The sequence below is a fragment of the Papaver somniferum genome, unplaced genomic scaffold, assembly GCF_003573695.1.
Source record: "Papaver somniferum cultivar HN1 unplaced genomic scaffold, ASM357369v1 unplaced-scaffold_93, whole genome shotgun sequence".
NCBI lineage: Eukaryota > Viridiplantae > Streptophyta > Magnoliopsida > Ranunculales > Papaveraceae > Papaver > Papaver somniferum.
Genome location: NW_020652415.1, coordinates 770483 through 842571, shown reverse-complemented (window position 1 = coordinate 842571; position 72089 = coordinate 770483). Strand labels below are relative to the sequence as shown.

At 37.7% G+C, this 72089-nt stretch overlaps 2 protein-coding genes and 2 non-coding genes across 9 annotated transcripts; all 4 read left to right on the top strand.

Annotated features, from left to right (window-relative positions):
* Positions 1–23005: 23005 nt before the first annotated feature.
* Positions 23006–23087, top strand: TRNAS-GCU. Its single transcript has one exon. It is a non-coding gene; the product is annotated as a tRNA-Ser (tRNA).
* Positions 23088–26219: 3132 nt separating this feature from the next.
* Positions 26220–29397, top strand: LOC113346125 (RNA polymerase II C-terminal domain phosphatase-like 4). 3 transcript variants are annotated; one of them, XM_026589718.1, is made up of 6 exons: positions 26220–26673; positions 26911–27456; positions 27568–27651; positions 27844–28006; positions 28112–28188; positions 28807–29397. In XM_026589718.1, the coding sequence occupies exons 1-3, from the start codon at positions 26443–26445 to the stop codon at positions 27616–27618; spliced, it is 828 nt and encodes a 275-aa protein (XP_026445503.1). In that variant the 5' UTR covers positions 26220–26442; the 3' UTR covers positions 27619–27651; positions 27844–28006; positions 28112–28188; positions 28807–29397. The 3 variants fall into 3 exon arrangements, with proteins under 3 accessions (XP_026445503.1, XP_026445502.1, XP_026445504.1); XM_026589717.1 differs by having other exon boundaries at positions 27844–28015; XM_026589719.1 differs by having other exon boundaries at positions 26811–27456; positions 27844–28015.
* Positions 29398–51596: 22199 nt separating this feature from the next.
* TRNAS-GCU lies at positions 51597–51678 on the top strand. Its single transcript has one exon. It is a non-coding gene; the product is annotated as a tRNA-Ser (tRNA).
* An 85-nt stretch (positions 51679–51763) lies between these two features.
* Positions 51764–54898, top strand: LOC113346127 (RNA polymerase II C-terminal domain phosphatase-like 4). 4 transcript variants are annotated; one of them, XR_003358425.1, is made up of 4 exons: positions 51764–52112; positions 52250–53443; positions 53538–54174; positions 54633–54898. XR_003358425.1 is itself a non-coding variant. In XM_026589721.1 (3 exons), exons 1-2 carry the CDS (start codon positions 52081–52083, stop codon positions 52920–52922), a joined length of 705 nt encoding a protein of 234 aa, XP_026445506.1. In that variant the 5' UTR covers positions 51764–52080; the 3' UTR covers positions 52923–53456; positions 53538–54592. The 4 variants fall into 4 exon arrangements, 2 of the variants coding, with proteins under 2 accessions (XP_026445506.1, XP_026445505.1); XR_003358426.1 differs by lacking the exon at positions 54633–54898 and having other exon boundaries at positions 52250–53094; positions 53297–53443; positions 53538–54583; XM_026589721.1 differs by lacking the exon at positions 54633–54898 and having other exon boundaries at positions 52250–53456; positions 53538–54592.
* The last annotated feature ends 17191 nt before the right edge of the window (positions 54899–72089 follow it).

Below are 72089 nucleotides of genomic sequence, written 5' to 3'. Positions count from 1 at the left end.
TGAAGGAGGAGCTCAAGCGATCTAAGACCGACCATAACGGTCTCAGATTCATCACATCCGCCCAACTTAGCTAGCCTAGCTGGACGGTCTAGATCTTCCTTAGAATGATCAAAGAGGTGCTGGCGAGTTCACCGGCGACCCAACTCCATCCCTGGTCGATCGACTTCCCCACGGCAAGCCGGGAATGCATCAAATCGTTTTCTCAAACTTGGGTGAACGCGCTATTTCGGAAACCCTAAGTTGCGTTGCGGCGTGCTTCTATCGCAAATTGATCACGTCCGTCCATGTTCGCCAGCAAAATTGAATAGCTAAGATCTAATTTTAGGCAGACCAATAGATGTCAGCGTGCTCACCATCATCTCGCCTTTGCATCTGACCAATCGGCCTGCTCAAACCAATGTCCAGTGCCTTGAATTGATTAGCCTAAATAGGGTTGGACACACCCTAAATTGGATCAACGACAGTACGCAACTTCCGAAAATCATCTCGTCCATCCAACTTCGTTAGCCTAGTCGGATGGTCTAAATTTATTTTAAGGAGGCCAACAGGGTAACGCTGTAATCACTGGCCATTCCTCCTCCACAGAGAACGATCGTCCAAGTTGTGTATTTCTCATAGGTTCCCAAACGATCGCCCAAAGGTGGTCGTTCGCGCTTCTTACATACAATTTTAATGATTTTACAGCAGTCATTAACTGCCGCAAATCATCTCAGCCACTCAACTTGGCCAACCAATTTAAACGGTCCAGATCTAACCTGGATCGACCGATAGGATTTTAGAATGGCTACCAGTCGTCACTCTCCTATAAGGACTGATCGGCCAGCCTCAGACACACGCGCACGACTTATACCAGCTCTCTGAAAATGGTCGGTCACGCTCTTTTTAAGACGTTCAACTCGCGGCTAATTTGGACGAGCACTAAAACAACGATGCTTCCTGCACATCAATTATTTTTAGCAGCTTGTTTTAAAGCGATGATTCATGTGCATCAATTATAAACGATGCTTTATAAATATTGATTCCACAAATAATTTTATTATTTGACCTAAAAGCGCCATATGCTACTTTAAGCAACGAGTCTCATGACTTGACGCATTCAGCAGCCTGTTGTATATATTTTTCTACAAAATACTTGATACATCAAACATGTCACAAAATAAGGAATGATTACTGGGGTATGGTCTGGTGGTTTACGTCGTGGGGCGTGCAACGCGACCATTACGAGAAAGTGGCAAGAAAGGACAGACGGTTAACAGCAATGAGGGAGTAGTGGGTGAAGGGGTGACCGGTCTTCCCACATAATGGAAACTTGATGGTCACCACCTTTTTCACAAACCTACTTCTCCACTACTTAACTTCCTCCACTTCCTACGAGATCAGGGATTCGTTCAATGATTTGTATAAATAGGTTTTTCAACCTATTTTCGACAACAAGTGTGATCAACACAAGTATCCAGAAAACACCGAGAACTGATAGCTTACATTCTGCAAGCCAGTTCCACGTTCTGATACAAGTCATAAAACAACCACACCTTCATAATTCAACATTTTGATCTCAAACACTTTCTTCGCTTCCCTCCTTAAGATCAACCCTTTCTCCTTCACTTTGTGACCGAATTGAATCTGGAACGACCATTTTTTGGTTTAGGCCGGAGTCTTACAGATTGATCTCTCGAAACTAAAAATACTCCTGTGCAGTATATTTGTTTAGGGTTTGAATTCATTTCTCATAAACACGCCCAAATTTACCAAAAACAACAGAATTAGTTTTTACCCCAAAACAACTGGCGACCAAAGTGGGAGATTAATCTCTCGGTTGCAAAATTAATTTCTCAATTTTCATTTCAATCTTCCCAATTTCAAGATGGTGGATCTTGGGTCTGGATCAGCAACAAACCCCGATGTCACTGGCGCTGATAACACCCCTGGTATCAACATTCCTGCCAGTGACACCAATATATCGCCTACCAGCACGATCAACACATCTCGTGGCGCTGCAACTTCTACCGCCAACACCAGCGGCGTAGGAAACATCCCCTCCTGCGTGACACCTCCTATCACCAGAGCCAGAGCCACTGTCGCAATCTCCAACGTTTCTTCAAGCATAATGCCCCTAGCCGTTACTAGAGATACTGCCACTCCTCCATCAAGACGAGAGCCTGGAGGAACCAGAGGAAGCCAACCCCCTATTACCATTGTTGATTTGATGGAAAGACAAGAAGTTCTCGCTAAAGCCCATACGGACATGGATACAAATCAGAAAGAGGTACTTACTTCCTCAAGACACTAACGTAGGGGCTACAACAAGAGCCACGTCAACCCATGGAGCTAATAAGGAGTACTTTTAACACTCCTGGCACAAACACTTCAACGGGGCGGGCCTTTATAGATGAAAAAGTTTGTGTTGCTCCTGAACGCTCATGGGAAAGGAATCAGCCGTCCAACTTCATCACACATGAGGATCTGGAGCGACTCCTCCAAAATCGAGGCAGAGAAAACCCGGTGGACATGCACCAATATCAACCTCCGTATCATCCTGATGTAGAAAGAATCCCTCTCCCAAGAGGATACTCCTCTCCCTCAGTTTTCTCTTTACGATGGTACTTGTAACGCTCGTGAACACATCTCTCATTTTATGGAATCTTTGGGAGAACACGAATACAATCATGTCCTCCGCCTAAAAGAATTTTAAAAGTCTCTTACCGGAAGAGCGTACACCTGGTACAACAACATCGCACCAAACATCATATCCAACTGGTGTGAGATGGTCACCGCTTACTACAAGAAATATTTCTTTGTGTCTGAGCAAATCACCTTCTCAGACTTCGGAAGAATGTTTCAACGAAACAACGACACTGTTGTAAAGAACCAGACCAACCAGAGGTGAAGATGAACACGAAACTCGAGGAAACATACACCTCATCAACAAGCAATATAACACTAGTCCCTCTGTAAGCGTAGTAAGTGAAGGAGGGAAAAGGAAAGCTCCAGTGACGGAACAACAACCCAGGCGTGCGGCACCAACGCAGACAACTATATCCAGAAGGTCGCGGCTAAGACCCCTGTGCAGCAACAAGAAACAGGAAATGCTTCTCCAGACTTCCCATTTCCAATGTATGAAGTCATTGAACTCCTGGAAGCGTGGATTCAAGATGACGCCATCAAGCTACCTCCTCTCAGACGTCCACCAACCGAGGAAGAAATGGCAAATCCCAAATATTGTCGTTACCATAGGTTCGTCAATCACCCAACCAGTGACTGCAACAAGCTAAAGCACATTTTCAAAGAAAAGTTGGACGCGGGAGTACTTCAACTAGGCACAGAGGGAGTTCACAGGAAACCTTTTCCAGTCAGAAGCTGCATGATTTCTGGGGACTCCATCAACAAAACCGTACATTCTATGATGAAGCATTTGCGTAAAATTCAGTAATTCTCCAAGACTCAGCGTTAGGACATATTTGCAGCCCTCAACCGTGTTGTGTCAGGAAAGCGGATATTTCCATCCAGAGAAGCCATTCCCAAGCCCCAATCTCTCCTGCAAGGCATAGCTAATAGATGCAACTGGGGACTGCTGACCACTGCTCTCCTGAAGGATGTTGAGTTCGACAGCACGTTTATTGACGCAGCCTCTGATTTCAACGTTGTAACCGCCAAGACTCTGAGAGCTGCAGGAGTTTCAAAGCAGGAAGTTGTTCGCTTCCCAACCATGATCAAATACCCAAAAGGAGAATTAAAAAATGAATACGGGTACATTAACCTCGAGATCAAGATAGGAGATGTTCAGACACACGACAAATTTCATATTGTTAAAGAATGCCCAAATTATGATATGGTTCTGGGACGCTCGTGGGTGCATAACAACAAAGAAAAGCTAGGAGTACATACTTTGCCAGTGTCGATACCTGAAAGGATTTCCCACAAGCCATCCAACCCTGAAGATTATCTGATGCCGTATCAACAACTCTCCAATGTGACGCAACTACCTGGAGAGAGTCCGACGATGTTCGTCTGCAGATTTCGGACACAAGTAAGTCTTATTGAACAACCCTTTCTGCAACCAGTCACTTCTCATTTCATCAAGACCTGGGGACTCGATCGATCGTCAACACAGCCGTCATTAGGAGATGTGAATGGGATGCCGGGCCTTTCAAATATTTTATCAAAAGTTTTGAAGTTGTTTTAATCAAAGACGACGAACCTAAGTATCAAGTAGCCGCGCAACACCCAAACCCATTTCAAGTTGGAGATGTGAATTGATGCTCAACCCGCTTCGTCCGATTTCGCAGAAGGGAAAGACGAGCCATACTTAGTGGCAGAAGTCATTTTGGGAGGTTAATGAAAGCTCATCAATACTGACAAGCTATAAGGCGTAGTAATACACGCTCTGTGGATAAAACCCTTTAATACCTAATATGTCATGCCGCCCTTGCCTCCAAAGTTCCTTTCAGTGTTTTATTCGGCAATTTCCCTTTTCATGCGTAATGTCAAATGAAGGCTACAGGTTCGTGGACGAATTCTTAATTTTCATCATTACCTCCCCTACTTCAATAACTTGAAAATTGCTTTGATGTTAATAGTGTGTGAAATCGGCTATTGTCTTCCTCTAAGAAAGTTTGAACGATTGAAATAAGAGTTGTTAGAGAATAGCTCGATTAAACCCACCAAGCGTTAGTATGTCAAGTTTGGTTTTCATATTTTAGTGAACCAAAACTCATTTAAGAGTCGGTTGATTAATGTACTAGAGTCAACTTCGTATAGGTTAGCTTGAAAGTATTAGGATATGAGATATTACAAGTATTGCGAAGAATTGAAGAAGTGAAGAAGTAAGGAGCTACAACCACAACATCATCCTTCCACTTGAGGTTAGTGATATTTGACTTGAACTTTTTCATTCCCTAACGTATCTTTCAAGTCGTGCATGTTGAAAACAAAACTGCGAAGCATGAACACTCTAGACAGACATAATATTAAGGAATACAATACAAGGTTTATTGCTTAACCATTAAACTTTGTAGATAAGACATCAACATAATCATATGAATGCTATTGTGATTATGTATGGGTATGAGATGAGGATTTCATCCTAGGAAACAATGTTTTTACATGTGTTTTAAGGAAGTAAGTTCATGATCTTGTGTTGCGAACCGAAAAGGAAATCAAAAGGCGTTATTGGAGCTGTTCTTTGAACACGAAGAAATACTAAGGGAAGCTTGTGGGACTTCATCGGAAAAAGGTATGTGGAGACTTTAACTCATCTATCACTTTGAAAGTCCACTTCTACTATATATTCTATATTGAGGCATAGGTCGTATTACGATATAGTTTTCTTTATAAACATTTGAGATTTCGAGATGAATTTATCTCGCTTACATATTTCTCGAAATATGTGTTGGCAAGCTTTCGCTTCGACCAAGTTCATCTTATATCATGTGAAAATTACCGAGTAACATCTTACATGGTTTGTGTGATACAATCATTGGTGTTGTCTTGGAATGTTTCGTAATGATTATTTCAATAACTTGAAAATTGCTTTGATGCTAATAATGTGTGAAATCGGCTATTGTCTTCCTCTAAGAAAGTTTCAATGATTGAAATAAGAGTTTAGAACACTTAACCATTATTGGATATTTCATGTTATGCACTCTTGCACATATGTAATCCATGTCCGGGAACCATATTATGCGCACCTGTCTGTGTACCTGTTGGTTTGAGAAATCCGGGAACCTAAGTATGCATACTGGCGTACAAGTTCATGTCAGAGAATTTCTGCTGGGATTTGAAGTTCGCGTACCCGTTTACGTACTGGCGTAACTCAATCTTAATCCGGGTATTTCAAGTATGCGTACCCATTTGCATACTTGAAGGTTAAAGTTCTAAAATCGGTTTTAAACATGAACACAAACATATATATAATAAGGAATGCAATCTTTGCAAACCGTGGATATAATGTTCATGATTGATTCGAGGGAATCAAACCGATTTTGCTTCAGTTGTGTTCTTGTATAATTCTATGAGAATATAGCAATTGAACAACTCTTTAACTAGTTTCATTTGAGTCATTTGAACTAGTTATGGTTAAGATGAATAAGGTTGATATAAGATTAATCATATGGCTAACCTCGGTTAACTATTTGTGAACCAACATGGTGTACACGTTTAGGTACGGTTCATAAACCTAAATAAGGGTACATTTCATTTGTATGTAACAATCTAAGTTCTATCTAACGGTTGAAAGATATTAGCTTGGTTGAATCAGGTTTTTCATCTAACGGCGAATATTGAGTGCTTCGTTAACAAGGTAACTTGGATTGCAAACCCTGATTTTAAAACTATATTAAGGAGAACTCTAGCAACTGGGAAACCTAATCCTGACATCTCCTGTGTGTTACTAGTTGCATAAACTAGAGTAGATTCTCCTTTAACCTTAGGTTTCTATCGAGACTCTGTAAGTTAACGACTTCAAAGACTTCATTGGGATTTTGAATCCTGACACAACTATTTTATTTGTACGTAGTTGCGTGTTCTGATCTTCCCCTATTCTATCGTATTGAGTATAATTGATATAATTGACTCGAGATTAATTTCTTCGATAGGAAAGATAAAAGAAATCACAAACATCTTCGTCTCATCGTTTGTGATTCCACAATATCTTGTTTCGCTAGTCGATTAAGATTATTGTGAGGTGATTAATAGTACTAGGCTGTTCTTCGGGAGTTTAAGTCTGGTTTATCAATTGGTTCCTGTTCACCTTGATTTATCAAAAGACGAAACAAAAACTCTTAGGTATTTCTGTGGGAGACAGATTTATTTAATCTATATACTTTTCTGTGGGAGACAGATTTATTTAATCTATAGACTTTTCTGTGTGAGACAGATTTGTTTATCAAGTCTTCGACTTTGGGTCGTAACAACTCTTGGTTGTGGGTGAGATCAACTAAGGTAATCAAGTGCGTAGTATCCTGCTCGGATCCGAGACGTAAGGAACGCAACTGTACCTTGAATCACTGTGAGATTGATTAAGGTTCAACTACAGTCTAGTTAGAAGTTAATTGGTAGTAGGCTAGAGTTTGTAGCATCTTAATACAGTGTGGTGTTCAATATGGACTAGGTCCCGGGGTTTTTCTGCATTATATTTTGTTCAATACAATGTGGTGTTCAATTGGTAGTAGGCTAGTGTTTGTAACAAAATTCTGGTGTATGTGTTATATCTTTCCGCATTATATTTTGTTATATAATTGAAATATCACATGTTGTGTGTTAAGATCAATCAATTATAATATCCAATATTTGTTGTTTAATTTACATTGATTGACACTTGAACATTGGTCTTTGGTACCGTCGAAGTAACTCCTCTTATATTCAATCGGGCTCGCAGATTTCTATTTGTTGATTGCGGTTTGAATTAAGAGTTAGATATATTAATCTCTTTGATATACTTTACTCTAGATTGAGTCTGACTTTCTAGTTGATTCTATAGAAAGTATATTGGAGTAAGTCATCTCAGATTTCCAAACTAATTGTTGGGTGTGGTTGTTAGACCCCCGCATTTTCGCTGCTTATGCTCGATCCTTCGCCGCTTTATCCGAGCCGCAAACCTTTCAGCTCTTGCACTTGTCGGATGAGACGCTTCGTCGCGCCTTCACTCCTCCTCCATGCTGACTGAAGCCAAAAAGCTTGAACACGCTCTCGAACGATGCGTAAGTGCATAAGAGACATACCATGTATAGCACGACCAGCTTCGCGAAATGGAGAATCTATTTTTGCCATCACCTCCTCGAATGCGTTAGACCTGGGTTTGTCGACTTCAAAGCTTTCCTCTGGATAAGCTAAAGAATAATCATCACCAGCAGTTCCAATCATATACTGCAAAGAGGCATCATGATTATATCAACAATTGACGTAAAAAAAAATCAAAAATCAGATTACATGACACATATGGAGCAATACCTGTAACGAAGAAGAATGCAATTTTGTGATGATCGGTGTGGGGAGAAAAGCTCAAACGCTTCTCTTTATATTCCACAAATCAGCAAGGTCCCAGGAAGAAAAGGAGTCTCTACTTACCGTGTATAAAGGATTCAGATACGGGATAACAATCGAATGGATACTTATCTACCTGAGGACAACTGATGTGCGCTAAAAGAAAACGTATCTTGCTCAAGGGTCAAGCCAGTCCCTATCCTGGTAATGTATGCCAAACTTCTCTCGTAAATTTCTTTGACTGTCACCATCTGGTGTTTACCCCGCAATAGCGTCACTATTACGTGCTAAGCATGGGACTTAATGTTGATGGTGGTTTTCAGTTCAGAGCTAAAATCGTGAAACCCTATATTTAATGTGTTGTCATCCTGCAAAGGAACAAAAGCCATTTGAAAATAATGAGTGCATAAACCTCTTCGCTCACAGATGTATTGAGCAATTCAATATATTTGCATATATATATATATATATAATTCACTCAGAATGGTGCATACAGCAGCAATCCCAAATATTCTATGAATTTTATCTTTCATCGGCATTATTCACTAATGCATTGCCCGCCTAGTATTTTCCTATGCTATGTTCCCCAGCTGAACTCTCAATATTGGCATGACATGACAATTAGTGTTCACTCGCAGCGGAGTAGCATGAATTTCCTGAAGTGCCAGTATTGAGATCTGCATGAAAACACTCACGCGAGCTACACCATTCTCTAATAAAGAGATTTTCGTGTCAACGCGCTTTTAATTAAAAGTTAGCACGATCGACGCGCTTAACTTCCTTAAGGAAAACTTAGATTGTCCACGTCAGTCTCAAAAAGCAATCACGGTGACACAATTTGGCCAGTCGATTCAACAAGCTTAGATCTTTCATCTGAAACTAGGCAATCTCCATGATGTCTACCAGCGGGCCCATTAGCACCCCAACCGATCGAATTCCCTTCAGTTCACACGCAACACCCCTAATCTCTAGCCTGAACCAGGATGATTGCGTTGTTGAAGGAGGAGCTCAAACAAGCTAAGACCGACCATAACGGTCTTAGATTCATTACATCCTCCCAACTTAGCTTGCCTAGTTGGATGGTCTAGATCTTCCTTCGAATGATCAAAGAGGTGTTGGCGCGTTCACCGGCGACCCAGCTCCATCCCTGGTCGATCGACTTGCCCACGGCAAGCCAGGAATGCATCAAATCGTTTGCTCAAACTTGGGTGAACGCGTTGTTTCGGAAACCCTAAGTTGCTGATAGACACATTTTTGTGTCTGAATTGTCCTCAGTGTCTCTATTGCTAGTGCTTGATTTTGTACTTATTATGGTGTTTTTATGTTTATGTAGGTATTTTTGGAAAATAAACATTTTTGGAAAATTCGGGTCGAAAAGTTGGTATGGGCACCCGGAGGACACATGTTATTCGGACTCTCGGTTTTGGATAAGGGGCACCTAACTGATAAGGGGCACCCCAGGGAGCCAACTGCTATTCGCACCCCAGAATAGGATAGGGGCACTCCACCTTCTTCTTCCTCTTTTGAATTTCATTTTTGGCGGGAAAACTTTGCAGGCACACAGGCATATTTTGACTCGAGATTTGAAGGTGTTTAAGAGAGACTCAATGGCTGAAACTTTTTGAGATGATTTGATAGTGCATAACCGAGTTATTACGGGCAATTTGATCGTTGGATTTTGGCTGGATATTGTTTCCCAACAAAACATGAGAGGCTAATTTTCTTGGGTTTTCTGGGAAAGTTTGGGCAGAGATTTACGTGGAGATTTTCATTGGAAAGGCTTTGTTTGTGCCTGTGATGATGAAACAGATCTGGTAAATCCTTTGGTTTCGAGAAAACAACAAACTTTACGTGGGTTTAACAAAACAGAGAGGAATATTCTCCCGTGAGATATTCTCGAGATTTTGTGTGCTATTTTTGGTTGATTTGGGCGTGGCTGAGTGTGTTTGACAGCATCAGAGATGAGTAAGAAGCATGCTGGGAGTGTGCTGGCAGAAAATCAACGCGTGAAAAGGAAAGTTATTATTGCCGAGAACAATTATCTTTACTGTCGAGTTATGGGAGATCTTTTTGAGTTATGAGGAGTAATCCTTGGGCCTGTCGAGTATAAAAGAGTTTCTGGGGTCGAAGAGAGAGGGACGGAGAGTTTGGGGAGCAGTTTAGAGCTTCAACAGAGTTGAAAATCAAGTTGCATGAAAACTGTTTTCTACTGGTGCACTGAAGAACACGAAGAACTTTAGATGCACATAGACAGTCGTTTATCAACAATGACAATGACAGAGGGGTGAGAGTCGTATGCTACAATATCAGTGACAGTTCACATATATCGTTCTTTGTAAAAGCTCTATATGCTACTTTAAGCAACGAGTCTCATGACTTGATGCATTCAGCAGCCTGTTGTATATATTTTCCTACAAAATACTGGAGATATCAAACATGTCATAAAATGGGGGATGCTTACTGGGGTATTGGTATGGTGGTTTACGGTATGCGGCGTGCGGCGCGCCCATTACGAGAAAGTGTCAGGAAAGGACGGACGGTTAACAACAATGAGGTAGTAGTGGGTGAAAGGGTGACTGATCTTCCCACATAATGAAAACGTGATGGTCACCACCTTTTGCACAACCCTACTTCTCCACTACTTAACTTCCTCCACTTCCTACGAGATCAGGGGTGCGCTCAATGATTTGTATAAATAGGTTTTTCAACCTATTTTCTACAACAAGTGTGATCAACACAAGTATCCAGAAACACCAAGAACTGATAGCTTACATTCTGAAAGCCAGTTTCACATTTTGATACAAGTCATAAAACAGCCACACCTTCATAATTCAACATTTTGATCTCAAACACTTTCTTCGCTTCCCTCCCTAAGATCCACCCTTCTTCTTCACTTGTGACCGAATTGAATTTGGAACGACCATTTCTTGGTTTAGGCCAGAGTCTTACATATTGATCTCTCGAATCTAAAAGTACTCATGTGCAACGAATTTGTTTAGGGTTTGAATTCCTTTCTCAATAAAACACCCAAATTTACCAAAAACATCAGAATCAGTTTTTACCCCAAAATAACGTGGACGGCCTAGAGAACAGGAGCTTGCGGAAGAAGATAAGAAGTACATGTGTACGGTCTTAAGAATAGGAGCTTGCTGGAAAAGATAGGAAAGGATATACGTTTGACATTCCTCTTTTAGGAATGTATATAAAAGGGGGTCTGCTCTTAACTGAAAGACCCAGTGGTTTTTTTGTGGAAAACTGTGTTATACTTTCTGAAGCGGGTCTTTAAACCTTACTTTATCTGTATTATATATATATGTACCTTATACATTTTGGCGACCATATTGGGAGACTTGGTCACAGAGATAGGAAAAAGTTCGTCACATGGACGCTAAAGTACATAACCACCTTGCCCAGTCGCGGGTGTATGGACCACTCAATGAGGTTGAGCAAGTGTTGTTTGACGCATAGAAGAAACGAGCGGTAACATCAAGTGTTTCTCGTATGATTGGAGGCTCTTTACCCGCCACTAGAGGATAATCAAGACGAAGTTCCACAATCACCCTCGCGAGGCCAAAGGTGGGGAGGAGGACCAAAGCGAACACCTCAGGGGCGGTCACAAGACAATTAATCGTACAACCAACATATGTTTTAAGGCAAGCTCGCATTGTACTCTCTGGCAGAAAGTTCACGAAACTTCTTGAAGAAAAATATGGGCTAGAGACGCAATCTAGTGCTTACACGATAGCGTCCCCTATCCCCCCAGATATATTGGATAGGCCAATGCCAGTAAAGTACAAAACACTGAAGTTTAAATTGTTCGAGGGTAGTGGAAACATCACAGAACACATGCATCACTTCACCATGTCTCTCGACGAATATGAACAAGATGAGAATGTGCGTACGAAGGAGTTCGGAAAGATGCTAATGGTGGTCACATTCATTTTACATTAAAGCAAAACAACATACTCTCATGGGATGACATGCGTCAAGCCTTCATGTTCAATTTCATTCTCATCAAATTTTTGGCACAGCTGCCGGGGACTCATAATTGTTGTTTTTAATTTTTATTAAGTTTGTACATATTTTTTTAGAATTTTGTTTTTTGTTTATTTTATTTTAATGAAATAATTAGTCGTACAATACTTTAGGTGGCAGCCTAGCAACAAGCTGGGCGCCAACACCCTTTTGAATAGCAACTCCTAGTCTATGAAAAAGAAATTTACCTACTCCCTTACTAACAAGACAATTCTTCAACCTATTAAAAAAACACAACATATCCTCCCCAAGCTCTCCCAACGTGGAAAATGATAGATCGCCAAGCCCATAACCATGCGAAACACATTGATCTAGATATTTGGTACGTTTGTGCAAAATAGCCTTCGCAATAGCCTGTCCCGGAATGAAAGCACGAACACCTTCACCTGTGAAATGGGAAACGCCTGTAACATCCATACAAACATCTTGGCAATTCTCCCAACTATGAACAAGGATGTCAGCAGGGCGCAAATCCTTGTTATCATCCGACAGAAAACCAAGGGAGACTTCTTTACGAGCAGGCACACCAGCTTTGTAACATATATCAGCAATAATGTCATGTACAAGGTCATGCCGAAACTTGATCCCAATATCCTTGGCGCAATGAAGAGCGTGGTCACCAAAAATATCCATAGGTATATTGAAGCTTGAGCATAAGCCACCTTCGACAAACAAGGGGATACCAAGGCGATAACAAACAACAGCTCTAAACTTTCTTGTTCCAAGGCATTGATTCAGACCACTAATAGGAATGGCCAAAAGATAGTCTTGAGCATGCTTAACCCGATTCCATTGCCACATAACGGAATCTCTTGCAGACATAGAAAATTGGGTGGGGATTTGCCTCTTAACCGCGTCAAAATAAGTAACCGCCAGGGAGTGTATAGAAGGGGGGAAGTATCATCAACGCAAATAGTTAGAAGGCGGACCACATACCTGGATGAAGTTCTGAAGAGACGACTGATAAGCAGAAACCTTGTCTGTGGGAAATAAGCTACCAAGAATCAAATTTTGTACTGAATCCGTCTAACTCTGGGAGGCAAGGTAGCAATAGTTTCGAGTGTCTGCCATAGTATAAATGCCAAGGCCACCATCTTTGATGGGTAAAGTAGCTAAACGCTTATGCAAAGGCCCAAAACCTTCCCCATCTCCCGTGATCAAAAGTCTCAAATACTGAAATAAATGATCATCAAAAAGTTCAGTGGCTTGCTGTAGAGCTGCAGGGTTGGTGGTACGCATAGCAAAGTACAATTTGGACACGCCGGTGCAGTTACGAAGCAGTAACATCTCACTCTAAGGGTCCTGGAGTTTTTTGATGGCAGACATAAGCTGAATAGTCTTGCAAACTCTACTCAAATCCATGTCACTGATGAAATTCAAATCCAGACTCACCGGCCTCCTAGAAGTTTAACACCATTGGTTGGCCTGCCAATATCTCGAGGGAAAACATCTTCTTCAAAACTTCTAGGATCAGCAGTAGGCCAAAAAACCTATGTTTTCTTTATATTAAGATGCAAACCTCGACCAGGCCCCTCAGACTCAATGATGCTGAGTGCTTTGGACACCTCAAGAGTGTCGCAAATAATAGTCCCATCATCGAGGTACCAGGCATGCAAATCAAGTTTGCATCGAGAAGCAATGGTTTTCACAAGTGGGTGGAGTGTCAGAGCAAACAACAAAGGACCAAGTGGGTCCCCTTGTTGTACACCAAGTGCCGAGGAAAAGATATACTGGTCATAATAAAGTCTAACAGGCTTACTATAACAAAATTTCACCTAGTGTGAAATACCTGGGCAATGGAGTCGAACTTCCTTAATGAGATGAGACCGTCACACCAAATTGAAAGCGTTAGAGAAGTCAACAAGCAACATTGACATCTTGGTAGACTGACCTTTCAACTCCAGCAAGTTATTTACAGCATGTAAAATACTCTCACCTCCAATAGGAACACCAACACCAAATTGGTAATCGCCTAAGTAAGAAGTCATGAACGAGCTGACAGAAAATGCAGTTATCTTGGTGTTATAGTGTTGAAAGTGGTAGTAAAAGTTCGTTGCTCGGACTTGTAAAGATTTAAAAATAAAAATATATACAAAAAATATTGACAACCTGGGAAAGAGTACTGGGACTAAAGATTCGGCCGTTTTTTTTCTTCAAATGGTTCAGAAATTAATTCTAGCAATTATAGTTCAAAAACAAAACAAATATTAATTCTAGTTTATTGCCAAGATAGATTTTATAAAATATTACTTGTATTTCTTAAACATGGCATATCAAAAATCCCTAGGACTAAGCATACTCCATCAAATGAAATCACAAGTAATTAATTTAAAATCTTAATTCAATTAAAATTTGTGAAAAAAGTAAATAAAAGAAATAATGAAATTACCACATGTATGAAATTCGACCTCCTCCGTCGTCCCAGTGTTGGGTTTAGCTCATCATGATAAAAACACGCTCAAAATATTTATTTATTGCTCAAAGGGTGTTTACAAGGATGAAAATGGAGATGAAATAATAAAACAGTGAATGTGCGACCCACAGAAAGCGTCCAAAATGAACGACACAGAAGAAGTGCTATTGTTACTGTAGCTCTAAGACCCACACCTACGACCCACGATAAACGACTACTGGTGCAGGTCCGTTCTTCGTGTTCTTGGTGTTCTTCATCAGCAGCAGCAGCAGAAAAATGGCAGCTCTGCAACTTGTGAGTTCTTCATTCTGTAGCCTCCAAAACTTCCCCAAACTCTCGACAACCTTTCTCTGACCTCCAAGGACTCTATTTAAACCCGAAGCATGCATCGAATCTCCTCCATAACTCCACAAATCCTCGGCAGTGAAAGAAAATATTTTCGGATATTTTCTTTCATGTTGTAGCTTTTCACGCGTTTTCTCTGGTCCAGCACGCTCCAATTCGACTTATTCACGCCTCAACACTCTTCCAACGCCAACAGAACTCCCCCATGCACACAAGAACTTCAATTTTGCTCGTGTTACAGTACACGTGCTCTGTTTTGGGTGTGTGAATCATACCGAAAATTCCAGCCAAATTTGATCGATCATGTCACCCATACTATGTTCCTTAACCTATATCACATCTCTGTACCAAATTTCAGCCATTGAATCGACCCATAACCCCTTCATTTTGACGATCGAAATTCTGCCAGAACTGTTTAGAAATTTCCCGCCTTTTTCCAAAATTTGAATTATGAGAAGAAAAGTGTCCTCCCCCTAATCCTATACAGGTGTCCCTTTAGCAATTGGGGTGGAAATAGTAATTTTGGGGTGGAAATAGTAATTTTTCTGGGTTCCTCCGATACATTTCTGGGACGCTTCCGGTGCATTTCTGAGGTGCCTCCGGTACATTATCCTGGGGTGTAAAACACTACTTTTCGAGCTCATTTCGCCGCAAAGGCTTATTTCTCTAAAAACATCTACAAAAACACAAAATAACACAATAAGTACTTAATCGAGTCTAACAATACAGAATATTGAGAACAAAATAGACACATAAATGCGTCTATCAAACACCCCCAAACTTATTATTTGCTAGTCCTCGAGCAAAACTAATAAAAAATAAATAAAACCGAGTTAATCTCAGGAGGGTTTATCAGAGGTGTGCCCACAAAACCATTACTCCAGACCCTAGCTATCTACAACGAACTTTGGAAGGCACTAAAGAATCTCCTTGGTTGGCATACTTATTGACTACAAGCGGAAGTACCCTGATGCGAAACTCCAATTGATGTACACGAGTTTGCACTCAAGCATACTAAAATTCATATATAAGTGACAGAGCTCTACTCAGATAGTTGCACTATGGACATCATATTCGGAGTCAAACTAATCACATGGAAAGATTAAGAGATGGATATAGAAAAACATAGATGGTTTTGATGTTTACTAAGTGAATGGCGTTTCCCATATCTGTCTGAAGGCCTCCGCCAAAATGAACCTATCCTAATGGATTGAGATACTAGTCTGACTAATATCAACACACTGGCATATACAAGGGTACCAGTGGTCAATAACCTAACTCTAGTTCAACACAACTGGCATATACAAGGGTACCAGTGGTCGAATTTATTGAAGTTATTCCTTTTGGTCAAATGGTCTGGTCTCAATATTTTTTTATTTTTATTTTTCAACTTTTTGGTAACTACCATTTTTTTTTATTTTTTTTTCTTCTTTTTTTCATGGTATCTCAATCACTCTAATTCACCCTAGCATTGGTAACAACTTGAATCGTGGGCCCCACCTATCACTTAGAGAAACATAGTTTAAAAACAAAACAAAAATAGAAGTGAAAAGGACTCAACGAGATATGGTGCAACTATCATGTTATTTCTAACACCTGAGCTCTGTGCTTTTATGAATAGACTCTATAGATGTTTCCATCTAATCAGATTGGTTCCTAAACTCCTACAACCAAGATGTTTCCATCCACTTAGATTAGTTAGTGCCATACTGAATACGCATAAATTTCTAGGCTCTGGAGTTTATTTATTGCAACTAAAATATTTTCCCATACCCCCAAACTTAAATCTAATATTGTCCTCAATGTTTCCAATGATAAAATTAACAGCATGAACGAGGAGAAATTGTTACCACTTGAAGCAAAAAGAGTTAAGGAAAGATATTACCGTGTTGCATGAGCATGGGATACCTCCCAAGAAGTGCTAAGTTTAAAGTCTTCAGCCAGACTTAGGAAAGGATTAATCAACTCGAACCATAAGGTAACAGTCGGAATAACTGTGGGTCTTCAAAACGAAATAGAGCTGACCAAAGGAAACTACAATAAACCAAGAAAGTGAACAAGAATAACATGCCCTTATCTAGTTTCCTGATTAAGACATTTATATCTAATTGTGGTTCAGGTTCAGGTTCTATGAAAGGGTCTAAATAAAATACTTTCCTCGGATGCATTTCCTCATAGGTTAGATCCAAATTATTAGGTCCTAGAGTATGGAAAAACTCAAATAAGAACTTAGAATCACAAAATAATAATAACCTAAATAACTGAGGATCCTCTAAGTCAATCAGGTTTGACTTACATAATTGACCACAGTGAGAGTAGTGGCCATTCTTAAGCAAATGTGTCGATTCTAATTTCCTAAGGCATTTAGGTTTAGTCTCACAACTTAATATTCGACACGTTTGAAATATATATGTTCCCACATTTGGAAAAAACTATTTGGTGGGAAAACAAAATCAATCTTGGTATTATTGCCTGGGTTAACCACATCAACCAGAGGATGGGTTTCTAACAGTTGAGACTCTTGTTGGATATCCCCGGCAGCGGCGCCATTTTGTTATAGTGTTGAAAGTGGTAGTAAAATTTCGTTGCTCGGACTTGTAAAGATTTAAAAATAAAAATATATACAAAAAATATTAACAATATTGGAAAGAATACTGGGACTAAAGATTCGGCCGTTTTTTTCTTCAAATGGTTCATAAATTAATTCTAGCAATTATAGTTCAAAAACAAAACAAATATTAACTCTAGTTTATTGCCAAGATAGATTTTATAAAATATTACTTGTATTTCTTAAGCATGGCATATCAAAAATCCCTAGGACTAAGCATACTCCATCAAATGAAATCACAAGTAATTAATTTAAAATCTTAATTCAATTAAAATTTGTGAAAAAAGTAAATAAAAGAAATAATGAAATTACCACATGGATGAAATTCGACCGCCTCCGTCTTCCCAGTGTTGGGTTTAGCTTATCATGATAAAAACACACTCAAAATATTTGTTTATTGCTCAAAGGGTGTTTACAAGGATGAAAATGGAGATGAAATAATAAAACAGTGAATGTGTGACCCACAGAAAGCGTCCAAAATGAACGACACAGAAGAAGTGATATTGTTAATGTAGCTCTAAGACCCACACCTACGACCCACGATAAACGACTGCTGGTGCAGGTCCGTTCTTCGTGTTCTTGGTGTTCTTCATCAGCAGCAGCAGCAGAAAAATGGCAGCTCTGCAACTCGTGAGTTCTTCATTCTGTAGCCTCCAAAACTTCCCCAAACTCTCGACAACCTTTCTCTGACCTCCAAGGACTCTATTTAAACCCGAAGCATGCATCGAATCTCCTCCATAACTCCACAAATCCTCGGCAGTGAAAGAAAATATTTTCGGATATTTTCTTTCATGTTTTAGCTTTTCACGCGTTTTCTCTGGTCGAGCACGCTCCAATTCGACTTATTCATGCCTCAACACTCTTCCAACGCCAGCAGAACTCCCCCATGCACACAAGAACTTCAATTTTGCTCGTGTTACAGTACACGTGCTCTGTTTTGGGTGTGTGAATCATACCGAAAATTCCAGCCAAATTTGATCGATCATGTCACCCATACTATGTTCCTTAATCTATATCACATCTCTATACCAAATTTCAGCCATTGAATCGACCCATAACCCCTTCATTTTGACGATCGAAATTCTGCCAGAACTGTTTAGAAATTTCCCGCCTTTTTCCAAAATTTGAATTATGAGAAGAAAAGTGTCCTCCCCCTAATCCTATACGGGTGTCCCTTTAGAAATTGGGGTGGAAATAGTAATATTTCTGGGTTCCTCTGGTACATTTCTGGGATGCTTCCGGTGCATTTCTGAGGTGCCTCCGGTACATTATCCTGGGGTGTAAAACACTACTTTTCAAGCTCATTTCGCCGCAAAGGCTTATTTCTCTAAAAACATCTACAAAAACATAAAATAACACAATAAGTACTTAATCGAGTCTAACAATACAGAATATTGAGAACAAAATAGACACATAAATGCGTCTATCACTTGGATACCAATCTGCGCCAAATGGTACCCACTACTATAGGCCTAAGCCCGCCACCCGGGTTCAAAAGAGGATTTAGGGGTGCACTAGCCATGAACTCACCTAAGAACTCGGGGCAATTACCATCCAGCCATAAGTTGACGACCCCCGTGATTGAAGATAGTAACTCGTCCGATACAGCTGAAGCCGAACCACTCAATGCATCCACTAAATATTGCGCTCGCAAACTATCTCATCCACAAGAAGTTCCTTTAGGGAAGTTCCTAATAGCTCCAAGAACAGCCTTAGAATCAACTGTGATTGCATCAACACCAACAGATTCAGTTGGAATTGAAGGTTCTGGGGTTGTTGGATGCTTCGCCTGTAACTCTGCGAAAGTGGATTCGTTGCGAGGAGCAATGCCATCGGAATAAAGTACACGAATCGCCGCTGAAAAATGCCCACAAGTCACCTTCTTCCTGGCAGCACTCAAGTTGGTAGCGGATTGTTTCTTCCCTGCTGTTGGTTTGCTCGGAAAGTGTACAGGCTGTTGAAGTAATTTGCGTACCAAAACACCACAGCCATTAACCTCCTTCCATTCCAGCATCACTTAATTTGCGTACGACCTTACTTACCATTACAGGGTAACCTCATAGCATGTAAATGCATGCACTTGCTGCAGAGCCACATTCGAAGATGACGAAGAACTTCCTCCCAAGCTTGGTACACCCCTAAGTCCGTAGAGATTAAAGCTCTACATTCAATTTTCCTGTCCTCAGAGAAGAGGTGCTTGTCGTGTAAATGTTTTAGAAAGGAACCCTTGACATATCCCCGTCCGCAAACCCCGTCTCCACAGCCATGGAAACACTTAAAGGGACAACGGTAGTAAACTGTGTTAGCAACATCCATTGTACCAGAGGAGGAGGAAGTCGATGGACAAACCTGAGACGCAGCATTAGGAAAGCAATGTTGTTGTCGAGAAGAAGACATGATTTTCCTAGACATACCAAAAAGGATAAACCCTAAAAAAGAAAAAAAAGAAGCGAATACGGAAAACCCTAAAAGCTGGCTTGGAAGAAACTAAATGGAAAACAACAAAAAGGGTGTCGACTAAAAGGGAAAATAAAGCTAAAAAGAAAAAGAGAATGGGTTTTCATGAAATCAATGATAGCTCTCTATTTTGAGAATATTTTTGGTTTTATTTTATTTACTAGATTTTGTATATATTATGTTAGGTTATACTTTATTATTTATTTATTCTTTCCTTATATTTCTAGTTTTTACTTGGGTATATTTACCAAAAAGGTACGTAGAATAATATCCAAGCTTTCATTTTATTTTATTTTAGATTAGATTTTATTTTTATTTTTGTAAATAATTAGAATATTTGATTAAGAATATTCTTATTATTTTAGATTTTATTTATTTTCTTGTAAATATTTTAGTTGTGCACACACCAATTGCATCGTCAAATTACCGAATTTAGAAAAACTCGTGGAATAGTAAGTTCTACCTGTGCCTTGGACCTTATGGGAGTTACCAGCTAAAATTCCATAAACCTTCGCCTTGTACCATTGACCAGTCTCTGACTGTAGGTATATTTTTCTAAGTAACCCGAGCCTACCCAATTTTAATCGACCCTGCATTTGCACGTGCACCGAAAAGAAAAGAAAAATGTCAAACTGGTATTATAAGGACCAATTTAATGAGTATCGACTTGAATTTCAAAATGGACAATATTCGTACTATGTCCGTAGTATGGATAGTACTTGGGACCACTACCGACATTCTGAAGTTTATGGCTCGTACCACGGTGATCCCAATTGCTATTCGCACACGCACCAGTCATACTAACGGGTAAATGAGAAATACTATGTGACCAAAATGTAAGTTCTTCGTCTTTGGAGGATTTAATGAAACTATTACAACATAATACTTCTTATGATCCAAGTCTTTCCTTGGATGACTTACTCGAACAAGTATCTGAAAGTTCACATAGGCTTAACATAACCATTAAAAAATTGAGTCTGACTTTTAAAAATTATGAGGAAGAAAGTGCAGTTGCTAATATTGATCCATATGAACTTAAACTTCAAAATTGTGTCTCAGATTTTACTTTCATAATAATGATGATTATTCTCCTAATTTAGATGACGATGTTAGAATTGAAAACTTTGCATGTTTAGATTAGGCTCAACCATCTTCGTACTATCATGACGATGAGGATAGTGTTAATGAAGAGTTTGAAATATGTAGTCATAGTGACGAGGAAATTGTTACCCCAAATGATCTTCATGATGATAATAATGTTGTTTCCAGTTAAAGTCCTAATAATGTTGATGATTATTCACTAATTCAAAAGGAAGAATATTTGACTAAAGATGCCATTGATTTAGATGGTGTAGCATTTCCTTGTAATTATGAAGCCGATGATGGTTTAGAGGAACGTGTTTATCCCGAGACTAGTGTTTTAGAGACCAACGATACAAAGACAATAGTCTCTGACGAAGATGATAATTTGAGTAAAGGACGCCCACTTGATTACAATCTAGATGGAATAAATGACCACTTTTCTAAATCTGATAATTTAGAAATTAAGGAAATTATGACTAGTTTATCCTAAGATATTGACAACTCTAGGTTTGGGGGTGAATATCATTCTCCCTGTGGTTTACCTTTGACTTTTATAAAGGTACCTAACTTGGGACTTGACCTATGTGCCTCTATCATCTTAAGAGATTATCTTCCTACACGGTTTTCCAAGTCTGATCTTGCTTTCTAGTTACCCAGGTTCTCGTAATCTCTTTCAGGCAAGTAAGATAGTAATCACAAAGTTCTCCTCGTCTCAGATTTTGTGATTCATCAAGATAAAGATGGTAAAAAATCCAGAATTCAAATCTAAGTGAGTGTATAAGTGTTCCGTATTTTTGAGGTTTGCTAGATTTGTTTATTACAAATAGATTTCCAATCCTTGATCTATTCGACCTAGGGGAAAATCAAATATGCTTATCTATTAGAGGCAGATTGGTATCAAAAGTCTTCACTTCGGCCGAAGCAACTCTTAGGGTGTAAATGACGTCAGCTAACAGAATCAATTGTTTAGAGCCTTGCGAGGTTCAAGAGACGTAGGGAGCGCGGCTATAACTGGGTGGATTCAGTCTCATCTACATTTTGGTCTGACGTATAATAGTATGCTACTGCTTTTAGCGGCTTAATAGAGTTTGGTGTTCAAATTGCTATTTAAATTTCCTCGTTAACAAAACTTCAGGTGTCTTATGTTTTTCCTTTTCCGCATTATGTTTGCCTTATCTTTATAATAGGGTTACACAAGTTGTACATATACAATCCTAGTGGATACATCCATATAATTATAATCGATTACGATACTTGTTTCTTGTAGAATTTGTATCTTGGAAGATTTGTAACTAGTTTATTACTTGGAAGAATTCCGATTGGATTATTTAGATACGACTAAATTGATCTGGGATGTTGATTTTTGAGATGATCCAAGTACTCTTATTGACAATCAGGTTCATGAACTTCTTAGTATATACGTACTAATTGAGAATAGATGGAGATATAAACTCTACAAACATATTTTCAGGGATCATTAAGTTGGTCTACTTGTAATTGTATTAGGTTTCGCCCATACAGGTTTCCGAACGAAAAAATTGGTGGTGTATTTGGTACTCTTTCCTTTTCAGATTCGTAAACCAAACTGCCAATTTCAAAGTTGGGGACTAAATTTCAAATATTTCCATTCCTCTTAAAGTTCCACAACCATAAAAATCAAAAGTTTATCATCGAAAAACCCTACAATGACGCATAAAAAATGTTTGTACAAATGTCGTAAACTATAAACTTAAGGATGTTGTAAATTGTAAACTTATGAAATCATATATTTATATGTAGAGAAACTTTTAAAATATAAGGATAGTTTGGTAATTCGTGGGTTTGGGTGTAGGAAGAATAATAAGAAAGGAAGTTTGTTTTAGATTTTAATTATGATAAATGTTGTAACTGTTGTGGAGGCTTATGGTTATTTCAAACAAAAAATATATAACATTTTTTTTTATTTGTACAAATTTATGGGGTCGAGGACCCACAGACACCCCTGTGGATTTGCCCCTGGTACCACATTGATGCATGAAGCACCAATACAATCATGTGTCTCATAAATAAAAAGACTGTTGTCGTCTGATATGTTTCCAGCAACTGACACTTTGGCCGAGTGGCTAAGGCGTGTACCTGCTAAGTACACGGGGTTTCCCCGCGAGAGTTTAAATCTCTCAGGTGTCGTTTTTTTGTTTTTTGTTTTTATTATAATATTTGAATCCTGTTTTGAGAAACACCTAATGGTGCCAAAATAGGGTCACTAGTAAAAAACCTCATCATCTCTTATGTACCCTTTTTTATAATGGCATAACTACCCTAGATAATTAATGTTAATGACTATGATTAGATTTACAGTAAAAACTTCATTAAATAATACCCGGTTTTTAAATAATACTCGGTTTTTGAATAAACTCTCTTAAATAATATATTTATTCGATCCCGAGTCGGGGACAATGTGCCAAATTAATGAATCGCTAAAATTATAGACTAATACATTTTTGACAACCTATGTAGAGCCCATATGAAATATAAATTAATAATTCACTATGTATATGCTTAATTCACTGATTATCTATGAAGATTTCTTGAAAAATGAATCAGTTGTCATATGTTTCTAATAAAGATCAACATCACATTGAATTTCATCTTTAATTTTTCCTATCATCGTAAAAATTTCTAGTGTTGTTTCTCATAGCTCAATGAGAAATTATCTAATTTGATTGTCGCTTTAACAACCTTGTTTCGTGAAGGGGGGTATATTGTACAAATTTCATCATCTTCTTTCCCATGTTTATCAGTTCCCATAACATTCTCAATTATTTCTTCGTCAATCAATAATTGTGTAACTTCATTTTCTTCCAGATATTTAGGACATCTTGACATTGTGATAACCTAACTTTTCGATCAAATTTTGCAAGTCTTGAGTGATATATGTTTATGGAAGTTAAATATATCTATAAGTTAATAAGATATTAATTAATTAATATATAAATTAATGTATCAGTTAATTAATATCTCGCTTAATTAATAAATTCTGGTGGTCCTAACAACATTAATTTTTATAGAGTTTCTACTGTAATGTTAATGATTAATTAATAATGTTAATGATTGATTAAATTAAGTTGTTAGTGTTATATTAGTTGAAAACTCAGATTTCTGTGAAAGAGTTGGGGTTTTTGAGAGGAAGAAGAAGTGAAAAAAAAGCCTAGATTTTTTAGATTATTGTATCTCCAGATGGGTGATTCAAATGACGAAGGAAAATCTTCATCTCGTAAATATAATATAATGCATAAGTGTACTTCTAGATTATGTTTAATGGCCTTTTTATAAGTTGAATTCCTCAAAAAATTGTTTTTTCGCATGCAAGTTCGACTAACCAGAGAGAGGTTCGACTTATAATTATCAGTCGAACCTACTTGTGATGAACATTTTGGCTATTAGTTACTAGCTGAATCTAAGTGGTATAATACATAGATGAACAGTTTGGCTCATTTGAAACATAATACTTGTCGGTCGAGCTTCTATTTTGAGAAAAAACTCAAGTTAAAGGTTCGACATATACAATAAATAACGAATCAGGCGAACCATTTTAAATAAAAAGTTCGCCTTACAAACTAAGTATATAAACAGATGATACTGACATACATAGATATCCTTGAAAATTAGTCATAAGGTTCGGCTAATAAATTAATTTTTCGAATCAGCCGAACCTGAAAAAGAATACAACTTTTTGGTTTGGATGATTCTAAAATTTGTGTTATTACCCGTACCGGAATCTAATTCGCTTTCTTTCTCTCTCTCCTTCTCCTCTTCTCTGCTGTTGCCGTTTATGAATGTTAGACCTAGGGTTTCCGAAGATGTTTCGTGGTTTACAGGTATGTTATGTAATATTCTCTCCAGTTCTTCTTTATTTTTGTTTTGTTTCTCAACTGGATCATGAAGATTTGATTGATTTCATGATGTTTTCACTTTCTTTTTCCGGTTTTGGTAGTTCGATTTCATGATGTTCTCTTGTTTTTCACGTGTTGCTGATTTTTAGACTATGAATCAATAGTACATATTTGGTATACTGAAATATACTGCTCTAATTTTGTTGTTTTTTATAGTTTTGGAGATTTTTCTTGTTTGATCCAGAAGTACATATATGGAATGCTCAAATAAAAGTGTTTCGATTTTATTTTTCATAGATTCGTTACTTGTTTTTCACATGTAGCTGAATTTTAGATTATGAATCAAAAGTACATATATGGTATACTGAAAAATTATGCTTTAATTTTGTTATTTTTGTAGTTTTGGATATTTTTCTTCTTCGATCTAGAAGTATATATATGGAATACTGAAAAAAAATGTTTCGATTCTGTTTGTTATAGATTCATTACTTGGTTTTCACATGCAGCTGATTTTAGTTTCATTTTGGTTGTTTTTGATATGCTTTTGAGTTGCTTTTCTATATTAATCATCGGTACGTATATGATATACTGGTGGATTTTGATGAAACAAGTTCAGATCTAAATAAAAAATCATGTTTTATGTTTATTTCATTAGTAGATCTGATATTTTTATGGTTTTTGGTTCGTTTTTCAATTTTCTTTTGTGTATTAACCATCTATACATATATGACGTATTGTTTTCATTTTGTGTTTACTATAAATCTATAGGTTTTCTCTTATTTTTTTCGGTTTGATACAGGAGTACATATATGGAATACTGAAGTATGTGCTTTGATTCGGTTATATTCATGGCTTCATCACTTCTTGACATGCAATATGAATCCGCAGTACGTATATGTCGTACTGATAAAAACTTTTTTTGATTCTGTTTTATTCATAGTTTTGCGGCAAATATATACTCAGATTTGTAAGCACTGTAGCAGATATGTACTCAGATTTGTAAGCAGTGTAGCAGATATGTACTCAAATTTGTAAGCAGTGTGGCAGATATGTACTCAAATTTGTAAACAGTATAGCATATATGTACTCAAATTTGTGGTCCTTTATATGTTTTAATTAAATTTGGACCTCCAGATAAAATAAAATTCCGGTTTGGTAGAAGTATGTTATTTCACACGTATTTAAACAGTAGGGTATATTAGTCATTTCCATGTTTTCAAAGAACTTTGGACCCTAGGATAAGGGTAAAATCCGGTTGGACCCTACTATAAATAACCTTATGGGCTTATTTTCCATTTCCCAGAGCCCAGTTAGAAGGAAAAAAAAGCCCAATACGTACTTTTGTATAGAAGCCCATCCGGATCATCAACCCAAGGAGGAACCTTGGCTCTCAATATCAGTACCAAAAAAAGGAAACTAGCTCAATATCAATACCTCCTAATTCGACTAGAACTCCAGTTTCTAAATGTTGTATAAATTTAGGTCTAAGGTATGATGTGCTTATAGTCATTATCACAGAAAAATTCTTAAAATCTTAGCAAAAGGTGTGGAGAGGTGAGGTTAAGAGCAGAAAAAAGTTCCAGAGAGTTGAAGAAAAGAAGACGATACGCATAGAAAAAATTAAAGAAAACAAATTTTGAGGATCAATTATGGCTCCAATCAAGTTGGTGATTAAGTTGAATGGTCGACCAATTTGTAAGCGAAAATTAGAGATTGAAGATCATAATGGGCTACAAGAGGAGAAATCATCTAAAAAGGTACGTCTTCTTGATTCTGGAAACAAGGTTTATGTGATTAAGATGAATGGTCGGCCAATTTGTAAGCGAAAATTAGAGATTGAAGATCGTAATGGGATACAAGAAGAGAAATCACCGAAAAAGGTACGTCTTCTTAATTCTGAAAACAATGTTGATGATTTGCTGTTAGGGTTGAAAAAGAATAGGAAGAGAGATTTATATAACCAAAAAGAGAATTATCGATTACTGTTACGTAATAAACTGTGTGGAATAATGTTCAGGAGAAGTTTGTTGCGTCGGGAAAAACTTTGTTTAGTTCTTGATTTAGATCATACATTACTTCACTCGGTTAAGATTTCGGATGTGTCGTTGGATGAACAGGACTATCTCAATAGTAAATCAGGGTTAATTACATGCATGAAGACTGTTGGGAGACATAGCTTATACAACCACAACGGAAGGTATACAAGGTTAAGGCCTTATGTGCGAGATTTTCTTGAACAAGTATGCCAGAAATTCGAGCTTTACGTTTATACCAAGGGAGAACGGTGGTACGCTAAAGAGGTGGTTAGATTGATTGATCCTAAAAGTGTTTATTTTAAGAACAAAGTGATTTCGAAAGATGATTCTACTGTCAGAAATCGAAAAAATCTAGACGTGGTTTTGGGAGCAAATGCAACTAACACGGTAATTATGGACGATACGGAGTCAGTCTGGAAAGAGCACAAAGATAACATAATTCGCATCAACAAATTTAATTATTTTTCATCAAGAAACGGCGGTGGACATCGGTTAAACATGGATAATGATGAGTTGGATGAAGACGACGGTGCCCTCAAAAGAATCTTAGAAGTTCTGCAGCGTGTTCATGATAAGTTCTTTGAAGAGTTCCCAGCCAAGAATGATGTTAGACCAGTGTTGAAAGCGGTGCTTAAAGAAGTTTCTGCAAATGGATTAATTTCAGTAATTTAGTTGATGTTAAATAATTTTGTAATGTAGTTTCAGTGATTTGGGCTTTCTCTTTTTTAATTTGTGCAGGATATTATCATATGGACTTCTTTGCTTCTGGGTTCTGGGGAGCTGCTATAATAGGCTTAATCCAAGGAATGCAGTATTGTTATGGTTTGTCTGCAACATCTCTCCTTATTGCAGCAACCCAACTTGTTTCCATGTCCCTTTTTTCATTCATTTGGGTTAAGCAGAAGTTCACTCTTTTCTGCATGAAAGCTCTTCTAATACTCATAATGGGTTCTATACTTCTCAGATCTTAGTGCTTGATTTCTTTCATAACAATTTCTACATCTGCATCTGCAGTTTTAGGATTCATTCTTTTGAGGACCCAAGTTGCTTAAGCCAAGGACAATCAAGCAATGACTTATCCTGTACTGTTGCAGCTTCAGTTTGTCTGGCCTTCCATGCTACAGTGATTTGCACAATTGATGTTTTATAAACAAGGATTTCTTTGTGAGAAAACGAGGTTATGAATGTTCGTTTCTCTCCCGAATTAGCTAGTTTTCTGTCAGTGTTGGTTATATAATGCATTAGTTAGTTGGCTACTTGATCTGTTCTGATTAATTTGCAGGCAACACACGCAGAAGCAAGTTAGTATGTATTGGAGCAAAAACATATTACTTGGTGTTGGTTTCAAATGGTGGACCTGTAAGTACTTGTTTACAAAGCAACTTTAATGTTTATCACAATTCTGGAATTTATACAAATTTTGAACTTCGAAATAAAATGCACTTCTTCCATTTTGGGTTTAGTGCTGCAGCTTCTTTTGAGAAACCTGCACCACCAGGCTAGAATGAGATACTCCTTTCTTTATTATATATTCCTGGTAATCTTGTCTTCTGCTTAATATATCGGCTTTCAGTTATCAAAAAAAAAAAAAAAAAATCCTGGTAATTTTTTCCAATGCATGGGTTTCCGGCATTGAAAAAACTAAGAAGGAAACACTGTCCCACGCCCCGTCTGATTTGGATCAGTTACCGTTCTTTGTTGACAGCTTGAGTAACCCCTGTCTAAGATTTTATGTTTCAGTGTGCATCTTCATATATTGATCTGTTACAGCAGTAAATATCATTTTCAAGTCTCAAATAACTTCAGTTGTCTTAGAATGCAATCTTATAATCTCAGAAAAATCCAAACTTTGTAAGAACCAGTTTGATCATATACATGACTAACAGATGAGATCAGATTCAGCAGATTCCATTGTATCCTGTTAATTAGTACGAAAATATTAAGATGGATACTAATCCTCATATGAATATTTTCCAGAATTGGGGAGTAGCATCCAAGTGCTGGTTCTAGTTCTCAGTCTAATTTTCTATCATCATGACATTGGAGAGAGAAGACATACTTGGTAATTTAATGCTAGCTACAACATTGAAATTGGAGGGAGAAATTATCCGCGAGTATGACAAGCAAAGGTGCACTTCTACACATTTATGGCGCGATGGCCGTCTTACATGTTTAGGGTGCCCTAGGCGGACTAGTTTTGTGGCTTTTTATGAGTTACCAAATCTGGAGAGAGCTAGATATTCAGATTACAAGAAATTGGTATATCTAAAGTGATAATTTGGATTATGTTATACGGCCAAATGGGGAAGATTCTTTTTTAGCACTTTTTGGTTAAGTTTTGGGTTCGAAACTTGTAATTTAGTTTAGCATAAATCTTCCCTCCCCCCACTTTAATGACAGTAGATGAAAACGGATACCTCCGATTTGTTGAATTTTTATTTCATTATTAAACGTTAGATGAGATGACTTTAAAAGTTAGCCATCAGATCTAGACGGGAAATTTTCGTGTGAACTATTCACATGGACCACTGAATTATCGTAATATAAACGCTATAATTCTATTCTTCTGATGAGATCATATAAAATCCTTATTTTTCTTTAATCTTTAATATTACAAGAATGATACCGCCCCCAAGGACGTGCTTTGCACGTGCACTTAACTTGTTATCGGTAATGAGTTATTTCAAAAAATTTAAAACTCAGTGACAGCTATAGCTGTTATGAAATATTTGGTAACAAACTGTAACACAATTGTCTGTAATTTAACACAGAGACAAAGGGCTGATCTTTGAATAGGAAAAAGAATGGATCTGCAGGGTCCCAAATGTATTGGCATATTCGAAAAAAACCTAAACCTTGTTCTTTGGAGGATCTATCTCGTGTCTGGTATTGCATGGTTCCACTCTGCAAGAACTCCGAATCAACATTTATAAATGTCACCGATTGACCATAATAATAGAAATAAATAAAATAAAAGGGCCCACAATAATTTGGAGTCCTAGGCAGCTGCCTATTCTGCCTTGTCCTTAAGATGATCCTTTATGGTGCCTTCAATTTTTCCTATAGGTTTCAATGATGTAACTACATAGTGTTTATGATGTTTGTGGGTTAACTTAAATGAAGGTTCGGCATGTATACCGGATCAGTATTATGATATATTCAGTTTTCCTCTGCTTATAGTCCTATATGATGTTAAATTTCCAGCCATTTATAGATACCTGAAAAATATCAAAAGAAGATGTCAGCATAGGTACCAGCGGCATGATTATGAAGAGCACTAACAGCCAGCGACAACTTAAAGATTGACGCCTCCAAGGAGAAAACTCACCAGAAGAAGCCGGAAGGACTTCCCCTTATCCAAAACAAGAGTAATATAATGTATCCCTTTTGGGATACACGTGTGTTGATGGTGATTTTCAGTTCATGGCTAAATCGTGAAACCCTGTATTTAAGGCGTTGTCATCCTGCAAAGGAACAAAAGCCATTTGAAAGTAATGAGTGCATAAACCTCTTCGCTCACAGATGTATTGAACTATTCAATATATTTGTATATATATATATATATATATATATATAATTCACTTAGAATGGTGCATACAACAACAATCCCACTTATAATTCACCACTCTCTAATAAAGAGATTTCCGTGTCAACGCGCTTTTAATTAAAAGTTAGCACGATCGACGCGCTTAAATTCCTTAAGGAAAACCTAGACTGTCCATGTCAGTCTTAAAAAGCAATCACGGCCGCACGAATTGGCTAGTCGATTCAACAAGCTTAGCCTCTTTCCAGCGGAATTAGGAAATCTCCATGATGTCCACCGGTGGGCCCACTAACACCCCAGCCAATCGGAATCCCTTTAGTTTACACACAACACCCCTAATCTCTATCTAGAACCAGGGTGATTGCGTTGTTGAAGGGGGAGCTCAAGCGAGCTAAGACCGACCATAATGGTCTCAGATTCATCACATCCGCCTAACTTAGCTAGCCTAGTTGGATGGTCAAGATCTTCCTTCGAATGATCAAAGAGGTGCTGACGCGTTCACCGGGACCCAACTCCATCCCTGGTCGATCGACTTGCCCACAGCAAGCCAGGAATGCATCAAATTGTTTGCTCAAACTTGGGTGAACGCGCTGTTTCGGGAACCCTAAGTTGCGCTGTGGCGTGCTTCTGTCGCAAATTGATCATGTCCGTCCATGTTCGCCAGCAAAATTGAATGACTTAGATCTAATTTTAGGCGTACCAATAGATGTCATCATGCTCACCAGCAGCTCGCCTTTGCATCTGACCAATCGGCCTGCTCAAACCAACGTCCAGTGCCTTGAATTGATTAGCCTAAATAGGGTTAGCCACACCCTAAATTGAATCAACGACAGTACACAACTGCCGCAAATCATCTCGTCCATCCAACTTCGTTAGCCTAGTCGTATGGTCTAAATTTATTTTCAGGAGGCCAACAGGGTAACGTTGTAATCACCGGCCATCCCTCCTCCACAGGGAACGATCGGCCAAGTTGTGGCTTTCCCATAGGGTTCCCAAACGATCGCCCAAAGGTGGTCGTTCGCGATGCTTACATACACTTTTAATGATTTTACAGCAGTCATTAACTGCCGCAAATCATCTCAGCCACTCAACTTGTCCAACCAATTTAAACGGTCCAGATCTAACCTGGATCGACCGATAGGATTTTAGAATAGCTACCAGTCGCCACTCTCCTATAAGGACTGATCGGCCAGCCTCAGAAACACGCGCACGTCTCATACCAGCTCTCTGAAAATGGCCGGTTACGCTCTTTTTAAGACGTTCAACTCACGGCTAATTTGAACGAGCACTAAAACAACGATGCTTCCTGCACATCGATTATTTTTAGCAGCTTGTTTAAAATCGATGCTTCATGTGCATCAATTATAAACGATTTTTTAAAAATATTGATTCCACAAATAATTTTATTATTTGACCTAAAAGCGTTATATGCTACTTTAAGCAACGAGTGTCATGACATGATGCATTCAGCAGCCTGCTATATATATTTTCCTACAATATACTCGAGACATCAAACATGTGACAAACTTGGGATTGCTTATTGGGGTATTGGTCTGGTGGTTTACATCGTGGGGCGTGCAACGCTCCCATTACGAGAAAGTGGCAAGAAAAGACGGTCTGTTAACAACAATGAGGGAGTAGTGGGTGAAGGGGTGACCGGTCTTCCCACATAATGGAAACGTGATGGTCACCACCTTTTGCACAACCCTACTTATCCACTACTTAACTGCCTCCACTTCCTAAGATATCAGGGATGCGCTCAATGACTTGTATAAATAGGTTTTTCAACCTATTTTCGACAACAAGTGTGATCAACACAAGTATCCAGAAAACACCGAGAACTGATAGCTTACATTCTGCAAGACAGTTCCACATTCTGATACAAGTCATAGAACGTCCACACCTTCATAATTCAACATTTTGATCTCAAACACTTTCTTCGCTTCCCTCCCCAAGATCAACCCTTTCTCCTTCACTTTGTGACCGAATTGAATCTGGAACGTCCATTTCTTGGTTTAGGCCGGAGTCTTACAGATTGATCTCTCGAATCTAAAAGTACTCCTGTGCAGTACATCTGTTTAGGGTTTGAATTCGTTTCTCATCAACACGCCCAAATTTACCAAAAACAACAGAATTAGTTTTTACCCCAAAACAACTGGCGACCACAGTGGGAGATTAATCTCTCGGTTGCAAAATTAATTTCTCAATCTTCATTTCAATCTTCCCAATTTCAAGATGGTGGATCTTGGGTCTGGATCAGCAACAAACCCCGATGTCACTGGCGCTGATAACACCCCCTGTATCAACATTCCTGCCAGTGACACCAATGTACCGCCTACCAGCACGATCAACACATCTCGTGGCGCTACAAATTCTACCGCCAACACCAGCGGTGCAGGAAACATCCCCTCCGGCGTGACACCTCCCATCACCAGAGCCAGATCCGCTGCCGCAATCTCCAACGTTTCTTCAAGCATAATGCCCCTAGCCGTTACTAGAGATACTTCCACTCCTCCATCAAGACGAGAGGCTGGAGGAACCAGAGGAAGCCAACCCCTTATTACCATTGTTGATTTGATGGAAAGACAAGAAGTTTTCTCTAAGGCCCAGACGGACATGGATACAAATAGGAAAGAGGTACTTACTTCCCCAAGACACTAACGGAGCGGCTACAACAAGAGCCACGTCAACCCATGGATCCAATAAGGAGTACTTTTAACACTCCTGGCACAAGCACTTCAACGGGGCGGGCCTTTATAGATGAAAAAGTTTGTGTTGCTCCTGAACGCTCATGGATAGGAACCAGCCGCCCAACTTCATCACACGTGAGGATCTGGAGCGACTCCTCCAAAATCGAGGCAGAGAAAACCCGATGGACATGCACCAATATCAACCTCCATATCCTCCTGATGTGCAAAGAATCCCTCTCCCAAGAGGATACTCCTCTCCCTTAGTTTTCTCTTTACGATGGTACTTGTAACGCTCGTGAACACATCTCTCATTTTCTGGAATCTTTGGGAGAACACGAATACAATCATGTCCTCCGCCTGAAAGAATTTTCAAAGTCGTTTACCGGAAGAGCGTACACCTGGTACAACAACATCGCACCAAACAACATATCCAACTGGTGTGAGATGGTCACCGGTTTCTACAAGAAATATTTCTTTGTGTCTGAGCAAATCACCTTCTCAGACTTCGGAAGAATGTTTCAACGAAACAACGAGCATCCAAATGATTATGTCAAGAGGTTCAGAATTCAGGCGTTGGATTGTCACGACCAAAATGTGACCAAACAACAGATGGTAGAGTCACTCATTAAGGGTATGGTTCCCATCTATTGTGTTTTACTGGAAAACTTGCGTTTCCAGACATTCTCTGAACTCCATGAAGCTGCTAAGAAGTCGGCTACAACGGCACCGACACTGTTGGAAAGAACCATACCATCCAGAGGTGAAGATACACGCGAAACTCGAGGAAACATACGCCTCATCAACAAGCAATATAACACTGGTCCCTCTGTAAGCGTAGTAAGTGAAGGAGGGAAAAGGAAATCTCCAGCGACGGAACAACAACCCAAGCGCGCGGCACCAACGTTGACAACTATATCCAGAAGGTCGCGGCTAAGACCCCTGTGCAGCAACAAGAAACTGGAAATGCTGCTCCAGACTTCCCATTTCCAATGGATGAAGTCATTGAACTCCTGGAAGCGTGGATTCAAGATGACGCCATCAAGCTACCTTCTCTCAGACGTCCACCAACCGAGGAAGAAATGGAAAATCCCAAATATTGTCGTTACCATAGGTTCGTCAATCACCCAACCAGTGACTGCAACAAGCTGAAGCGCATTTTCAAAGAAAAGGTGGACGCGGGAGTACTTCAACTAGGCACAGAGGGAGTTCACAGGGAACCTCTTCCAGTCAGAAGCTGCATGATTTCTGGGGACTCCATCAATAAAACCGTACAGTCTATGAAATTTGCGTGAAATTCTGTACTTCTCCAAGACTAAGCGTTAGGACATATTTGCAGCCCTCAACCGTGTTGTGTCAGGAAAGCGGCTATTTCCATCCAGAGAAGCCATTCCCAAGCCCCAATCTCTCCTGCAAGGCACGGATAATAGATGCAACTAGGGACTGCTTACCACTGCCCACCTGAAGGATGTTGAGTTCGACAACACGCTTATTTACGCAACCTCTGATTTCAACGTTGTCACTGTCAAGACTCTGAGAGCTGCAGGAATTTCAAAGCAGGAAGCTGGTCACTGCCCAACCATGATCAAAGACCCGGAAGGAGAATTAAAAAATGAATACGGGTACATTAACCTCGAGATCAAGATAGGAGATGTTCAGACACACGGCAAATTTCATATTGTTAAAGAATACCCAAATTATGATATGGTTCTGGGACGCTCGTGGGTGCATAAAAACAAAGCAAAGCTAGGAGTACATACTTTGCAAATGTCGATACCTGAAAGGATTTCCCACAAGCCATCCAACCCTGAAGATTATCTGATGTCGTATCAACAACTCTCCAATGTGACGCAACTACCTGGAGAGAGTCCGACGACGTTCGTCTGCAGATTTCGGACACAAGTAAGTCTTATTGAACAACCCTTTCTGCAACCAATCACTTCTCATTTCATCTAGGCCTGGGGACTCGATCTGATCGTCAACCCAGCCGTCATTAGGAGATGTGAATGGGATGCCGGGCCTTTCAAATATTTTATCAAAAGTTTTGAAGTTGTTTCAATCAAAGACGACGAACCTAAGAATCAAGTAGTTGCGCAACACCCAAACCCATTTCAAGTTGGATATATGGTAGTAAGAATTGATGCTCAGCCTGATTCGTCCGATTTCGCAGAAGGGAAAGACGAGCCATACTTAGTGGCAGAAGTCATTTTGGGAGGTTAATGAAAGCTCATCAATACTGACAAGATATAAGGCGTAGTAATACACGCTCGGTGGATCAAACCCTTTAATACCTAATATGTCATGCCGTCCTTGCCTCCAAAATTCCTTTCAGTATTTTATTCGGCAATTTCCCTTTTCATGCATAATGTCAAATGGAGGCTACAGTTTCGTGGACGAATTATTAATTTTCATCATTACCTCCCCTACTTCATGCTATTGTTATTAGTGTTACGCATAATAAAATATTACCATGGAAGCGGTATCCGGTCACATAAAAAGAAAACACATCACCACTTATGTGTGTTGCCACTTATTTGTGTTGCATTCCTATCGGCGCATGCCTATAGAATGGGGAGATTCTTTTGTAACCCTACCGGAGAATTCCACATCTAGAGTCTCAAGATAGCACGAATAAAGAACTAGTATTCGATAAATTTCAGGCTCCAGTCGCATAAACAAAAACCACTGAGTACGCAAAAAAAAAAAATCTCTACAAGCCATGAAAAGATGCTCATCTATGAAAGGAAGTAACAAATGGGAAATCTAATTATCAGAGAGATCAACAACGCCTTCACCAGAAACGTTGTTGGAGGCTGATCCAACATCTTCTTCACAAGACGCTACCACATCCTTTTCAGAAGCTGCCTCGACCTCCCTTTCAGAAGTTGCACCAACATCCCCTTCGGGAGTTGTCTCAACGTTCTCTCCAGAAGTCACTTTAGCATCTTCTCCGGAAACTGAACCAACATTACCTTTGAGAACTGCTTCAGCATCCTTCTCAGAAACTGCTCCAATAGCCTTTGGGTGTTCGAGTTCGTCCATATCGGAGTCAAGAATTATGATGCCCTTGTGAATAGGGTAATCATGTTATTTTCACTTGGAGGCCGATTGTTAGAGCACTGCTCGGTCGAACTCGCATGCGTTGCTATCTCAAGCATGTTTGTCAATGTTAGTGATCAAAACTATAAGTCTTGATTTTTAGCCTATTTATAGATGTCTCGGACTAGGACATAGATTGTGTAGTTGAGATTAGTTTTCACAACGTTCATCATTTGAAGACGAAGAACTATACTAAGGGGAGCTTGTAGAACTTCATTGGCAAAAGGTATGTGGATACTTGAACTCATATATCACTTGGAAAGTCTATTTCTACTCTATCTCCTATATTGAGACATAAGTCGTATTACGATATAGTTTTCTATATACACATTTGAGATTCCGAGCTGAGTTTATCTCGCTTACATATTTCTCGAAATATGTGTTGGCAAGCTTTCACTTCGACCAAGTTCATCTTATATCATGTGAAAATTGCCGAGTAACATCTTACATGGTTTTTGTGATACAATCATTGGTGTTGTCTTGGAATGTTTCGTAATGATTATTTCAATAACTTGAAAATTGCTTTGATACTAATAGTGTGTGAAATCGGTTATTGTCATCCTCTAAGAAAGTTTCAACGATTGAAATATGAGTTATTAGAGCATAGCTCGGTTAAACCCACCAAGCGTTAGTATGTCAAGTTTGGTTGTCATACTTTAGTGAACCAAAACTCATTTAAGAGTCGCTTGATTAATGTACTAGAGTCAACTTCATATATGTTAGCTTTAAAGTATTAGGATATGAGACATTACAAGTATTGCGAAGACTTGAAGAAGTGAAGAAGTAAGGAGCTACAACCACAATATCATCCTTCCACTTGAGGTTAGTGATATTTGACTTGAACTTTTTCATTCCCTAACTATCTTTCAAGTCGTGCATGTTGAAAACAAAACTGCGAAGCATGAACATTCTGGATAGACATAGTATTAAGGAATACAATACGAGGTTTATTGCTTAACCATTAAACTTTGTAGATAAGAAATCAACATGATCGTATGAATGATATTGTGATTATGTATGGGTATAAGTTGAGGATTTCATCTTAGGAAACAATGTTTTTACATGTGTTTTAAGGAAGTAAGTTCATGATCTTGTGTTGTGAACCGAAAAGGAAATCACAAGGCATTATTGGGGCTGTTCTTCATTGCATATCTTATGAACGACCAATATGTGTGATTAGTATAATCGCTCATGACTTGTTTTTGTTCTTGGTAAAACTATTCACGTGAGGCCTGACTTATGTATTGGTATGACTTTTATTAGTGAAACCGATCTTAAGTAATCACCTGATGGTATGATCGAGTTTGTGTGTGTAAGGCTGAATCTGGGTAAAGGGGAACCGATCCTAGTAAGAGGTGAAACAAATACAAAGGGGAATCGATCCTTGTATGAGGTGCAGCAAGGTTTATAGCAGAAAGGGGAACCGATCCTACGGACATGTGCAACACATATGAGTTAGAAACCATATATATGTGGGGAACCGATCCTAACACCTAGTCAACCAAATTTTGAAAGCTAGTGTGACTATGCACAGTACTCACATGGAGGTAGAACCGAAACTTGTTTTGGTAGAACCGTTAAACCCATGATTTGTGATTGAGTGTTACTTGATCAATCACATAGTTCTTGAAAGTCAGATGAACCAATTCTAAACTTGTTTGGAAGTGTGGTAAATCGATTTCAAGTGAGTAAGTATGAAAGAGGACTTATATAGAAAGGATGCCGACACACTTTGAACACGTGCATTAATGCGTATATTTTTATTGTTCAAAGATATTCCTTAACAGCTAAGAAGGAAGAAAATCCCAGGATCGAAATTAAATAAGCTAAGAATCTTTTTATTTAAGGTTTTTTTTATTATATATGAAAAATAAGAATTAGTAATGTGCATTTACTAGTTAAAGATTTTCCATGGAGATTTTCGATCAATATTTTGGACAGAGCATTCTCAGGAATTATGAAAACCGAATCTGGAAATTATTATTGAATATCTTGAGAATATTTTCGGATTTGGAAATTCCTTGGTGTCCAAACTTCCTTGTCTATAAATACTTGAGTATGCGTTTCTAGCAAACTAATCCTTCGTGACAATAAACTTCCTATGTTGTGCTGTTACTGGTGTAGCCGCCTATTCGGAGAGGAGAGTAACATAATTAGGCGAAATCTCTTACGACCGCTCAGTTTAAAGTCTTCTTTGGGATTGAGAAGCTCTAAGAGTATCGTTGGTGGAACTTAGATAATTATGGTTTATCTTTTGTTTTCGATTGATTTGATTGACTAACGGTGGTTGAAATTTATTGCACCTAGTTTGTTTATGCTTGAGAATCTTCTCTTCTGATATAAGATTCACTCAAACTATTTCGAAGTTTCGACAGGGATCTTTAGACTGTTGTTAGTGTTAAAGACTATCTTGTGATAATCCATTGTTAACATACTCCGTTCTGTGCATGATTGATCACAAGAGATTTAAGTAGTTGTGTGCAGGTGTTTATTGAAGATCTAAGAAGATTTGAAGACAAAGAAGAGATGGAATATTTCTGACTTGGGTTTATAAATCTTTAGTGTGCACAATACTTGTTTCGGTAAAAGAGGATCCAATTAATGATCGGTTTATCCTTGTGGTAGATTGGATTGATTAGTTGTGTAGATCGGAATCAATACGTTTCATTGGGATTAAAGGTATTGATTGCAAAATCTTAACGATTACCTTAATATAAGATAGGTCTAAGGACCTGATTAAAGAGTTTATGTTAAGATAAACAGAAGATTTTAGGTGAACTATAGGTTTAGTTACTTGGTCCCAACTATACGAAGTTGGTTTATTTTGTAAAGCGGCTTAATCCTGAGAGTATTTAATCTGGACAAGGTCCGGGGTTTTTATGCATTTGCGGTTTCCTCGTTAACAAAATCTTGCTGTGTCATTTACTTTATATTTCCGCATTATAATTGTTTTATTATAATTAAAGTAAATTACACAAACTTTAATTCCTATTTACTTGATAATCAATCCTATTGTGTTTGGTTAAGTCCGAACCATTGTATCAAGTAAACATACTTCGTTGTTGTATTGTCTCGATCTCGTATCCATAGACGATCACACGAAGTGTGAACCGATTTGTTGTATTGTCTCGACTTTGTCCATAGACAATCACTTTCGGAGAAAGGACTTATAGGAAGGAAAAGTTTTAGCTTGAGGTATATTTGGGTACCCTCGCCTTTTCAAGAGTTTATAACACTTAACCATTATTGGATATGTCATGTTGTGCACTCTTGTACATATGTAATCCATGTCCGTGAACCATAGTATGCACACCCGTTTGCGTACCTGTTGGTTTGAGAAATCCGGGAACCTAAGTATCCGTACTGGCGTACAGGTTCATGTCCGAGAATTTCTGCTGGGATTTGAAGTTCTCGTACCCGTTTGCGTACTGGCGTAACTCAACCCTAGTCTGGGTATTTCAAGTATGCCTACCCGTTTGCATACTTGAAGGTTAAAGTTCTAAAATCGGTTTTAAACATGAACATAAACATTTATATAATAAGGAACGCAATCTTTGTCGTGGCTATAATGTTCATGATTGATTCGAGAGAATCAAACCGATTTTGCTTCAATTGTGTTCTTGTATAATTCTATGAGAATATAGCAATTGAACAACTCTTTAACTAGTTTCATTTGAGTCATTTGAACTAGTTATGGTTAAGATGAATAAGGTTGATATGAGAGTAATTATATGGCTAGCCTCGGTTAACTATTGGTGAACCAACATGGTGTACACGTTTAGGTACGGTTACATAAACCTAAATGAGGGTACATTTCATTTGTGTGTAACAAGATAAGTTCGATCTAACGGTTGAAAGATATTAGCTTGGTTGAATCAGGTTTTTCATATAACGGTGAATATTGAATGCTTTGTTACCAAGGTAACTTGGATTGCAAAACCTGTTTCGAAACTATATAAAGGAGAACTCTTGCAACTGAGAAACCTAATCCCCACACCTCTTGTGTGTTACTAGTTGCATAAACTAGAGTCGATTCTCCTTTAACCTTAGGTGTTTATCGAGACTCTGTAGGTTAACGACTTCAAAGATTTCATTGGGATTGTGAAGCTAGACCCAACTATGTATTGGTCACGTTGTGGTTAATTTCGAGTCGCGTTGAAGATGCCAAGGAGATCAAGCATGTGGATGGGAAGCTACATTTTTTTTATCTTTTTTGTAATCCATATGTATTGATAGTTTTGTCACTAAAATTGACAAAGGGGGAGATTGTTAGAGCATTGATCGGTCGAACTCGTATGCGTTGCTATCTCAAGCATGTTTTTCAATGTTAGTGATCGAAACTATAAGCCTTGATTTCTAGCCTATTTATAGATGTATCGGACTAGGATATAGATAGTGTAGTTGAGCTTAGATCTCTCGGCGTTCATCTCTTGAAGACGAAGAACTACTAAGGGGATCTTGTGGAACTTCTTCGACAAAAAGGTGTGTGGAGACTTGAACTCATATATCACTTGGAAAGTCTATTTCTACCATCTCCTATATTGAGACATAAGTCGTGTTACGATATAGTTTTCTCTATACACATTTGAGATTTCGAGCTGAGTATATCTCGCTTACATATTTCTCAAAATATGTGTTGGTAAGCTTTCGCTTCAACCAAGTTCATCTTATATCATGATAAAATTTACGAGTAACATCTTACATGGTTTGTGTGATACAATCATTTGATGTAGTCTTGGAATGTTTCGACAATGATTATTTCAATATCTTGAAAATTGCTTTGATGCTAATAGTGTGTGAAAACGGATATTGTCATTATAGAAGAATGTTCGCACATTAGTGTATAAATTCATAAACCGAGAACCAAGATGTGTGTATACGAAATTGGTGAAGGAGGCAGGATAAGTATGCGTACTCGTACGCATACTGGCGGAAGTTTTCGAACCGAAAATGTCTGCTGAGTTTGGGAATTACAAACTCCTAAACTAGTCACCTTAAGTATGTGTACCCGTACGCATACTGGCGGAAGTTTTCGAACCGGAAATTTCTGCTGAGTTTGGAAACTTAACAAACTCAAAATCCGGTTGCTTAAGTACGCATACCCGTACGCATACTTTAGCTGGCTACTTTGTCAAATCGGCCAGTTCATGAACTTAAACATTTAAATCATAAGGAATGCAATCTTTGCAAACCGTGGCTATAATGTTCATGATTGATTCAAGTGAATCAAACCGATTTGTTTCAACTGTATTTTCTATGCAATTGAACAACTCTTTAACTAGTTTCATTTGAGTCATTTGAACTAGTTATGGTTAAGATGAATAAGGTTGATATGAGAGTAATCATATGGCTAACCTCGGTTAACTATTTGTGAACCAACCTGGTGTACACGTTTAGGTACGGTTACATAAACCTAAAGGAGGGTACATTTTATGTGTGTAACAAGCTAAGTTCGATCTAATGGTTGAAAGATATTAGTTTGGTTGAATCAGGTTTTTCATCTAACGGTGAATATTGAATGCTTTGTTACCAAGGTAACTTGGATTGCAAATCCTGATTTGAAAACTATATAAAGTAGAGCTCTAGCAACTGGGAAAGATAATCCCCACACCTCTCGTGTGTTATTAGTTGCATAACTAGAGTCGATTCTCCTTTAACCTTAGGTTTCTTCTCGAGACACTGTAGCTTAATGACTTGAAGACTTCATTGGGATTGTGAAGCCAGACCCAAATATTATCTTTATAGTTGCGTGATCTGATCTTGTTGTTTCTATCGTGTTGAGTGCAATTGAAATAATTGGCTCGAGATTTTATATCTCCGATAGGCAAGATAGAAAAGTAATCACAAACACTTCGTCTCATCGTTTGTGATTCCATAATAACTTTTTTCGCTAGTCGATTAAGTTTATTGTGAGGTGATTGATAATACTAGATTGTTCTTCGAGAATATAAGTCCGGTTTATCAATTGGTTCATGTTCACCTTGATTTATCAAAAGACGGAACAAAAACTCTTGGGTATTTCTGTGGGAGAAAAATTTATTCAATCTATAGACTTTTCTGTGTGAGACAGATTTGTTTATCAAGTCTTTGACTTTGGGTCGTATCAAGTCTTAGTTGTGGGTGAGATCAACTAAGGGAATCAAGTGCATAGTATCCTGATGGGATCAGAGACGTAAGGAGCACAACCGTATCCTGAATCAGTGTGATATTGATAGGGTTCAACTACAGTCCAGTCCGAAGTTCATTGGCAGTAGGATAGTGTCTGTAGCGGCTTAATACTGTGTGGTTTTCAATCTGGACTAGGTCCCGGGGTTTTTCTGCATTTGCGGTTTCCTCGTTAACAAAATTATGGTGTCTGTGTTATTTCATTTCCGCATTATATTTTGTTATATGATTGAAATATCACAGGTTGTGCGTTAAGATCAATCAATTAGAATATCCAACCTTGGGTTGTTTATTTACATTGATTAACACTTGAACATTGGTCTTTGGTATGGTTCAAGTTACTCCTCTTATTCAATCGGGCTCGCAGATTTCTATTTGCTGATTGTGGATTGAATTAAGTGTTAGAGATATTAAACTCTTTGATATAATTTATTCTAGATTGATTCTAACTGTCTAGTTGATTCTCTAGAAAGTGTATGGGTAAGTCCTCTCAGATTTCCAAACGAATTGTTGGGTGTGGTTGTTAGACCCCCGCATTTTCAGATTCCACAAGTTTAATACTTGTGAGGTGAATAATAATCTAGGCTGCACTTTGGGTTGCATAAGTCCGGACTTTTAGGTTAGATAGAATTTGTCTATTGTTATTAACTGTGTAGTTGATTCTCTAGAAAGTGTATGGGTAAGTCCTCTGAGATTGCCAAACGAATTGTTGGGTGTGGTTGTTAGACCCCCGCATTTTCAGATTCCACAAGTTTAATACTTGTGAGGTGAATAATAATCTAGGCTGCACTTTGGGTTGCTTAAGTCCAGACTTTTAGGTTAGATAGAATTTTTCTATTGCTATCGATTTCCAATCACCTTGATCTACGATAGAAAAATAAATCACACATATAGGCTTATTTGTGGGTGGCATATTGGTTTAAAATCTTCAATTGACTTGAAACAAATCTTAGGATGTAATGGACGTCAGCTAAGGGAATCATTTGTGGGGAGTCCTTCTGGGATTCAAGAGGCGTAAGGAGCGCGAATGTAACTAAATTGCAGTGAGGGTTTAATTCGGTCTCAATTATATTCCAGTCTGAAGTTAATTGGTAGTAGGCTAGTGTCTTTAGCGGCTTAATACATTTTGGTGTTCAATCTGGACTAGGCCCCGGGGTTTTTATGCATTTTCGGTTTCCTCGTTAACAAAACTTATGGTATCTGTGTTATATATTTTTTTCCGCATTATATTGTTTATCTTTATAATTGTAATATCACAAGTTGTACGTTAATCAATCAAAGTAGATACATCCATCCTTGTTTGTTGGATACGAATTGATTGATACTTGGAAATTGATCTTTGGAATCACCAAGTACTCTCACTCGCAAATCAGGTTCACGGACTTGCCTCTGTAAACTTTCTGATTGTGAGAGAAAAATATATAGCTCTGAATATTCTTCCTTGATTGAGATTCATTAAGTTGAACTCTCGGAATTATATTTGAGTTTGTCCATACAGGTTGTCTAAGAAAAAGTTGGCGGTGTATTTTGGTACCACCGCATTTTCACAGGTGATATAACAAACACGTATACATTTATCATAGATTAGATAGAGGCAGTGCCGTTATAACACGGGTAATATCTAGTATCTAAGAACAGTTGACAAGAGTATTCAAGTAGTAACATCAAAAACGATATTCTTATTTGAATCCTAATTAAATTGAACTCCTATCTACAGCAGAATCAAGACCAATATTACAGTCCTGACTCCTGAATATATCAATACAAGCGCACATATGAGTATGAGTTGTTATCTCATGATATACACACTATGTTTTTTTTTTATCGTGATCCATAGTTTAAACTTAGAAATGTTTTTTTTTGTTTTTGTTTGTTAAATTTGAAACAACAGGCTGGGTTAAGGAGACCCAAACCAACAAGAAAAGAAAACGAATGAAACAACAACTACACTAACACGTACTCTCTAAAATAAGTCTTCAAATATTTGTCTTCTCAATAATTAGCTGCAACTCAGGTATGAATTCACTAATATCCAACTTCAAAAGAGACTGAAAAGGGTGGATAGCTGCTAGAGCCTAGAGCATCATCAACGCGATTTGTCTCCTTATAAATATGCCCAATATTAACTTTGCAAAAACTTTTACGAAGATGGAAAATTCTTCTTCAAAGATGTCAAACATCCCAACCAGGTTTGGGATCTTTTCTCTTCAATAGATTGCACAACTATAGAATCAGTACTCATTTTACTCTGTTTTTTCAAAAGAATACACTTCATAGAAAGTTCAGCACCTTGCAGTTCCAGAGATAGCACCAAATCAGGTCCGGAATCCCTGATTGCAGTAATAAAAGGCTGACCACGACTCTCTCTCATGATAATAGTAAAACCACCATAATCATCTCTTATAGACCCATCAATACTGAGCATAACTTCATAAGGAGCTGGGAATTTCCATCTATAAGAATAAGTTTATTTTACTTCAAACTACAAGACATCCCCCATCTACTCAAAAAAGATCTCACAAATGGAAAATCAACACCATAGAAATTTCCAGACTCAATCTTTAATCTCACATCTTTAACAATAAAGAAACTTACAATAGCTTCAAAATTAGTCTTGTCACTATGAAGCCTTCTGTTTCGTTCTTTCCAAATGTGATAGGAGAAATTGTTAAGGACAAGTTTCCTAACAGGGTTAACAGCTCCTTCACCAATAAAATGGTCGCTGCACCACTTCAATTCATGTTCCCAATTTAAAAAATGGGATCTATAAAAACCAAGATTTAACATCAAGCCTGCCAAATGGCAGAAGAAAAAACATATATACTGAAAAATGGTTTTCTTCTTCATGGGCCTTATTACATAGTAAAAATAGTGGATCAGAAATCGCTCCCCGCGGCAAAATTCTACACCTAGTTTTAAGTCTCTTCTGCTTAGCTAACCAACCAATAAAAGAGTGGCGTGGGAGGAGACCCTTGAATCAAACAAGTCTACGCCATTACATGTCAAGACCAGATAAAGTAATGGTAGCATAAGTGGATTTCATGGAGAAGTTACTAGAGAAGTTGGTTTTCCAAACCTTAAAATCATCTTCAAAATAATTGACTTCCACTTCACTAATTTGGCGATAAAAATCCCATAAGATGACCCAAGGAAGCTTATTAGAAGAAGCAAGTGACTCAATATCAACATATAAAGATCGTCTAGCTAAACCTTCATTATCACCATACATAAAAGAGACAATGCATTTCTTATTCTTAGAAAATAAAACTTCCAGAAAAATAACTTAGAGTAGAACTTTGAATTAGAGAAACAATCAACTCATATGGACTCCATCCTATCCAAACTCTACCATAGTTATTATGGACATAATTATCTAAAAAATTCCACGTAGGTCTTATTCTACTTCTTATTCCATCACAATTAGCACTTTGCACATGTATCTCAACTAAGTCAACAAGAGATACCTTATGTTAATGAGCCATGAGAATTATAAATTTCATTCCGTTTTCCTTTCTTTTTATGTTTTTCTTTTCTTTCAACAATTTCACAGTAGGAAAAGAAAAATATATATTATGACAAGCACAATCAAAATTGTGCGCCCCCCTCCTATGTATGGCCTAAAGATATTTTTATTTGGATGGACGGGCTTGGGCACCATGATGTATAACAAAAAAGTGTTTTCGTCAAGAACCATTACGATACCAAACTAGGACTAACTAAGTTTTTGTGGATGTGAATGACTCTATTTTGAGTTATATACAAATTTCCAACTATCAAACTTAACTTTTAGAAATGAAGGTTACGTGCATGTAACTGGACCATTCTCATTTATATTACCCTTTATGACAAAGGCTATGCGATAAGGCCTTTTAACACTTTATCCTTTTCAAAAAGGGAAAATATTCTGCTCACATACTACTTGGCAACTTTTGAACTAGCAGGTGTTTCTTTGCAATATATATTATATATCTCGTAAGAAAATTGTGGGTTTCATCATCGTTATCTTACTATTGAACAAAATTTTATAAATGTGTAATTTACTGTTCAGCAAATTACACCTTAATGATTACTTATTTTTTATCAAAATCGAATTTTCCCGATTATTCCTTATCATCGATCAAAACCAACACTCACATTCACCGCTTACATGTTTTTATTTATATTTTATGGACATAGTTCCTGTTTTCTTTTGTTTTCTAATTCATTTCAAGAGAAACTAATTTACCAATGATCAAAGATCCAGAATCAAATATAGTACTAAGAATTGATCAAAGAAAAAAAAATCAATTGTCGAAATATCAACGTTGAAATCTTTTAAAAAGAAGAAGAAATATTGTGACATCATGTGGAGAACTTTTAATATTGTAATCATTATGTGGATATTTTTTACATTCTCTTAGAGCAAGAGATCATGAGGGAGAAAGAGACCACGAGGGAGAAACTTTGAAAAATAATATATGAAATATTTATTAAAAAATCTTGAATATATTTGAGACAACAGGCGGTTAAGTCCATTGTTTGCTTCTGCCACATCTTATGCATCCGACGGTAATGAACCTACTAGTTCAAGAATGCTCCCACATTGCAGGGGAAAAGTATTTTTCTTAAAAATGGATAAGAATTGATGTGAAGTTGGGTAAAAGTTACCATAATAATTAGGTTCATATGCATAATATTTGAAGATTTTTCTCCTCTTGAGAAAAATAATCACCTGGGCAGTTGATTTTTTTTCTCCCGCATACATTTTTGTATAAAACCCTAAACGACAGTGTCACCCACATCTAGGCGTCTTTTCTTTTGTCATATGTTAGAGGGACTTTGCACACTACACATGAAATAGTGTGCCAAAGGAAAGTCTAAGATAGTTTTATACGCCATACTGGGAGAAAATTTTCTCTATTGTACTCCTCTAACTCACTTTGAATTGGAACTCCACACCGCACAAACTTTTGGTATTAAAAAGAAAAAAGAACTGGTATTACTAGATTTTGTGCCCGTGATATGCAACGGGCGGGCCTGAAAACCATCGCTTCGCCCCGTCCCGATGCATGTTTAGGTTTTTGATTTGGTGAGAGAGTGCATGCTTAGGATTTTTAATTTGGTGTAGCTCGACTTCGCCTCATCCCGTTCCGTCCCAATGCATTCTTGGCTCGTCTTTGCCTCGCCCCGTCCTGATGCATGCCAGGTTGATTGAGTCTGTCATTTATATCAATCCTAGCACACATCTAAACATTCACCTTCACGCAATCATTTGTCCACAACCTTAAATCCTTTAAGCCAACACCAAACTCTTCATCTAAGCTAACACAACTCCTTGTTGTTTCAACTGCAACACCAATCTCATCACAGCAACAACATTAAAAGAGGGGTGTGATAACTAAAAGAGTCAAAAGACGACCATAAACATAATAATGCAGGAAAAATCAGTGTTGATGCTGATCACACATTGTCTTTGTTAAACATTCTTGTTTAAAGGTCGGGGTTTTGTTTTCCTACAGTTCACCAATAAGACAGACAAATACTGGTGCTTCCACTGGATTCCTAATCTAAACTTTCTCTAGAACAAATAATTAAGACCAGTAACCTTAAAGGATAAACGCGACTCCCTTGATGTAACCATTGGACAAAAATGTGAATAGTATGAAATAGCTTAAAAGCGCATTAATAATTCTTTGTTCATCCAAATATGTGTCAGGGAAGCATACTTCCTCGAGATTTTTCATTAACAACATTAATACCATATTTACAACACAAAACAGCATAAGAGAGAATAACGTGATTTCTTATCACTGTCACATTCGACAACGATAAGCACCAAATGCCAAGATGGAGAACTTGGACTTTCTAAATGAACATTTTGATTTGTGGATAAGTCTTCTGAGCACTGTAAATACAACAGGAAGGCCAAAGGCAAGATAAACTTCATTGGAAAATCCAGCTGCAAAATGTATAGAATAAAACCTCCCTATCTCTCTCATTTGGGGATGATAAACACCAAATCCTCCTTCATGATTCGCCACTTCTGTTATACTAAATGAGTTACCAAAATTCATGCAAAGTTCTCCGTCTATTTATTTAATAATCCATATTTCGGGTACCTCGGGGTTGGTTCCACATTTGTTACACGATTAGTTAAGACCATTTTCAAGCAATCAAAAATGCAAAAACTGTTGGCTATGAACCAAAAAACTACAACACCACTGTATTAATGCTTACCTCGGAAACCATGGCTGCACACTCCTTGAGAAGAACTTCGCTTCTTGCACAGAGTAGGTGGTACCTCTATATAATAATACAAATCAGTAAATGTACATTAAAGCTGAACATGCATCATTTGTATACAAATAACAAACTTCCTCATCTCACCTTGCAACCCAATGTTGGCACCATCGGCTTCACTCTTACATTCCTCAGGATCCAAGTTCAAAATCTTCATGCCAAAAACACAATAACTTCATAAAATTTTCATTTTCCAAGATTTGACACAAACCATCTGAATTACCATCTATGTGAAATCCTAACAATCATCTAAAAGATCTTTGATCCATTTAAGACCCCACATTAACATCTAACTCCTCCCTGTAATCCACAACAATGCCAAATCCCCATCTTGAAATAAAGATCAATTCTTGTATCATCTCCATTCTCTGTAGCTCAAGACAATTCAGCTACAATTGTCTTGAGTTCATTAATATTCATAAGTAATATTCATAATTGTCTAGTATCATCTCCATTTTAACACACCCACTACATCCATTCTCAAATCTTAGTTTATTAATATTCATAAATTCAAATAAAGAACTTTCATAAATTTATTAAGATTACAAAGAAGAACAATTACCTCAGTAAGCCTTGCTCAGCTGATTTACTTTAACTTAATTTCACAATCCACTATAGGACCAGAAATAATCTCTTAACTCAATTGATCCAGCACTCAATAATTCTTCAATATTATCACTGGTCCTCAGAAACCCTAAGATAAGTCCATAAATCATCTTTCCCCTTATTCGAGCTCAAAATATCAATCCATGTATTCAAGTAATGTAAACCCATCATTCAGTTTTCCTAATCAAATTCCTCATTGATTTCAAAACCCTAATTTCCTCGATCTGTCGAATAACTGCTCCTCTTAGAAACCAAACCCATAACCTTCCACTTCATATCGGATTCATTGAAACACATACTTTAATCTCTTCAATTCACATAACCCTAATTACTTAATTCTTCCTCAGAACAGCTACAACATCTAATTAACTTCATCATGTTCCTCAATCGACTAAACCACTCCTTAATTCTTCTTCTACATCAATAAATCAACTTGAATCAACTTTCTAAGAAAATGTTGAGATTCGAGACCGATACGATAAAAATCCTTTGATTGAGGATTAGCCACCGATTGATAAACTTAAAAACATTCTTTTCATTAATTGGATAATTAAAACCCTAAAACAAACTAATATATTTATAGAGAAAATATCTTGGAAAACAAGTAAATAACCCTAAACTAATTACTAAAGCACCCGTATTTTAGATTGGTGTTGGTATCCCAACATCCCCAACCTCTTGAAATACAACTTGTCCTCAAGTTGGATCCTAAGACTAAAGTAACTAGACCCTTGATTCGGAGAAAACCAAGTTTCTAAAAACATTATTTTTAAATAAATACAAAAGCTAATAAAAATCTTAAACTAATAAATCCTAAAAGTTCCCAAATATTTTGTATTCTCCGTGCACTGTAAATCCTCGCCAAGGAGGCTTCCATAACCTTGTCAAGCTTGAACCGTATGACGGAACGACGTTACCATGGCCTAGAAGACATGCTCTTGTTATACGATGCACTTGGAAAATCAACTCTCGCTCCGGAACAATAACAGGAACCGCCATCATGATGATGTTGATTGTGGACCTTGATGGCTTGCGGACAAATACCATGGAGCCTTTTGTTTTATCGTGCTTGATTGTGGAGGTTGCTTTTGACCTTGATGTTTACAACTAATAATGACGAGACCTTGTATTTTGTTGTGGCACCTCGTCAGCTATTGTTGTATAGAACGTAACCAACAAAGACTAACCAGCAACTTCACCTTACCACTACCAGACGCCAACCAATTTGTTTGTCGTCGTACTTTGCTCCTCCCAGATGGATGATGCTACTTCCTTGATAGACTGTTGCAACAACCGTTTGGATTTATTTATTTTTTGATTCGTTGACTCGATGCTTTTCGATAGACAAAGTCAGCAGAAATCATTCATGTTTTTTTTTTCCCATTGGCTTGATGCTTTTCGATAGATAACGTCAGCAACACCTGTTCGTTTTTTTTCCTTTGCAGCGGAAGATGAAATAGAGTGTACCTCCCCTGATACCAGATATTGAGATCCGAGACCGATACGATTAAAATCCTTTGATTGGGGATTAGCCACCGATTGATAAACTTAAAAACATTCTTTTCATTAATTGGATAATTAAAACCCTAGAACAAACTAATATATTTATAGAGAACATACCTTGGAAAACAAGTAAATAACTCTAAATTAGTTACTAAAAGCACCCATATTTTAGATTGGTGTTGGTATCCCAACAGAAAACCTAATTAAGTCCTTTCTCTGAAACTCTCTTTTCAGTTGAGCCAAATTAAATTACCTGACGATCTTCACCACCAGAAACCCCTCCTAGATCTTACTCTTATTCATTCAATCTTCAAACTCTCAGTTTTTGATTCTCAAAGCAATCACAGAAGAAAAACAGGGGAAAGAGAGAAAAGAAAAAGAAGAATGAAGAAGAAAAAGAAAGAAGAGGATAAGAAGACAATCGAAGGCGGAAATCTTTTAGATTTTAGCTTTTAGGTTTAGTTGTTTTAACGGAGGTACTGTCAGAGGTTTCTTACGGGTGTGTACAACACTTAACGGATGTTAATAAAGTACAGTTAAGTTTTTTGGTGTAAACCAAGTGTAAGTTATTAATTAGGTGTAAATACTCACATAAGTTTTGTACACCTTCGTTTTCCCTAACGGCGTTATTAACGGCCAGTTAAATATACGGTATAAAAATAGTGTAATTCAGTTTTTAACGTCTCAACCAATAGAGTTCCGCTACTTGTCCTTTCCAGAATTACTATGTGTGAAAGCTTTTATCTAATTTAATTTAAGAGGTTGTGTCATATTCACCGTGCGACGTGGGACCTCATATGACTTAGCATTTTAAAGGAGGGGAGATGTCAAAGTTGATTAGTTAACAGATTTGTTAAAAATGCGTACAAAATCATGCATAAACTGACACTTTGGCCGAGTGGTTAAGGCGTGTGCCTGCTAAGTACATGGGGTTTCCCCGCGAGAGTTCGAATCTCTCAGGTGTCGTTTTTATTTTTTTTCCCCAGAGCTCATTTATTGGAAATAAAGCCCAATACTCTTGTGTGGAAGCCCATCCGGATCATCATCACCAGGAACCTTCGCTCTAATATCAATTCCAAAAAAAGGAAACTAGGTAACTCAGTACATACTAATTCGACTGGAACTCCAATTTCTCAATATTTATTAAATAAATCTAGGTTTAGGGTTTGATGTGCTTATAATCAGAAAAAATCTTAAAGCGAAAGGTGTGGAGAGCTAAGGTTAAAGAGCAGAAGGAAAATTCAGAGAGTTGAAAAGAAGATTATACGCATAGAAATTAAAGAAAACAGATTATGGCTCCAATCAAGTTGGTGATTAAGTTGAATGGTCGGCCAATTTGTAAGCGAAAATTAGAGATTGAAGATCATAATGGGCTACAAGAAGAGAAATCATCTAAAAAGGTACGTCTTCTTGATTCTGAAAACAATGTTGATAAATTGCTGTTAGGGTTGAAAAAGAATAGGAAGAGAGATTTATATAATCAAAAAGAGAATTATCGATTACTGTTACGTAATAAATTGTGTGGAATAATGTCCAGGAGAAGTTTATTGCGTCGGGAAAAACTTTGTTTAGTTCTTGATTTAGATCATACATTACTTCACTCGGTTAAGATTTCGGATGTGTCGTTGGATGAACATGACTATCTCAATGGTAAATCAGGATTAATTACTTGCATGAAGACTGTTGGGAGACATAGCTTATACAACCACAGGGGAAGGTATACAAGGTTAAGGCCTTATGTGCGAGATTTTCTAGAACAAGTATGCCAGAAATTCGAGCTTTACGTTTATACGAAGGGAGAAAGGTGGTACGCTAAAGAGGTGGTCAGATTGATTGATCCTAAAAGTGTTTATTTTAAGAACAAAGTGATTTCGAAAGATGATTCTACTGTCAGAAATCGAAAAAATCTAGACGTGGTGTTGGGAGCAAATGCAACTAACACGGTAATTATCGACGATACAGAATCAGTCTGGAAAGAGCACAAAGATAACATCATTCGCATCAACAAATTTTATTATTTTTCATCAAGAAATGGCGGTGGACATCGATTAAACATGGATAATGATGAGTTGGATGAAGACGACGGTGCCCTCAAAAGAATCTTAGAAGTTCTGCAGCGTGTTCATGAGAAGTTCTTTGAAGAGTTCCCTGCCAAGACTGATGTTAGACCAGTGTTGAAAGCGGCGCTTAAAGAAGTTTCTGCAAATTGATTAATTTCAGTAATTTAGTTGATGTTAAATAATTTTGTAATGTAGTTTCAGTGATTTGGGCTTTCTCTTTTTTAATTTGTGCAGGATATTATCATATGGACTTCTTTGCTTCTGGGTTCTGGGGAGCTTCTGTCCTGTGCGGCTATAATAGGCTTAATCCAAGGAATGCATGGTATTATGCATTGTTATGGTTTGTTTTTCTTTATGCAACATCTCCCCTTATTGCAGCAACCTAACTTGTTTCCATGTCACCTTTTTCATCCATTTGGGTTAAGCAGAAGTTTACTCTTTTCTCCGTGAAAGTCTAATACTCATAATGGGTTCTATACTTCTCAGATCTTAGTGCTTGATTTCTTTCATAATAATTTCTGCAGTTTTAGGATTCATTCTTTTGAGGACCCAAGTTGCTTAAGCCGACAATCAAGCAATGACTTATCTTGTAGTGTTGCAGCTTCAGTTTGTCTGGCCTTCCATGCTACAGTGATTTGCACAATTGATGTCTTATAAACAAGGATTTCTTGGTGAGAAAACGAGGTTCTGAATGTTCCTTTCTCTCCCGAATTAGCTAGTTTTCTGTCAGTGTTGGCTACTTGATCTGTTCTGATTAATTTGCAGGCAACGCACGCAGAAGCAAGTTACTATGAATAAAATGCACTTCTTCGATTTTGGGTTTAGTGCTGCAGCTCCTTTTGAAAGACCTGCACCACCAGGCTAGAATGAGATACTCCTTTCTTTATTATATATTCCTGGTAATTTTCTCCAATGCATTGGTTTCCGGCATTGAAAGAACTAAAAAGGAAACACTGTCCCACGCCCTGTCTGATTTGGATCAGTTACCGTTCTTTGTTGACAGCTTGGATAATCCCTGTCTAACAACTTATGTTTCAGTGTGCATCTTCACATATTGACCCATTTCTTCTGCTGTATGATGACTCAATCGAGTTAGAGGTTTAAATGGAGTCTTAACTTTTAACTTGAGGAACCCACTTACCTGAATATGATCAGGAAGATTTTCATCTTTAGGCAGAATGACAAGAAGTAGCTCTCTACCCATTTCTCTAAGTAATACTGCGACACTAAGAAACTCAAGGGGAAGTTTCTCCACATCAAGGCGGAACGTTTGAGTATCCATATGCATTTCTCTGAAGTTGATAGTTGGATTCCATCCAGTTACAAGTCCCCTACAATGTGGAGTTCTCACTTGAAGAACATAAAAAATGTACTACTTTCAAATGGTGGACCTGTTACACCTGTAAGTACTTGATTACAAAGCAACTTTAGTGTTTATTCACAATTCTAAATTTGTACAAATTTTTAAATTCTGAAATAAAATGGACTTCGGTTTGGCGCTGCTGCTCCTTTTGAAGGACCTGTACTGCCAGACTACCTGGTCATTTTAGCATTGAAAGAACTAAAAAGGAAACACTCTGTCCCATCTGATTTGGATCAGTTACCATTCTTTGTTGATAGCTTGAATAACCCCTGTTTAAGAACATATGTTTCAGTGTGCATCTTCATATACCGATCTGTCACAGCAGTAAATATCATTTTCAAGTCTCAAATAACTTCAGTTGTCTTAGAATGCAATCTTAAAATCTCTTAAAAATCCAAACCTTATAAGAACAGGATGAGATCAGATTCAGCAGATTCCATTGTATCCTGTTAATTATGAATATCAGTATGAAACTATTCCTCATGAATATTTTCCAGAATCGGGGAGTAATAGTAGCATCCAAGTGCTGGTTCTAGTTCTCAGTCTAATTTTCTATCATCATGACATTGGAGAGAAGTCATACTTGGTAATTTAATGCTTGCTACAATATTGAAAATGGAGGGAGAAATTATCCGCGAGTACGACCAGCAAAAGTGTACTTCTCCACATTTATGCCGTCTTACATGTTCAGGGTGCCGTGGGTGGGGGGCGGTTGGTTGCAAAAGTGTACTTCTCCACATTTATGGCGCGACGGCTGTCTTACATGTTCAGGGTGCCGTGGGTGGGGGGTGGTTGGTTGGTGGGTGGGGGTGGTGGGTGGTGGTGGTGGTGGAAGAGTTATGCTAAATCACAATTTTGGAACCCAAAACCTAACCAAAAGTGCTAAAAAAGAATCGGCGACATTTAGCTGCATAACATTATCCAAATTATCACTTTAAATATATAAAATTGTCGTCATGTAATATGAATATCTAGCAATCCCAGATTTCCTAACTCCAGTTTGTTGAATTTGATTTCATTATCAGACGTTGGATGAGATGATTTTAAAATTTAGCTGGATTATCATAATATAGACGATATGTTTCTATTCTTCACATGGACTGCTGGATTATCATAATATAGACGATATGTTTTTATGCTTCTAATGAGATTATACAAAACCCTTATTTTTCTTTGATATAAAAAAAATGCTACTTCCCCCAGGGACGTTTGCACGTGCACTTAACTAGTTATCCTTAATGAGTTAATTATTTCAAAAAATTAAAAACTTAGCATAGTAACAAACTGTAACATAATTATCTATAATTTAAATAAGTGTGATAAAACAATTTAGTAACATTTATAAATGTCACTGATTGGCCATAATAATAGAAATAAAATAAAGGGCACACAATAAGTTGGGGCCCGAAGCAACCGTCTAGTCTGCCTTGCCTTTAAGACGATCCTTTATAGCGCTTTCAGTGTTTCCTATAGGTTTCAATGTTGTAACTATGGAGTGCTTATGATGTTTGTGGGTTAACTTAAATGAAGGTTCGGCATGTTTATCGGATCAGTATTATGATATATTCACCATTTCTCCTAGTCCTATACGATGTTAAGTTTCCTGTCATTTGTACATATCTGGAAAATACCAAAGGAAGATGTCAGCATAGGTACCAGCGGCATGATTCTGAAAAGCACTAGCAGCCAGCAACAACCTAAAGATTGACGCCGCCAACGAGAAAACTCACCTGAAGAAGGCAGAAGGACTTCCCCTTATCCGGAAGAAGAGTCATATAGTGTTTCCCCTTTGGGATACACGTGGACGGCATGGAAAATATGAGCTTGCATAAGAAGATAAGAAGTACATGTGTACGGTCTTAAGACTGGGAGCTTGCTGGAAAAGATAGGAAAGGATATACGTTTGACATTTATATAAAAGGGGGTCTGCTCTCAACTGACAGATCTACTGGTCATTTTGTGGAAAACTGTGTTATACTTTCTGAAGCGAGTCTCTAAACCTTACTTTATATGTACTCTGTATATTTGTACCTTATACATTTTGGAGACCACATTGGGAGACTTGGTCATAGAGATAGGACAAAGTTTATCACATGGACGCTGAAGTACATAACTACCTTGCTCAGTCGCAGGTGTATGAACCACTCAATGAGGTTGAGCAAGCGTTGTTTGACGCATAGAAGAAAACGAGCGGTAAAGTCAAGTGTTGCTCGTAAGATTGGCGGCTCTTGACCCGCCAACAGGGGATTATAAAGACGAAGGTCCAGAATCACCCCCGCGAGGCCAAAGGTAGGGAGGCGGACCAAGGTGAACACCTCAAGAGCGGTCACAAGCCAATCAGTCGGACAACCAACATGTGTTTGAAGAGCAAGATCGCATTGCACTCTCTGGTGGAAAGTTCACGAAACTTCTCGAAGAAAAATATGGTCTAGAGACGCAATCTAGTACTTACACGATAGCGTCCCCTATCCCCCTAGAGATATTTTCTAGGACCATTGCCAGCAAAGTACAAACACCAAAGATTAAACTGTTCGAGGGTAGTGGAAACACCACAGAACACATGCATCGCTTCACCATGTCTCTCAACGAATATGCACAAGATAAGAATGTATGTACGAAGGAGTTCGGAAAGATGCTAATAGCGGATGCATTCACTTGGTACATTTCCTTAAATCCAAACAAAATACGCTCATGGGATGAGATGCGCCAAGTCTTCATGCACGATTTAATTCACATCAAGTTTTTGGCGCCGCTGTCGGGGACTGATAATTGTTGTTTTTAATTTTTATTAAGTTTGTACCTTTTTGTTTAGAATTTTGTTTTTTGTTTATTTTATTTTATTTGCAAGATTTTGTATACATTAGGTAAGGTTAGACTTTATTATTTATTTATTCTCTTTCATTTTATTTCTAGTTTTTTATTTGGGTATATTTGTATTTTTGGTGTGCAGGATAATTTGACGTTTAAAGTGGAAATAAAATTTGCATACCAAAAAGGTAAGTAGAATAATATCCAAGCTTTCATTTTATTTTATTTTGTTTTTATTTTTGTAAATAACTAGATTAGGAATATTCTTTTAGATTTTATTTTATTGTAAATATTTTAGTTGTGCACACCCCAATTGCTTCGTCAGAATACCGAATTTAGAAAAACTCGTGGAATAGTAAGCTGATCATGTACCTTGGACCTTATGGGAGTTGCTAAAATTCCACAAACCTTCGCGTTTTGCATTGACCAGTCTCTGGTTGTAGGTATATTTTTCTTAGGTAACCTGAGACTACCCAATTTTAATCAAACCTGAATTTGCACGTGCACCGAAAAGAAAAGAACAATGTCAAACTGATATTATGTAATGACCCGTCCCTCCACCGATATTTTCCCCACTTAGCCATTGCGGTTATCCGGCAGTGTGGGGTTTTTCAACGGGCATCGCTGCGGTTATCCAGCAGCAACTTCCCGAGAGGTCACCCATCCCTGGATTACTCCCACCCGAGCACGCTTAACTGCAAAGTTTTCTTCCAACTCTGGATCCAATTATGATGAAAAGACCTCGATGTTAGGAAATGACAAATCATTACCTATATTCCATTCGGCCAACCACTGCCGAATATCGGGGTATTACAATACCACCACCTTAAATTGGAGCCGTCCTCGGTGCCGAATTACAATACCACCACCTTAAATTGGAGTCGTCCTCGGCTCCGAATATATTCTCATGCCCAAATCTCCAACGTTCCCTGCCCCTCATAAGAAGCACCTGGACCAACCCCATCCAGCGTACCTTCCCATCCTCGGAAGGTGACCCATCGTCGTCTCTGATACCATTTGTAATGACCCGTCTCTCCCCTGATATTGTCCCCACTTATCCATTGCGGTTATCCGACAGTGTGGGGTTTTTCAGCGGGCATCGCTGCGGTTATCCAGCAGCAACTTCCCGGGAGGTCACCCATCTCCGTATTGCTCCCGCCCGAGCACGCTTAACTGCAGAGTTTTCTGCCAACTCTGGAGCCAATTGTGCTGAAAAATCCTCGGTGTTAGGAAAGGACAAATCATTACCTATATTCCATTCGTCCAACCACTGTCGAATATCGGGTATTACATATTATAAGGACCAATTTAATGAGTATCGACCTGAATTTCAAAATGGACAATATTCGTACTGTGACCGTAGTGTGCATAGTACTTGGGACCACTACTGAACTTCTGAAGATTATGGCTCATACCATGGTGGTCCCAATTACTATTCGCACACGCACCAGTCATACTAACAGGTAAATGAGCAATACTGTAATGACCAAAATGTAAGTTCTCCGTCTTTGTAAAATTTAATGAAACAATTACAACATAATACTTCTTATGATCCAAGTCTTTCCTTGGATGAATTACTCGAACAAGTATCTGAAAGTTCACATAGGCTTAACATAACCATCGAAAAATTGAGTGACTTTTAAAAATTATGAGGAAGAAAGTGCAGTTGCTAATATTGCTCCATATGAACTTAAACTTCAAAATTGTGTCTTCGATTTTACCTTTCATAATGATGATTATTATTTACCTAATTTAGATGACGGGGTTAGAATTGAAAACTCCGCATGTTTAGATTAGGCTCAACCATCTTCGTACTATCATAATGATGAGGATAGTGTTGATGAAGAATTTGAAATATGTAGTCATAGTGACGAGGAAATTGTTACCCCAAATGAGCTTCATGATGATAATAATGTTGTTTCCTGTTCAAGTCCTAATAATGTTGATAATTATTCACCAACTCAAAGGGAAGAGGATTTGAGTAAAGATACCATTATTTTAGACGCTGTAATATTTCCTTGTATCTATGAAGCCGATGATGGTTTAGAGGAACGTGTTTATCCCGAGACTAGTGTTTTAGAGTCCAACGATACAAAGACAATAGTCTCTGACGAAGATGATAATTTGAGTAAAAGACACTCACCTGATTACAATCTAGATGAAATAAATGACCATTTCCCTAAATCTGATAATTTAGAAATTAAGAAAATTATGACTAGTTTATCCAAAGATATTGACAACTCTAGGTTTGGGGGTGAATATCATTCTCCCCGTGGTTTACCTTTGACTCTTATAAAGGTCCCTAACTTGGGACTTGACGTATGTGCCTCTATCATCTTAAGAGATTATCTTCGTACACAGTTTCCCGAGCCTGATCTTGCTTTCCAATTACCCAGGTTATTGTAATCTCTTTCAGGAAAGTTAGATAGTAATCACAAAGTTCTCTTTGTCTCAGTTTTTGTGATTCATCAAGATAGAGGTGGTAAAGAATCCAGGATTCAAATATAACTGAGTGTATAAGTGTTCCGGATTTGTAAGGTTTTCTATATTTTTTAATTGCAAACAAATTTCCAATCCCTGATCTATTCGATTTAGAGGAAAATCAATAGGCTTATCTGTTAGAGGCAGATAAGTATCAAAAGTCTTCACTTCGGCTGAAGCAACTCTTAGGGTGTAAAGGACATCAGTTAACGAAATTAATTTTTTAAATCCTCGCGAGGTTCAAGAGACGTAAGGAGTGTGACTGGATTCGGTCTCATCTACATTCCAGTCCGAAATCTGATAGTATGTTACTGTTTGTAACGGCTTAATACAGTTTGGTGTTCAAATTGCTATTGCAATTTCCTTGTTAACAAAACTTCTGGTGTCTTATGTTTTTCCTTTTCTGCATTATATTGTTTATCTTTATAATATGGTAATACAAGTTGTACGTATACAGTCCTAGTAGATACGTCCATATAATCGTAATCGATTATGAGAATTGTTTCTTGTAGAATTCGTATCTTGGAAGACTTGTAACAAGTTTATTACTTGGAAAAATTCCGATTGGATTATTTGGATACGACTAGATTGATCTTGGATATTGATTTTTGAGATGATCCAACTTCAAGTACTTTTCTTAACAATCAGGTTTACGGACTCCTTAGTCTATACGTACTAATTGAGAAGAGATGGATATATAAACTCTACATACATATTGTCAGGGATCATTAAGATGGTATAATTGTAATTGTATTAGATTTTGCCCATACAGGTTTCCGAACGAAAAAATTGGTGGTACCCTTTCCTTTTAAGATTCATAAACCAAACTGTCCATTTCAAATTTGGAGACTAAATTTCAAATATCCATTCCTCTTAGAGTTCCACAACCATAAAAATCAAAAATTTATCATCGAAAAATCCTACAATGACGCATAACAAATGTTTGTACAAATTTCGTAAACTCTAAACTTAAGGATGTTGTAAATTGTAAACTTGTGAAATCATATATTTGTATGTAGAGAAACTTCTAAATTATAAGAATAGTTTGGTAGTTCATGGGTGTGTTTGTTGTAAGCAGAATAAGAAAGGAAGTTTGTTTACGATCTTAATTATGATAAACGTTATAACTATTGTGGGGGCCTATGGTTATTTCAAACAAAAAAGATATAACTTTTTTTGGGTACAAATTTATGGGGTGGGGGAACCCACAAACACCCCTGTGGATTCTTACCTAGTACCACATTGATGTAGGAAGCACGCAATACAAGCATGTGTCTCATAAATAAAAAGATTGTTGTCTGATACATAAAAAATGTACCTATTCACGTGAGGCCTGACTTATGTATTGGTATGACTTTTATTAGTGAAACCGATCTTAAGTAATCACTTGATGGTATGATCGAGTTTGTGTGTGTAAGGCTGAATCTGGGTAAAGGGGAACCGATCCTAGTAAGAGGTGAAACGCATACAAAGGGGAATCGATCCTTGTATGAGGTGCAGCAAGGTTTATAGCAGAAAGGGGAACCGATCCTACGGACATGTGCAACACATATGAGTTAGATACCATATATATGTGGGGAACCGATCCTAGTACCTAGTCAACCAAAGTTTGGAAAGCTAGTGTGACTATGCACAATACTCACATAAAGGTGGAACCGAAACTTGTTTTTGTAGAACCCAATGATTTGTGATTGAGTGTTACTTGATCAATCACATAGTTCTTGAAAGTCAGATGAACCAATTCTAAACTTGTTTGGAAGTGTGGTAAATTGATTTCAAGTGAGTAAGTATGAAAGAGGACTTATAAAGAAAGGATGCCGACACACTTTGAACACGTGCATTAATGCGTATATTTTTATTGTTCAAAGATATTCCTTAACAGCTAAGAAGGAAGAAAATCCCAGGATCGAAATTAAATAAGCTAAGAATCTTTTTATTTAAGGTTTTTAATTATATATGGAAAATAAGAATTAGTAATGTGCATTTACTAGTTAAAGATTTTCCATGGAGATTTTCGATCAATATTTTGGACAAAGCATTCTCAGGAATTATGAAAAACCGAATCTGGAAATTATTATTGAATATCTTGAGAATATTTTCGGTTTTGGAAATTCCTTGGTATCTAAACTTCCTTGTCTATAAATACTTGAGTTTGCATTTCTAGCAAACTAATCCTTCGTGACAGTAAACTTCCTATGTTGTGCTGTTACTGGTGTAGCCACCTATTCGGAGAGGAGAGTAACCTAATTAGGCGAAATCTCTTACGGCCGCACAGTTTAAAGTCTTCTTTGGGATTGAGAATCTATAAGAGTACCGTTGGTGGAACTTAGATAATTGTGGTTTATCTTTTGTTTTCGATTGATTTGATTGACTAACGGTGGTTGAAATTTGATTGCACCTAGTTTCTTTATGCTTGAGAATCTTCTCTTCTGATATAAGATTCACTCAAACTAGTTCGAAGTTTCGACAGGGATCTTTAGACTGTTGTTAGTGCTAAAGACTATCTTGTGATAATCCATTGTTAACAGACTCCGTTCTGTGCGTGATTGATCACAAGAGATTCAAGTAGTTGTGTGCAGGTGTTTATTGAAGATCTAAGAAGATTTGAAGACAAAGAAGAGATAGAAGATTTCTGAATTGGGTTTATAAATCTTTAGTGTGCACAATACTTGTTTCGGTAAAAGAGGATCCAATTAATGGTCGGTTTATCCTTGTGGTAGATTGGATTGATTAGTTGTGTAGATTGGCATGAATACGTTTCCTTGGGATTAAAGGTATTGATTGCAAAATCTTAACGATTACCTTAATATAAGATAGATCTAAGGACCTGATTAAGGAGTTTATGTTAAGATAAACAGAAGAGTTTAGGTGAACTATAGGTTTAGTTACTTGGTCTCAACTATACGAAGTTGGTTTTATTTTGTATAGAGGCTTAATCCTGAGAGTATTCAATTCTGGACAAGGTCCCGGGGATTTTCTGCATTTGCGGTTTCCTCGTTAACAAAATCTTACTGTGTCATTTACTTTATATTTCCGCATTATAATTGTTTTATTATAATTAAAGTAAATTACACAAACGTTAATTCCTATTTACTTGATAATCAATCCTATTGTGTTTGGTTAAGTCCGAACCATTGTATCAAGTAAACATACTTCGTTGTTTTTTTTTTCCATCTCGTATCCATAGACGATCACACGAAGTGTGAACCGGTTTGTTGTATTGTTTCGACTCTGTCCATAGACAATCACTTTCGGAGAAAGGACTTATAGGAAGGAAAAGTTTTAGCTTGAGTTATATTTGGGTACCCTCGCCTTTTCACGAGTTTAGAACACTTAACCATTATTGGATATGTCATGTTGTGCACTCTTGTACATATGTAATCCATGTCGGGGAACCATAGTATGCGCACCGGTTTGCGTACCTGTTGGTTTGAGAAATCCGGGAACCTAAGTATCCGTACTGGCGTACAGGTTCATGTCCGAGAATTTCTGCTGGGATTTGAAGTTCGCGTACCCGTTTGCGTACTGGCGTAACTCAACCTTAGTCCGGGTATTTCAAGTATGCGTACCTGATAGACGCATTTATGTGTCTAATATAGCCCAATTGTATATATTGTTAGTACCCATTTTTGTACTTATTATGGTATTTTTTTTATTTGTAGGTGTTTTTGGAAAAAATAAGGTTTTGCGGCGAAAGTGACTAAAAATGTGGCATTTGGACCTCTGTAGACAGTGAACCGGAGGAACCCCGAAAAAAAATGCGGAAAAAGTCCCAGAAAAATTACTAAAGGCACCCAAGTTTTGGATGTTTCCACCCCAATAATTTTATTTCAGCCCCAATTGCTATTAGCACCCCATCAGAGGATAGGGGGCAACCATCTTCAAAATTCAAATCATGCAAATTGGCGGGAAAAATTGCACACAGCGAACAGATTTTTGACTTGAATTCTTGGGCTGTTTTAACGAGATTCAATAGCTGGAAACGATTGGGTTAGTCTTGAATGGAGTTAACAGGCCTGGTACGTCTGTTTTGATCGATGAACTTGGGATAGAATAGCCGGACTGAGCTAAACAGAGAGATGGGAATATGGGTTCTGTTTTGGCAGTTACGTACGTATGATAAAAGGAAAGATATGGGAGAAGATAACACTAGGTTTTGGTAGATATTCTCTCAGGATACTGTACGACCATGTTGGGATAGTGTCGACATCTACAGACGCGTGCAAGGGAAGAAAATCGAAATAAAATACTCGAGAATATTTTCTTTCACTGCCGAGTGATGACAGGATTTTTGGAGTTATTGCGCATGATTTATTCGCCCTGTTGAGTATAAATAGGTTTCCCTGGTTGCTAAGAAGGGGATGAAGAGTTTGGGGTCGAGACAGAGCCGAGAGGAACGAGAAAGAAAAAGTTTCAGAGCTTGTCTCTGCTGCTGCCATTAAAGGAGAACACGAAGAACAAAGCACCAACATAGGCAGTCGTTTAAGCTACAGTAACAACGACAGCCGTCTGTGGGTCATACATACTACAACACTTTTCAATTATCGTTCTTTGTAACGGTGTTTGCAATAATTAAAAACGTTGTAAAGACCCGATTTTCATTATTTTCTCCTTTTCATCATTTGTACACCTCCTTTGAGCAATGAAATCAACTTTTGAGAGTGTTTCCAATATGCGGAGCTAGAACCCATCACTGGGACAACGGAGGAAGTAACTTTTCATGATTGTGGTAAATGAATTAATTTTTTATATGACTTTTTGCATAGATTTAATTTTTTAATGATTTCTATTAATTATTTGTTATTTTGTCTGATGTCGCATGCTTAGTTTAAATTACTTTTGATGCGTCATGCTTGCGACTTACAGATAATGTTTTAAGAAATCAAGTTTTGGCAAAGAATTAGAGTCACAACTTCTTTTGTTTGAGCTATATTATCTAGAGTTAATGACTGAACCACAAGAATATGAAAAGTTGTGAAATCCTGCGTCCTAGTGTCTCTTCATCCTGTGACAAATATTGTGTATATATTTTTGTTTTAAAAATATTTTCAAGTCCGAGGAACGAATCCCTTATTTATCCCTTAAAAAATACTACAACAAAATGGTGCCGCTGCCGAGGATACCATAATAAGTACAAAAATGGGTACTAACAATATATACAATTGGGCTATATTAGACACATAAATGCGTCTATCAGATACCCCCAAACTTATTATTTGCTAATCCTCGAGCAAATTTATTCTAGAAAGGAAAAACATTTGAACCCCTAGGTGGCCCTAGTGGCGGAGTGTTGTCTCCGGAGGGTTTACCAGAGGTGTACCCACAAAACCTTTACTCCAGACCCTAACTATCTACGCAAAATCTTGGAAAGCACTAAAGAACCTCCTTGGTTGGCATACTTATTAATTATAGGAGGAAGTACCCTGATGCGAAATTCCAATTACTGTACACGAGTTTTCACTCAAGCATACTAAAATTCATATAAGTGATAGAGCTCTACTAAGATAGTTTCACGATGGACATCATACTCGGAGTCAGACTAATCACATGAAAAGATTAAGAAGATGGAAAAAGAAAAATGTAGATGGTTGAAAAGTGAACGATGTTTCCCATATCTGTCTGAAGGCCTCTGCCAAGATGAACCTAACCTAAATGACTGAGATACCGATCTGACTAATATTAACACACTGGCATATACAAGGGAACCAGTGGTCAATAACTTAAATCTAGATCAACAAAATGGCGCCGCCGACGCGGACTTGTATATAGATTTATTTTTATTTTTTTTAGGTTTATTTTTTTATTATTTGTTCCTTTTTACTTTGTCTTTTTTTCTTTGATTTACAGGTTCGAAGTGGAGCACTAAGGACTTGGAGAGGAAAAAGCTTAAAGCGAAAAGCGAAAAGAGAAGAAAAAAAAGGACAATTTTAGGATTTAATTTTTAATTTTTTTAGAGTGTGTGAGGAAAACTGTATTTTTTTTTTTTATTTATTTTGGACTTTGGACTTTAAACAATTGGACTTTATTTTTTTAACCCTACGGAAGGGTATTATTATTAAAAAAATAAATAAATTATATAAACTGTGTGCAGGGAAGGACGACGATTACTATATCGTCTCGGCCCCTCAGGTTCGTACATGACATAGGAGTCGTGGCCCGAGTCGACTTCAACGGTTCACCCCCCGTCTGGTACGGGAGGTAAGTCCATCGAAACACTCGCGAATCTCCTGTAAGCGAGTTACTGTATTCCTTAAGGTGATTCATTGATTGAGGACGAATTTGGACTGTTTTTAAATTCCTAGTAAAGGGCAAGGCCTGGCCAATACAAGATAAGGGTTCGGATTTCATCACCTCTCCCTTCTTGCCCGCCTTGGGAAAACGAAACCTAACGCGAACCCAAGCTTAAAATTTGGAATAGAACGAGACCGATAGGGTAACGAGCTTAGTAGGAAACTCGTTCGAAAAATATTGGTTGCTCTTTAAGCACACTCCAAAGTTCATGATGGTTTCTGTGAGTTGAATGCGTGACTGCACCGCCTTGTGATAGCGGTGAAGCCTTGGGTATCAAAGCTCCACTGAGCTTCCCTCGCCTCAATTCAACTTACTTTGACTCGGATTGATTCCAGAGGGGTTTGCTCAAATTGCAACGAATTCCCTTTCGAAAGATAGAAGCTGGTCTAGAAACAATCTAAGTGGAGCCATCATGCTTTTTGTTTGCTAGAAATATTTAGGTTTGTTTTGGTGGAGTCGAGTCGGCCTTGTTTGTGGTTGTGTATAATTCCCTTGCAATTAAGAATGTCGAACTGGTATGATAGAAGCCAATACAATGAGTATCGACCTGAATTTGAATATGGACATCATCAGTTTTATGACCATGGTGGGAATAGTAGTTGGGAACGCCAACCTTTTCAAGGTTATGGTTCATACCATGGTGAGCCCAATTACTATCCACACGCGAATTGGTCTTACGAGCAAGAAAATCAGGAACACTGTAGTACTGGTTACTCGTTTTTGGAAACTAGTCCTGATTATGATATTTCTGAACCTGTTCCATCTCTAGAAGAGACCCAACAAAGGATTGAAAGGACGTATAAACGTTTAGTTGCAATGAATGGTTCAAAAGAAGAGTGTACACGATATTCTGAGATGATAAACGAGAGTGGTGAACGTATAAGTTTTATGCTCAGTGAAATTCAGGCACGTCTAGAGGCAGAAAATGAACAGTTGGCTAATGCTGCTCGAAATAATATAAATTTCCAAAATAGGGTTTCTAATTCTACCCTTGACATCAATAGTGAATATTTGCCTAATTTAGAGGACGAGGCTAGAATAAAATACACTACTTATTTAGATAAGGTTCAATCATCTTTGTACTATTATGATGATGAGGATAGTAGTAATGAAGAATCTGAAATATGTAGGCATAGTGATCAGGAATCTATTAATCCAATTGATCTTTATAATGATTATATTATTTCTAGTTCAAATCCAAATAATTTTTATGATTATTCACCTATTCAAAAGGACGAGGATTTGATTAGGGATACCACCGTTTTAGACGACGTAGTTTTTCCTTTTGATTACGAAGCCGATAGTGGTTTAGAGGAACGGGTTTATTCCGAAAGTGTTGTTTTAGAGTCTAGCGACTTAGAAACAATAGTATTAGATGAAGTAGATATACCCGTAGAGATGAGTAAAGATGCACTACTTGATAATAAATTAGAAGAATCAATTGACCATTTTCAAGAATCTAATGATCCAGAAATTAGGGAGATTGTAACTAGTCTATATAGAGACACTAAAAACTCTAAGTTTGGGGGTGATTATCACCTTCATAGTGCCTTACCTTTAACTATCAGAAAGTCCCTTCACTTAGGACTTGATATCTCTGCCTCGACAATTTTACAAGATTACCTTCATACTCGTTTTCCCGAACCTAATGATGTCCAGAAAGAAGTTCAGTCGTTAGAAACCCATCCTCAGGTTGATGTGGTTTGCCCAGGCTATGATACCCAGATTGACTTTGTTTTCCCACCAAATAGTTTTCTTCCAACTGTGAGAACGTTTATATTCCAAATGTGTCGAATATTAAGTTGTGAGACTAAACCTAAATGCCTTAGGAAATTAGAATCGACACATTTGCTTAAGAATGACCACTATTCTCACTGTGGTCAACTATGTAAGTCATATCTGATTAACTTAGAGGATCCACAATTATTTAGTTTATTACTTTGTGATTCCAAGTTCTTATTTGAGTTTTTCCAGACTCTAGGACCTAATAATTTGGATCCAACCTATGAAGAAACGCAGCCAATGAAAATTTTCTATTTAGACCCTTTCATAGAACCTGAACCGCAATTAGCGATAGTCTTCAGGAAACTAGGTAAGGGCATGCTTTTCTTGTCCATTTTCTTGGTTCACTGCAGTTTCCTTTTGTCATCTCTTTTTGGTTTTAAAGACCCACAGTTATTCCGATTACTGTTATACGGTTTGAGTTGACTAAACTTTTTCTAAGTCTGGCTGAAGACTTTAAACTTAGCACTTCTTGGGAGGTAACCCAATCTCATGCAACCCGGTAATATCCTTCCTTCACTCTTTTGCTTCAAATAATAACTGTCTCTCCTTGTGCATGCTTTTAATTTCATCTTTAGAACATTGAGGACAATGTTAATTTTAAGTTTGGGGGTATGGGAGAAACTTTTTAGTTGCAATAAATAAACTCCAGAGCCTAGAAATTTACGCCTATTAAGGATAGCACTAACCAATCTAAGTGGATGGAAACATTTTTGTTTTAGGAGTTGAGGAACCAATCTGACTAGATGGAAACATCTATAGAGTCTATTCATAAAAGCACAGAGCTCAGGTGTTAGAATTAACATGATAGTTTCGCCATATCTCGTCGATTCCTTTTCACTTTCTATTTTTAGTTTTCTTTTATTTCAAGTGATTTGGTGGGGCACACGATTCAAGTTGTTACCTTTGCTAGGGTGAAATAGAGTGACTGAGTTACCTTTATAAAAAAAAAAGAAAGACCGGACCAGTTAGACCAATCGGAATAAGTATTAACACTTGGATAGCAATATGCGTGTGTTCTCCCTGTTTCCGTCGCCTAAGCAAGCGTGGAATGCATGACCCGTGGGAGCTATCGTGTAATCTGCTGACAAGAAGCATGCGATTGGATGAAAAAGATCTATTCATGCCGTTAAGTTAAAAAAAATGGTTTTTGTTATGTGTAGTCAACTGCTGGTTCCCTTGTATTTGCCAGTTTGTTGATCTAGATTTAAGTTATTGACCACTGGTTCCCTTGTATATACCAGTGTGTTAATATTAGTCAGACCGGTATCTCAGTCATTTAGGTTAGGTTCATCTTGGCAGAGGCCTTCAGACAGATATGGGAAACACCGTTCACTTTTCAACCATCTACATTTTTCTTTTTCCATCTTCTTAATCTTTTCATGTGATTAGTCTGACTCCGAGTATGATGTCCATCGTGAAACTATGTTAGTAGAGCTCTGTCACTTATATGAATTTTAGTATGCTTGAGTGAAAACTCGTGTACAATAATTGGAATTTCGCATCAGGGTACTTCCTCCTATAATTAATAAGTATGCCAACCAAGGAGGTTCTTTAGTGCTTTCCAAGATTTTACGTAGATAGTTAGGGTCTGGAGTAAAGGTTTTGTGGGTACACCTCTGGTAAACCCTCCGGAGACAACACTCCGCCACTAGGGCCACCTAGGGGTTCAAATGTTTTTCCTTTCTAGAATAAATTTGCTCGAGGACTAGCAAATAATAAGTTTGGGGGTATCTGATAGACGCATTTATGTGTCTAATATAGCCCAATTGTATATATTTTTAGTACCCATTTTTGTACTTATTATGGTATTTTGTTTATTTGTAGGTGTTTTTGGAAAAAATAAGGTTTTGCGGCGAAAGTGACTAAAAATGTGGCATTTGGACCTCTGTAGACAGTGAACCGGAGGAACCCCGAAAAAAATGCGGAAAAAGTCCCAGAAAAATTACTAAAGGCACTCAAGTTTTGGATGTTTCCACCCCAATAATTTTATTTCAGCCCCAATTGCTATTGGCAGCCCATCAGAGGATAGGGGGCAACCATCTTCAAAATTCAAATCATGCAAATTGGCGGGAAAAATTGCACACAGCGAACAAATTTTTGACTTGAATTCTTGGGCTGTTTTAACGAGATTCAATAGCTGGAAACGATTGGGTTAGTCTTGAATGGAGTTAACAGGCCTGGTACGTCTGTTTTGATCGATGAACTTGGGCTAGAATAGCCGGACTGAGCTAAACAGTGAGACGGGAATATGGGTTCTGTTTTGGCAGTTACGTACGTATGATAAAAGGAAAGATATGGGAGAAGATGACACTAGGTTTTGGTAGATATTCTCTCAGGATACTATACGACCATGTTGGGATAGTGTCGACATCTACAGACGCGTGCAAGGGAAGAAAATCGAAATAAAATACTCGAGAATATTTTCTTTCACTGCCGAGTGATGACAGGATTTTTGGAGTTATTGCGCATGATTTATTCGCCCTGTTGAGTATAAATAGGTTTCCCTGGTTGCTAAGAAGGGAATGAAGAGTTTGGGGTCGAGACAGAGCCGAGTGGAACGAGAAAGAAAAAGTTTCAGAGCTTGTCTCTGCTGCTGCCATTAAAGGAGAACACGAAGAACAAAGCACCAACAAAGGCAGTCGTTTAAGCTACAGTAACAACGACAGCCACCTGTGGGTCATACATACTACAGCACTTTTCAATTATCGTTCTTTGTAACGGTGTTTGCAATAATTAAAAACGTTGCAAACACCCGATTTTCATTATTTTCTCCTTTTCATCATTTGTACACCTCCTTTGAGCAATGAAATCAACTTTTGAGCGTGTTTCCAATATGCGGAGCTAGAACCCATCACTGGGACAACGGAGGAAGCAACTTTTCATGATTGTGGTAAATGAATTAATTTTTTATATGACTTTTTGCATAGATTTAATTGTTTAATGATTTCTATTAATTATTTGTTATTTTGTCTGATGTCGCATGCTTAGTTTAAATTACTTTTGATGCATCATGCTTACGACTTACAGATAATGTTTAAAGAAATCTAGTTTTGGCAAAGAATTAGAGTCACAACTTCTTTTGTTTGAGCTATATTGTCTAGAGTTAATGACTGAACCACAAGAATATGAAAAGTTGTGAAATCCTGCGTCCTAGTGTCTCTTCATCCTGTGACAAATATTGTGTATATATTTTTGTTTTAAAAATCTTTTCAAGTCCGAGAAACGAATCCCTTATTTATCCCTTAAAAAATACTACAACAGTACCCGTGTGCATACTTGAAGGTTAAAGTTCTAAAATCGGTTTTAAACATGAACATAAATATTTACATAATAAGGAACGCAATCTTTGCCGTGGCTATAATGTTCATGATTGATTCGAGAGAATCAAATCGATTTTGCTTCAATTGTGTTCTTGTATAAATCTATGAGAATATAGCAATTGAACAACTCTTTAACTAGTTCGTTTGAGTCATTTGAACTAGTTTTGGTTAAGATGAATAAGGTTGATATGAGAGTAATCATATGCTAACCTCGGTTAACTATTTGTGAACCAACATGGTGTACACGTTTAGGTACGGTTACATAAACCTAAATGAGGGTACATTTCATTTGTGTGTAACAAGCTAAGTTCAATCTAACGGTTGAAAGATATTATCTTGGTTGAATCAGGTTTTTCATATAACGGTGAATATTGAATGCTTTGTTACCAAGGTAACTTGGATTGCAAACCCTGTTTCGAAACTATATAAAGGAGAACTCTAGCAACTGAGAAACCTAATCCCACACCTCTTGTGTGTTACTAGTTGCATAAACTAGAGTCGATTCTCCCTTAACCTTAGGTTTCTATCGAGACCCTGTAGGTTAACGACTTCAAAGACTTCATTGGGATTGTGAATCCAGACCCAACTATTCTCTATGTAGTTGGGTTTTCTAATCTTGCTCGATTCTATCGTATTGAGTACAATTGAAATAATTGACTCGAGATTAATTTCTACGATAGGAAACATAAAAGTAATCACAAACATCTTCGTCTCATCGTTTGTGATTCCACAATATATTGTTTCGCTAGTCGATTAATATTATTGTCAGGTGATTGATAATACTAAGCTGTTCTTCGGGAATATAAGTCTGGTTTATCAATTGGTTCATGTTCACCTTGATTTGTCAAAAAACGGAACAAAAAATCTTGGGTATTTTTGTGGGAAAAAGATTTATTCAATCTATCGACTTTTCTGTATGAGACTGATTTGTTTATCAAGTCTTCGACTTTGGGTCGTAGCAACTCTTGGTTGTGGGTGAGATCAACTAAGGGAATCAAGTGCGTAGTATCCTGCTGGGATCAGAGACGTAAGGAACGCAACTGTAACTTGAATCAGTGTGAGATTGATTAGGGTTCAACTACAGTCCAGTCCGAAGTTAATTGGTAGTAGGCTAGAGTTTTTAGCGGCTTAATACGTTGTAGTGTCCAATATGGACTAGGTCCCGGGGGTTTTCTGCATTTACGGTTTCCTCGTTAACAAATTTCTGGTGTTTGTGTTATTTCTTTTCCGCATTATATTTTGTTATATAATTAAAATATCACAGGTTGT

Coding starts and splice junctions, on each gene's coding strand:
- LOC113346125 (XM_026589718.1), top strand. CDS start 26,443: ATGGCTCCAATCAAGTTGGTGATTAAGTTGAATGGTCGACCAATTTGT. Junction 26,674..26,910: donor AAGAGAAATCACCGAAAAAG/GTACGTCTTCTT, acceptor TTGGATGAACAG/GACTATCTCAATAGTAAATC. Junction 27,457..27,567: donor TTAGACCAGTGTTGAAAGCG/GTGCTTAAAGAA, acceptor TAATTTGTGCAG/GATATTATCATATGGACTTC.
- LOC113346127 (XM_026589721.1), top strand. CDS start 52,081: ATGGGCTACAAGAAGAGAAATCATCTAAAAAG. Junction 52,113..52,249: donor AAGAGAAATCATCTAAAAAG/GTACGTCTTCTT, acceptor AATAATGTCCAG/GAGAAGTTTATTGCGTCGGG.